The sequence below is a fragment of the Anthonomus grandis genome, chromosome 12 (genome assembly GCF_022605725.1).
Source record: "Anthonomus grandis grandis chromosome 12, icAntGran1.3, whole genome shotgun sequence".
Classification (NCBI taxonomy): Eukaryota; Metazoa; Arthropoda; class Insecta; order Coleoptera; family Curculionidae; genus Anthonomus; species Anthonomus grandis.
The window spans coordinates 16,475,972-16,548,060 of NC_065557.1; the positions used below are offsets into that span (position 1 = coordinate 16,475,972).

The 72,089-nt window shown below is 31.7% G+C and overlaps 2 protein-coding genes across 2 annotated transcripts; one reads left to right on the forward strand and one right to left on the reverse strand.

Moving 5' to 3' along the window:
- Positions 1-1,030: 1,030 nt before the first annotated feature.
- On the reverse strand, positions 1,031-19,655 carry LOC126743226 (FAST kinase domain-containing protein 4). The gene is made up of 8 exons (XM_050450220.1): positions 19,264-19,655; positions 14,845-15,084; positions 12,262-12,532; positions 10,681-10,811; positions 10,287-10,431; positions 9,939-10,181; positions 5,200-5,272; positions 1,031-1,334 (listed from the first exon to the last, which is right to left on the reverse strand). Exons 1-8 carry the CDS (start codon positions 19,597-19,599, stop codon positions 1,130-1,132), a joined length of 1,644 nt encoding a protein of 547 aa, XP_050306177.1. The 5' UTR covers positions 19,600-19,655; the 3' UTR covers positions 1,031-1,129.
- Positions 19,656-24,944: 5,289 nt separating this feature from the next.
- On the forward strand, positions 24,945-31,526 carry LOC126743147 (membrane-associated protein Hem). The gene is made up of 3 exons (XM_050450120.1): positions 24,945-26,082; positions 27,220-27,471; positions 28,473-31,526. The coding sequence occupies exons 1-3, from the start codon at positions 25,146-25,148 to the stop codon at positions 30,659-30,661; spliced, it is 3,378 nt and encodes a 1,125-aa protein (XP_050306077.1). The 5' UTR covers positions 24,945-25,145; the 3' UTR covers positions 30,662-31,526.
- The last annotated feature ends 40,563 nt before the right edge of the window (positions 31,527-72,089 follow it).

Sequence of the window (72,089 nt, forward strand, 5' to 3'; positions counted from 1 at the left end):
GATCAAGTACGTTTCTAACATCTATTCCAAAATGTGCGGATTCCCCATATCGTATTGAAAGTACCTACATCACTCTCACGTTCAGAAGAAGTTTATATTGAGGGGAAACATGTGATCAATGAAACTATTATTTATAAGGCCGCACATAACATTCACTGAAAATTTAAGTTGAGAACTGGCCAAACATACTGGAGAGATTTTCATTAGCTCATGCAAGAGTGTTTTTATAATTAGAAACTCTACCTTATGTAAATGAGGCTTCATTAGTAAATTGCGTTCTGAAAAATGTTCTTTCTTGATTTATTATCCACCTAGCAAATCCCAGACTAGGCAAATGCTCAAACATCAATATAGATTTTACTTAATATAAACTGTGTCACAATCTTTATTATGAGTACTAATAATATCGTATTAAATTTTTTCAGGATGTAATCATCTTAGATAAAAGATCACGTTAAATTTCAAACCTTAAGACATTTTTACAGGTTAAACTCGTGCTTTAATTTGCAAAATGTGTTATCAAATTTTAACATTCATAGTAAAACTCTAAATCGTGGATATTTTCAACTCCTGCCGCCATATAATTAAACTAGTACTTGCTAGTTTATTAATAGATGATATAGAAGTCACTTGTATTTAAATAAATAAATAAGGCTTTTTTAAATTTATTTTACATACATACATGTTTTTATAAGGAAGATAGTTACGTCGCGACTTCCACATGGCGTACTCTATACTCTATTCAACCCTAAAGTAAAAAACAGAAATAAAAGTGAAAAAAGTCCAAAATATCATCGTAAACAGTGTATAGCTCACTCAATACTATAAACTCTTACTATAGTAAGCCTCCAGTAAACGCAAGGTAAATGGTCGCAATTTTATATATTAAATATTTATTCACATAATTCACACTTTAAATCATAGAAAATAGTCTCTTTATTTTATATTCTGTGAAGAGTTCTGTCTTTATGAGTAACATTTACGTAAATAAAACAAAAGCTTAATAAAATAATAATTAAACCAAATGAGGTAAATAAGAAAAACTGATATTTTATTATTTACAAAAAAAAACAATATTATATAAATTAGTAACACTTTATATTAATGTTTAAAAGTATTTAAAAAAAAACTATTCCTTTATAGCTTGTTTAAGCTTATTTTCTAAATACTGCACTCTGTTCACTATCTTGTCTGTTACAATGAATTCGTTAAACGGAATGGTGACTATCCGATAACCCAAAGCGGAAAGTAACTTCTGTATTAAAACGTTGATACCTGTCGGCCCGAATCTTCCTTTACACATGTCATGATAATCGTAGGCCAAAATAGCAATCCTGAAATAAAACATTTATTATGGTAGAAAATGATCCTTCGAAAATGACAAAATTGTATATTCATAAATATATCGCACTAGATTGTATACCGGGTGATGTATCGCCAAGCTAGAAATCCCATATAAATTATGATACTTCAAAAATTGGCTTCCCTGTATATTTTACAGAAAAACTGTATTAGACTTTTTTAAAGGTGCGAGTAAGATAAGCCTTCATAACTCAAAAATTAAATAAACCAATTCCATTACTTTTTGCTATAAGATTTTATAAATAAATGCAACTACTTACAAAAGAACAAGCAAAGAAAAAAGAAAACAAAGCAAAAAAAAAGAAGTAAAAATAAATCCAAAATAATTTCTCAAATTAATACATTAGTTTTTCTTAATCAAATGTTTAAACAATCGTTCATTTACCGCCAAGCAATATCCTAAGCAATTTTAATGTGACCCCACTGGAAAAAGTCATTTGGTGAAAGAACCAAAGACCTGGCTCGCCAATTAATAGGGTAATTTAGCCCAATTACGCGTCCATTAAATACGCTTCGAAGTTATTCCCTCGCTTGCTTTAAATTGTGTGGAGGATGGTCATCCATTTGAAACCACATCTTATTTTCAGGTGCAACTTCTTCCACTGTTGGTCCAGTTTGATTTTGTAAGTAAAGTTCAAAAAAGGCATTTCCTAAAGGCAAATATTTTTTCAAAAGATAATTATTTAATTAAAAAAGGCCAATAATTTAATGACCAAAAATATGCGCCTAAACATTTACCTTTTGAGGTTACTGGGTGCTTGTAAGAACATATCTGTGTCGTTTTCTTTACTCCTGTTTGTTTCAGAAAATTTAAAAAAAAAAAAGAGCCAAATAAATATTTGGCTCATTATGTAAGGTAAAGGTGCATTCGTCCGTAAAACAAACAGTTCGGAAAAAGTCCGTATGGTTATTTGCCCTTTCCATAACTTCAAAACAAAAATCTGGTCTTCGGATTTCATCGATTTCTTGATTTCCTTTTTTTGATATTAAAAGGAATTGTAGGTATATGTATATTTCCAGTGTTCGCAATACTGTATCTTTTCCTATAACTTCTCCAAGAGTTCTGCTGCTAATACCTTTATTTTCTTCAAAATTTCAAAATTTGAATTATTTTCTCCAGCTCTGCCATCATTATTATTTTGCTCTGAGCATTTGCATTTACTAATTACTGTACCCTTAGTCTCAAAGTTATTAACAATATTCGGCATGGACATTTCGGAGACTTTTCCAAAACTATTCCCCATGTAGTGCTACTTAATCATAGATAGTTATTTTCTCTTGATAAGTGTAATATTCATTCATACTGACCACTAAATAAATAGATGACAACACTTTGACATAACATTTATTATAATTTGGGTAGTGGTTTCATATTTTAGTTCTTTTTTAAATAAATTCTAAATCGCTTTAGAAAGTAATGATATTTGGTAGGGTGGCTTATCTTCCTCGCACCTTTAAAAAAGTCTAATACAGTATTTCTGTAAAATATACAGGGAAGCCAATATTTGAAAGTATCATAATTTATATGGGATTTCCTATGGCGAGCTTGGCCATGCGCCACCCGGCATAACAATTTGACAACTTAAGCGTAAATCTACATCGCTAGTTCCTGTTTACTGTTCAACGGTAAAACACAATTAAAATGTAGTTCATGTAATTTATTTCCTTTTTTTGTAGTTTATTTTGCTTACTTTTTATTAAAATTGAGAGTAAGCACTCACTTTTAATTATAACTTAGTACTCTTTTTCATTACGCATATGATCTTGATTATGTAAATATTAGTATGTGTGAATAAAATTTTAATGCCTTATCTTGCTGCTTTTAGAGGTTATTTTATATATTTTTGTACACGAATGAACAAAGAGGCAAACGCTCTTTGATTTAAGATTTCAATATGTACTAAATTTCTTTCCTAGTCCTACGTAAACTATCAAAATGTCAAGAGGGTAAGCTGATGGTTTAACAACATTTACTAATTTAAACTCAAAGAGTACCAAGATCTAAAATCCAAATGTAAAAACATTTTACATCTAATTAGTATTTTTAAGTCAAAGTACTCCATTCTTCTATATTCCAAATTTAATCTAATATTCTAACATTTGGACCTATTATCAAAATTTATTACAAAATAGAAAGATTTTACAAATGCTTTGTCCAGATTTAAAAATACCACCATGCACCTTTCATTATTGTTAAAACATGTACCGCCCTGGTTTGTTATGCAATTTACAGCATCTTCAACTTTACATTTGCCTTTAAACTGAAATTTATCAAAATAATACATCACATGCCTTTTTTATATAAATAAGTCTCCAAGTAATTTGGCTCCACTTAGTATAAGCTAATTAACTAAAGGTTTACTTTTTTGCTACAAAGAATATGGAAACCTATATGTTACTTATATTTGGGGTCTATTCGAAGCAAAATCTATTAGTGCCCAATATGATAACGTATTTTAAAATAGTGCACAAGATAGTGCTCCTAGTTGAATTAAGATTTATTAACGAAATTACCTTAGAACATCGAAAGGCTAAAATTAGCATTGCAGTGGAACTATGGGCAGTTTGTTTGCTAGCAACATCTCTGATACAATGATGCCAAATGCTTATGTGGAAATGGCAAAAAACACGTTATAGTACCATAAAATTTGTCACTTATTTTGACAAGCACAAAATAATACTATTGTTCCTCTTTAATAAAATATGGAGCAATTTTTTAATAAAATACGATAAGATACTCTATAAAGCAGTCAATATTCAAAGTTGAATACGGAATAAAATGAATCCAGATAACGTACATTAGAGAAAAAGGCAACAACATAGCAACGCCGGTCTATCGCGTTGTTAATTCCACCGACATAAGGAATCTTGACCAGTGACGGCGTCAAAAATATCTACATGATAAATATTTATTAATAATAGATTATGCTTTAAATTACAAACAATATTATCGTGTATGAGCTTTTTAACATAGTTGATTAGAGTGAAGGTACCTATCTAATAATTTTTTTTTTTTATTGAAATGAAATATTGTATAATTATTATACATTTCTGAATAAGTTTTTATTTAGGTTTATCTATGATCCCTATTCTACGTTTATGATGACGGTTCTCCATTAATATGATGTTATGACAGTATCGGTATTTACGTGTGAAAGGTCGGCTTAAATCGCCTTTTTTCCATGGTGTGGCACAAACGGCACAGGTTTTTACCATCGTAACAGTTCACAAAAACACTCAAATTAGATTCTTTCCTTTTTCAACCAAAAACTAAAGAAAAAAAACAGAACTTCACAAATGCCGAAGGTAAACACAAAGCCATTTTACAAGACATTTCGCACGATGACATCAGTTTTTGCTTGCGGTGTTGCCATTCCAAATTTTTTAGAAGCGGTTTTAGGAATAAGGTCGTTAGTATTTTTTTTGCGAAGATGTTATTTTTGTCTAAGTGTAAAAATATATAGATAATAAGATATATCTATTTCTACTTTTTATTTTTAATCCAAAATCTAATACCATGAAGTTAAATTAATATTATTATATGTGTTAATTAATATATAGCTGAAAATGTCCTCTTTTGAAAATGTGTGTAAACTTAACAACAGAGAATTGGCGAATATGTTTGTAAACAAAACACCCCCTTGTCCCTGAGCACATGTTCAACTCAAACAAAACAAAGTTGTTCACTAATTCTAGTCTTTCAATGTCCTAAGAAAATTACAAACAATTCACAAGCATATAATATTTCCTTTACGTTTTTATTTACATATTTTGAATATTGAGCACAAGTCAATACAAATAAATGGTTTAGTTTAATGAAGGGCTCAAAATACTTACTTTATTTGATTGCTATCCGGTGTGCTCTTAATAGGTAACGGGTTGCACGTCTTATCTACTGCACATTCTGCGTCTGCAATAAAAGTTTTTTTAAAATTTAACTGATAATATACAACTTTATTCAAAACTTAAGCAATTATTGTTGGAAAATGTGTTCCTGGTTTGTATGCTTTCAACTACGTATGAGCTGCAGTTTTTACAACTTCCCTTTTTAAAAAGTTTTAATGGGGAGTTCAAGTCTGCGGAGAACCTTTGGATAATTAAGAATCGCGCTCAATTAATTAAAAAAGTCGCAAACTCCTGGAAATCAATCGGCTATGATTTCCAGTTTCATTGAGCCGATGCCATATGGGTTTCAAAAAATTATTCAGAACCAAGGGTACTGACAAGTAATGAGTTTAATTGCATGCATATAGGATATAAAAATTTTACTTTTGTATATCCTATATGCATGCAAGCCTTTCTAATTTTTCATATTTTTTTATTATCTTTTCTAATAAATCTTGGGAAAGTAATTCCAGTTTATTTTAATGGAATTTCAAACTACATAATGTCATAAAAATTGAGTTCAATGATAGAAGTGCGATACATCCTTGTGTTGTATAAAAATCATAATTAGTCAAGTCTCTCTAAATTTGTCTAATACTGTATCCTTTAAAAAAAGCAGTAATTTTCTTACAATACAATTTTAACATGTCACGAGAATGGGGTCCTTATTATTTGAGTGCCGATAATGCAGGATGAAACCTTGGGTGATTTTAAGAAGAAAAAATTATATCAACGTATGTCCTAAACCTCTTAATTTTTAAAGTATAAGGTGTTTAAGGTTAAAAAAAATTGTTTTATCATAATTTTGTTACCACTGTGAGATATTTTTATAAAATTTTGTACACATCTTTTAATAATTTTTTTTTATTTACCATATCACTACTACATGGGTATTACAAGTAAATTACTTAATCCTATTTATAAAGAAAAAAAATTAAAAATATGACAAATACCCCTTTTTAAAAAGTCGGCGTTAAAAAAAAATGTGCGCCAAGTATGATATAAAGTAACTGATAGATATGAACATAAAATATTCACAATAATTACTAACTAGAAATCTACACAAGGTCTAAAATCTAAAAATTAAATATGATAAAATAATAAAAAAGTAAAATATAAAAGACAGACTCACTATTTCCTGCTTAAAAAATTTTCTCAAGAACATTTTATTGACCCAATTTAAATTATCAGTTTCTGATGTTAGGTGGAAGATTGTGCTAAAGTTCAATAAGCCCCTATGAAGAATCGAATTGAGCAATTGGGATGTATTAGACTTATTGGTTAAGATGAAATCATCGTGATTTCTAGGGCTATACCTACGTATATACATTTCCAAAAACCCTCAGGTTATTAGAAATGCAACCAGGCAACATTTGATGTTTTAATTTAAAAATACGCAAATAGACAATGAACATAACATTTTGACAGACATAAAACATAACTAGAACACCATTACAATTTAAGAATAAGTCTTACTACTTTATTTTGCACTCGCTCTACTACAGCGGTTCTCAAAGCACCATGTCGCGACACCTTGGTGTGTCGCATATTTTTCGAGCGTATTATTGGCGTCAAAATAAGACTTTTTTCCTATAAACATCTCAGAGCTCCAGCTTGCGCAAATTGATTGATGAAAATCGATTATTTGGAACCGTGACTACAGCTATGCGTCAAACCTCCTGAAATTTAACTCTCTGAAGTCCATCTAAGTCCCTGTTTTTTGGGTGCTCTTTTAATTTTCCATCGCAAAAATGTTGTAAAGCCAATTGTACGTGGAAGATTCGGAGGGGTTTAGCCTTCTGATGGCTCCTATCTTATGTTTCCGATAAGAAAATTAAAAATATAAAACATCATCTAGTTTGAAATTTTGGTTTCTTGAATTTTTACACTTCGATACAATTAACGGTTGTTGAGAAAATCGCTAGTAAACGAAAGGGGAGCATTATTAAACCCGATTAAACTATAAAACTAGAAAAAAACGAAGTGCATGACGGCTTTAACGTTTGTTAAATGAAATTCATTGTATAGAAAAAATAAAGCAAGAAATGATAATTTTAGATTCTTTCATTGCTAACTAGACGGTGTTCTGGATTTTTAAAATCTTATCGCACACCTAAGATATATGCCATCATAGGGGTAAGCCCCCCGAATCTGGATTTATACTATTTTTGAGACTGAAAATGTCAAAAGCACTGAAGAAAGCCAAAAAAAACGACTTGCAAATTTTACATATAACTTTAGTCAGTGTTCCAAATTTAGATCTGAGGAGCAGCATTTTAGGATACATGTTTATAGGGAAAAAAAGTCCTATTTTGAATCTCTCTTAAAATATTTGCACCGCACACCCTATATAAGCTAGTTTGTAAAGCATCATTGGACTCCCTCCCATCGTTTTCCTCCATGCCTCTCTATCCTGCCAATTTTTCTCTTCTAATCCTCACTTTTTTTGCTTGTTTTAACTACTCTTCTAGTGGTCTTCCGCACTGTCGCCTGAACTGTGATTGCCCTCCTAATATATTTTTATGCCATCAATCATCTTTCATGTGTTTTACCTGCGCACACCATTTAAGTCGTCGTCTCTCCATTTCCTCCATCATAGGTGGAAAGTTTCTACGGCCATTCCTCTGCCTTATTTCATTGTTTTTGACTCTTTGCAATTTTACAACTACCCTCACTACAAAGCTGTACGGACAGCTAATAAAGAACGACTAAATGGGGTAGAAATAGGCGAAGAACAAAGCGGATTTACGGCTGGACGATTATGTGTCGACAACATACAGTATTGTGCATAAATATAGCAACAACTAATGTTTTCAATAAAATATTTTCTCTATGAAAGATTTAATATATAATATTTTCTTAGAGTTCTGTTTGTGCATCTTTCGCATTTACAAATAGACTAAGATATGACGCAAATGCCTTAAAAGAATGAGAAATTTCGAGCTTCTTGAATTAAACATTGTGCAAAAATATAACAACAATTACTATTCAATAATTTCTTGTGAAGTAAGAAAAATAATTGTAAATATTTATGAACGTAGAACTAAACAGAGTAATATTGCGAGAAACTTAGAGTTTGTAAGCAATTTCGACTTACTGGCAAATTTTATTCCGCGAAGGCCAAAAAAGTCGTCATTGTGAATGGACAGTCAGCTGCTATGACTTTTCCAAAGAAAATCCATTTCTATCATCATCCCACATTCTCGCAAAATTACATGAAGGGGGTGGGGTTAAAATAGTTCTAGTACAGTAAGAAGAAGACTAATTAATGCCAATCTACACGCCCAGCGCCCCGCTAATAAACCTCTACTGTCAAAGAAGAATGTTAAGGCCCAACCTTCATATTCACTGGACACTAGATAATTGAAGAAAAGTTTTATTTAATGATGAATCGAAGTATAACATGTTTAGAAGTGTTGTACAAAGTCAACAAAGATTTAAAAAAAAATTTGCCTGACAGTTAAACATGGAGGGGGAAATATTCTTGTATGGGTATGTTTCTGGGCTTATGGTATGGGTCCAATAGTGTGAATTATAGGGAAAATGGATGGTTTTACGTACAAAGATATTTTGCAAGCTAATTTAGTGCCGTAACTGGATAAAACAATGCCATTAAGAGCTATTTTTCAACATGATAATGATCCGAAGCATGATTCTCAGTACGTTAAAAGTTCGTTATCTAATGAAAAATCAATGTAATCTCTTGGCCATCACAGTCTCCAGATTTAAATCCAATAGAGAACTTGTGGCATTACATAGAAACCAAAATTAGATATCAAACGTATTCTAATACTGATGCATGATTGATAAAGTAAGGGACTCTTGGAAAGAAGTAAATAATCAGTGTATCATGAAGTTAATTGAATCCATGCCAAATCAATGTGCAGATGTTATTAAGGAAAAGGACTACTGTAGTAAATATTATATATTTTCTTATTTTAATCCACTTTTATATTAGAAAATCTAGTAAACATAAATTGTTGCTATATTTTTGCATAATAAACTTATGTAAAATAATTTTGTAGTTTATTTACTGGGTCCAAAAAAATTAATACTAAACGATTACAGTTGAACATAAAATATTGTTTAAAATCACGTACAAATTTTAATGATAAATCAAATGGTGGTTATTAAACAGAAAATTATGATGTTGCTATCTTTTTGCACAATACACTATTTACCAATAAAAAATTAATTCTTGTCATGGTGGATGTCTACCAAAAATATCGGAAGAATTCAATGAAATGACGAAACATAATGTTTTTTTTTTAAGTGAAAACAAATGTTGTATGCGTGAAATATGCTACAAAAAAAGTGAGCATTATATAAAAAAATTTGATTGTTAGAAAGATTGGTAGCGTAGCTTTTTTTTCTTAAAAAATATTGAATTCAAACTCCTTATGGATGACACGGATTTTTTTGTAATATTTTACGTCAAAAAACGCTTCTTAATGATTAAAAAACATGTACAAAATTCAATAAAAATATTTAAAGGTGATAAGAAAAAGACAAAAAAGGTTAACTTGTAACACTCAGAAATAGACTAATATTTTATTCTCAAGATAACGAAAAGGATTTACATCCTGTATTAGCAGCATTTAATTAATAAACACCCTATATATGTATGAACATGCTGATGACACAATTAAGACATGTTGAATTTTATGTCATCAAAAAAATGACTTACTTACCGATATAAAACCCTAATCCTGTATTTACCCTCGTTCGGAAATAGTTATCTGGAATAAGGTTCTTTAAAGTATCAATTACACAGTTTACAACTTGTTCTTTCTCCTTCGTCATTAAAAATGATGTGTTCCTTATCTCGTGATTTTGGGGAATTTGGGGACCTTTGTAATTTTTTATTAAATAATGGGCAGCACCATCTATGTTCAGCAGTTTTAATATGGCTGATGTTGTCAGGGACCTTCTGTCTACAAAATAAAATAAAAAACTGTTAAAAGTATTAAAAAATAGTAAAACATTTTCTCTGTAATTGTAAAATAAAGGAGAAAATACGTTAATTAAATCCCATTTACCTTTCAGTTTATTAATAAATTCTTCGCTTAACACTGATTTTAAGTGGTCTGCATTTGCTTGATTTAGCAGAACTAAGGACCATACTATTTCCAACCAGGCACCTGGTTTACCCGCTTCTTCTTCGGTCAATTGCGGAACTAAAACCTTAAGTTAGTTTTAGTAAATAGAAGGTAAAATCTATAAGAGTTAAAAAATAAATGATCTTTGAAAGGTATATGATCTTTGAAACCATTCTTAAAGTTTGTTTTATATCTTTATATTAAATTTAGAGGAATTACTTTCAAGTTTTAAATAGCTTTGGCAGAAAAATACGAAAAAGATATTTTTAGACAACTAGTACTGGTTTACGAAATATTGTCAACGGTGTTGTTTCATAAAAAAATATTCAAGTACCTTAAAAAGATGATCCGCATTTGAAGGGATATAATTTAAAACGGCCAACGTCATAAATAAACTAAAAATATCTTGTGGCCTGCTAGTGGTATTATTTTTGACAATCCATTCACTAATTGCATCGAGGAGAGCTAAAAACAAAAATTGATATAAAATTTAAAAGTTAACTCAAGGAAATGGATTTAAGCGTGTGTACCAGATACAATGCGCTAAAGAATATTTTTAGAAGAAAATTTTTGGAATTAAAGTAAACTGAAAAATTAAGAAGTTTGGACCTGGGCGGAGTTCGAAACGGCGACTTCCAGAAATTCTTTTCTAATTAAAGGAAACGTCATATATTAATATGCAATAACATAATTATGATGTAAGACAATTTTTTTTTGATAGCGCTGCTATTTTTATTACTAATCGAGGCTAAATTTTTAAGGACTGACTGTTATAAAAAAGAATAACTAACCATCATAAATCTACAATAAGCGAGAAATACTTTTTTGTACAACGTCGTTTTATAGAATTAAATTTTAATGAAAAGTTAGCGATTATTGTAAAATATTGTAGTTTGAACCATATTATGAATAAACGTAAAGCTGGAGAGTTAAAGCTAGTAGTGCATAACGTATTGCTAAAGCTATTTTAAAGCAACCAAAACTACCTTTCTTAAGTCTCTTATTTGTTCCCTCAGAAACCACATTTTGCAACAGAATTGAATCCTAAATTTAGCTTTCCGTTAATTACCGTAGTCAAGCGAAGTATACGGCAGTGAATGCTTAAGAGTTGTCGACCAAATTATGTACGTGCATTTAGCTAATTCGAAATCTGGCCATGTGTTTCCCACTGCACAATTGGAACTGTCTAATTTCCGTACTTTCACACTTGATGACTGTCTGTCTCTTTAATTGTGTGTCCTCATCAAATATATTATAATATATATATTTTACAGAATTGAAAATCCTGGCCTTGCACTGCATGGATGGATTTTCAAGTTCTATGTTTCTATATATTACATTAATTTTATTTTGACATATGTAGTACTATGTAATTTTTTGCAACAATAAATAAATAAATAAATAAAATATGTGGGTTCAATAAGATAATAACTTTTTACGTTACCACCAAATCTTTAACTATTATGGTACAGCAAATTCCAGAATAGTTAACATTAAACTAAGCGACTTTCTTACATGTGGATATTGGACCACATACCTTGCGATAAAAAAGTAATATATAAAACTAATTATATAAATTATATAAAACTTCTTTATATTTCATGGACTACTTCTTCTTTATGTTTGTTTCCTTCTTCATTATTTTCCTCTTTTTATGTAAAAAAAGAGCTGTAATTTTTTTATCAAGTAAATTTTTTAGCTAAAATCCAGCTTCACATATGCTTCACAGTAGGAGTTATTTGCTTTGTGTCTTTTATATTTAAAATCCTTCATCTATATCAAATTTTCTGATAAACACAAATGAATAGAAGATTAAAATTAAAACTATTTCACAAAATATAAATTGCAAGCAAATTTTAAGCTAAATTATACTTTTTATAAAGCCATACTTTTAAAACTTAATTAACAAAATTACCTGGATTCTTATACCTTAATAGACCGACACTTGTGAGTATAGAACCAATTACAGCGCTTCTCTTTATGACTTCCTTTTCAAGAACAGTTATAATATTATTTGCAGCTTTTTCGAACAAATTTTCGTCGTAATAATTTAAAGAAGCAATACTGTAGAATAGGTCTGCGCACTGTTTTATATTGAGTTGCTCTGGACTGGCGGCGATATTGTACGCCAACGCCCTCAATAAAAATGTGGAACGTCTTCTTTTCACCGATAAAGTGACCAAAACCTAGAATACAATATCGGTATATTTATATAATATTTTCAACTTTGGAATAAATAAGTTTTTTTTAACTTTGGAAATTTAGATTTTTGATCCTTAGAATTTAATAATATGATATAATTACTTGAATTACTACGCCTTTATAATATACAAATTAATTTAAATTATTGGGTTGTCTTTTATTGTTAATGAAAATGGATTGTGTGCCCTGCAAATACTGAAACTTAAAAAGAAAAAGGAGTTATTAAAATGTGGCCCCTGAAGTGTACATAGAACAAATGGGCTACAGACCAACGGCGTCGTACAAACCTATTAGTTCAACAATCGGTGATATATACGGATATATACGTGATATATATATATGATATATACGGGACAAAAACCTAACACAATACCCACTTAGTAAGCGTCAATAGCCGGGAATGTCTGCAGAAATGGCCCTGTTGGCCTAAATAAGTTCCTATCAAAGTCACTTGAGGAAAAAGAAGCGTCGCACCTATGTCACACCTCAATGCACTTTTGCCAAGCAGAATTCCATTCACTCTCTGCAACTAGATTGAGGCTGGCCTAAGACAAAAGACACTCAGTTTAACTTTGAGGAAAGACACCTTAAGGGTCCTTAAAGGCATTTTATCGCCATTATACTAACCACTTCTCGTAAAAGATCTACTAAGAAGATATGAAAAGCATGGTCTTAGCTCACAACGATTTGATTATAGTGATCAATAACATGAACTATGTTTTACAAAGAACACAAGACTCACTGGACATAATTGACAAGTGGTGTAAGGATGAAGCCTTTTCGGTAAACCCGCTAACGATCACAAGAATTCTTTTAACAAAGAAAAGGCACTGGAAAGTCTAAAAGAACTGCAACTGAAACACAAATGTTGTTGTCAAAAAAAGTTAAATATCTCAGAATCATTTTTCATCAAATAATGACCTGGAGGTATAATCCTTAAGGCAATAACTGCACTAAGAAGATACAGGATACTGTCTGGCAGAAATTGCGGCTTGAGCCCACAAATTAACTTGGGGTTGTATGAAATAGTAATACCTATATTGTTATGTGGTTAAATCGCACGAAGAAGGAAGGTTACACAAACTACAGTAATCAGGCAACTGCAGAGGATCCCAGCTAGTATACTTGCATACTTTTTGCAACATTGCAACTCCTACATAGGCGGTAAAGGTGCCACTGGATCTGACCAGGCACATCTTCATAGAAGCAAAAATAAGGGTGGTCCAATACACGCTCAAACAACGACAAAGCTTCATAGAAGGACAAATAAAGGCTGTGATTTGTAAAATCAAGGAAGATCAAGAGCTCACATGATGTGCCATAAGACAAGAGTCTGGCGTACAGTGGCTGTACTCACAAGCCAGGGACAAATATTATTACCATGAGTTTGGGGATATAAAAATATAATTTATAGTTGACATCCAAGAGGCCATAAAGGCAATCAGCTCCCAGAAGGTAAATCCAAACTAGAATAAGACTGTTTGAGTACCCTAGAAAGTATAGTCATACCGAATAAACTAAATCTAGCAGGGCCCTGAAATTTCCCAGGATTGTAAAAAACCGGACAAGCAAGCCAAGAGAGCCTCGAGTTACAAATTAATAGTTTCCGAACTATTTTGAGGCATTGCAGGACTCTTTAAGGCAAAGGCTAAAAGCTGGGTCATGAGAAAATCGTACAGTGAAAGGCTGTGGACAAAGACAAGCTTCATAAAGATGTACCACAGACATTTTGAACCATAATTGGAAGGTAGTAAGGACAATATTCCGCCAGTAGCTGGTGAGAGCAACAAACCACAACCATATATTATTTACAGCCTTCGGAGTCTAATAAAAAAGACAGGCCCAGATAAAGAGGTCTAATACAGCTTGGAGGCACTATTATAAATTTCTACAGATTGTGGTAGTATAGAATTTTTGATTATAACGCCCAAATCACCCTAATGTAATGAAAATGAATTATTAAATATTGTTATTATAAACCATTTTAATCTAAACCATCAGGCTTAAATTAATAATTGTTACACAAAATTTCTTCAAATGTAGATATTAATATTAATTGGCTATTATCAATCAAGTAACAGGTTATTAAATTGAACTTAAAAGTAAAAGTTAATCAAAAGAAAGATTAGAGGCTTTTGAATTTCTTTAAAACTATTGAGAGGAAACCAAAAACCTTGTCTGATAATTTTTTAATTCATTCTGGAGATAAAAACATAAAATTACAAATTTAACTTGGTCTTCATAGAATATCTGGTTAAACTATAATCATAAGATCATGAATCACCCTGTATACTACCTTAATCATTTGTGGAAGTGTTAAGCTTCCAACCAATTTTGCTGCCTCTTCATCGGCAGTCACATTTAAAACTGTAGATAAATCTTCACTTTTGTTCACTTCTGAAAGGCTTTTTCCATTTTTTCCATTAGGACCTGTTCTAGTTAGGATTTTACATAATTTGATGAATCTAGGATCTCTTTCAAAATCACTAAGCTTTATTTTTTCTGTAGATGTCCAATTTGATAAAACTGATACTACCTGCAAATAAATATGATCTCAAAGATTATTTTAAACAATAAAAACATAATATCATATGTAATAAAAATGGTTGACTTAAGTTATATTTTTCATATTTGGTGCCATTAGGTTTTTGCTAATGTTTAAATCGTACTTTAGATATTATGCTTCAAAAAGTGATAAGCTGCTGACTGATTTTCAGAAGAGTAAATAAAATAGCCTATTTATACTGTAAATGACATAACTAAGCTTATAGGGTCAATAAATTTTAATGAAGGTCTAAGAGTAAAAAATATAACAAATTTATATTTGATACTCAGGTTGGTATCAATTTACTTTTTCCAGTGTTTCAAATAGTTTTTTTTAGTTTCAGTAAGAGGTATAGTGTCATTATTTTGTTGGCTCTTTAAGCTATAAGTAAAATCACCTTGGATACATTTTTGGTTGTATTGAGGCATCAAATCAAAATATGCGTTATTGCATGAAAATAAAATATTCCATGGACTAAGCTTAATTTTTACAAATCTACCAAACTACCTATAAATTGTCAAATATGGATAAAATGAAGGTGATAAAAAAAATTGTATATGACATAATATTGGACAAATAAAAACACAACAAATTTTCTGGCATAAACATACAAAGTAATAGCAATTAAAAACATATAGAATAAATATATAAACAAATTAAAATCATATCACGGAGAGAAAGAGTCCACCTCACAGAGCATCATTAAGGAATTCCGCAACATCATAATAAGCTTCCCCCAAAAACAATTCTTTTACTTCCCTTCTAAACCCCGTGTACGTATTCGATGACCTAATACCCAAAGGAAGATGATTAAAGGCTTTCTTGGCAAAGTAAACAAAAGACTTCTTTACCAAAGTGCTCCTCGGAATTATTAATAGAATATTATTCACTTGCCTTGTAACATATGGTTGAGTGGGGACAAGTGAATTAGAATACTTCTTATAGACTAGGCAAATAGATCAATCAAATACAAGCAAGGAAGAGTTAAGATATTTTGGGGGATAAAAATTGGTTTATAAGACTGTTTGAAAAGACATTTTAAACATGAACCTTGGTGCTCGTTTCTGTAAGATAAATATTGATGAAAAACTGGTTGTACTACAATAACCTCAGAATGCTATTCCATAAGCAATGTGAGATTCAACTAAGGAGAAGTAAACAGATCTCAGTACAAGTGGGTCTAAAAGATCGGAAAGGACTCTCAAGGCATAACTTAAAGACAGCTTTACCAAAAAAACCCTGATGTGTTCCTCAAATTTTAAATTATCATCAATTGTGACACCCAGGAATTTAGCACTTACAGTGGGAAGTATTATGAGGATTATGATTTAAAGAGATGTTAGAAAGGGAACATTTTCAAGTTAATTAAGGATAATTTATTACTATTACACCAATTTCATATTGAAAGTAAGTACTAATTATTTGTTTAAGTACCTCAACACTACCTCAATACCAAACAATCAAAGTATCAGTAAAAAGCCCAATACGTCCTCCAATCTGAATAGAAGCAAGATTGTTAATATAGATCAACAACCGGAGGGGGTCAAGGACGGAGCCCTGAGGTACTCCACAACTATTCTGCAATGACACAGAAATTTTTCCTCCATAGGATACATACTGATGGTCAGATAAGTAGGAATTGAACCAATTCAAAGCAACACATCTAAACCCATAAACCTCAAACTTTCACAAAAAAAGTCCCCTAGAATAAATATCCTCTAGAAGAGAGAAAATAGCATCAGATGTTGCTTTTTCACTTTGAAAGCAGAACTGGAAGGGATTTAATTTGCAGTGATAAATGTTAGAACTCTCTTCCTAATAATCATTCTATTAGCTTACTTAGGGAAGAAAGAAATTGGATCAAAGTTTGCTGCAGTATCAGAGTCACCCCCTTTATAAAGAGACACAACTAAAGAATGTTTAATAATAATGCTAGGAAATTCACCCCTCTCAAAGGAGATTTATGGAGCACATACCCTCTTACCTATCAGATAATTGAGGGGATTTGGTCCAGGATTGAGCTGAGAACACAGTACTTCACCAAAAGAGCAATAACACTCATTTAAAATACTCAGAGACAACTTAGATGCAGAAACTTGTAGCCAGTGACTCTTTTTTTCTCTGATCTCATTGATAAGGTACCATGATTTTTTTTGGATTAGAATTAGCAATTTTATTATTACAGTAAATCTTCTGGGCATTTTTTAATGGCTTTTTTATAAATATTTCGATATCATGTCAAAAGTGCTAGAAAGAAAGTATTTCCACCAAAATATTTTTTTAGATAATGTAGGCATCTCATGTTCCTAGCGGAAGTTCGGATCCTCCTAGCTAACCAGCTGTTCTTGTGTTTTTTTGATGTTTATAATTATTAGTAAGGCAATAAACCATTAGAACCTTTAATTGTTGAATAAGATCTAACCAGAATTAATCCTGAAAAATTGAAAAGATAAAATTAAGATTCTACTCACTGATATAATTACTTATGAGTTGTTGAACAAGACACCTACACATTTTAAATATAAAGATATTCAGGTTCAAAAATAGAGTTGATAAATGTTATTGCTCTCCTAAGACATAAAATTGATTGATCTTAAGAAAGAGCAAATCTAAAGTAGAGAATAAAAAAGAATAGGTATTGAAATTTATAATTGCAATTGGCTTACATTATGAAGAGTGCATTAAATTTAATCAAATGTCCTTAAACATCTTTTTAAAATTATGGGCTTGACAAGGATGACACGAGCTCCTTTAAGTCAATTTATTTTTAAATTTTATTTTGACTGTACTTAGTGTACTATATATATTAATTTATTGATTTAATAATGATGATTTTGTTTTATTTTATTCATACATTTCATTCTAAATGTTGCTGTTACTGAGTTGTAAATGTGTAAATACTTTTGTATCTTAGTATGAATCAACCAATTGAAATTGGAGAAATTTGATAAAAACTTTACCATTTTCACTTTTGTGATAATCAAATGAAAAACATGGTAGCACTTATAAAACAGCAACAGACTGTATTAATTTAATATAATTTTTTTTTTATATTTCAAAATTGAATGTCTGTAGTTATTAGATATTAACTAATAATTACTGCCATAAATCTTATTCTCATAGGAAAAAATTAACTACAACAGTAAGAGTAAATGTCCTCCGAAGTACATTTATGCTATAAGTTCCCAAATACCAAAATATGGGAAAATTTTTAATTGCTTAACATAAGTATAAATATTATAAAACTAAATCATATTATTATGTTTGCCGTTTATGAATATATTGATGAAAAATTCATTTATCTCCTTTTTTACTACACTAATAGAATAAACACATGTAAATAAAACAGAGAAATGGCAATTGATATAAAAGGAGGAAAATCAATTATTATTTATGTGTTTAAAAGAAACTACAAAAATATAGAATTCCTACCAATATTATTTAAAATTTTATCACAAAAATATACAAAATGACTTTAAATTTTTAGAATTTTTACTTTTATTTAACATTCTTATGGGTTTCCTAACACATAGTATCTGTATCTTCAGACAAAGATACTAACTAAAATAGAAAATTCCTTAAAAAAAAAAAGAAAGGAGAAAGGAATAATATACTTATAACATTTAAGATTCTTCTTTACCTTCCACACACAAATTTAATTTGGTCAGGTACATTAACAATAAAAGTTATTTCCTAAACTAACATTGTGTGTCAAACTTAGAAGCAGAATATAAATAGTCTGAGATTTTCATACTCAGTTTTACACATAGATTCTAACAATGTTTTTAAATATTAATAATTTCAAACAGTAATTGACATTTTATAAACAGACAAGATTAATGCTTGTAGAAGTAAAACAGATGAAATGGGCTTCCAAGTTCTAACAAGATAGTGGTAAACTGTATGGTGCAATTTACAAATAAATCATGGCTTTAGATAAAACTTTATTTTTATAAATTTTAATATTATTGGATTAATGGAGAAAACTAGATGCATTCTTTAATAGTCAATTTATTGGTTATTAGTCTTTAATTTGTTTCTTGTGATTTACTTGAGATAAACGGCTATAGCAGAAGTGTCCACCAAGATAATAAACGATTAGCTGACAACGTTCTTATATTTACATTATATAATTGCTGTTTAATACAAGTGAACATGTTATATACTTACTTTTAATGCATGTTTTCGTGAGATCCCAGTTCCTTCAGATATGGACAAAAGTTCATCAACAGAACTGGCGTTAAATATTTTGGTATCGGTAAAAGGAGTTTTTATATGGTCAGCACTAACATCCAAATTTATTGAGGCAAATACGGTTTTTACCATTTTGTTTTCCTTAACACTATTGGTGGGTCCAACTTTTTCACTTTCAGAATTATTCTCTGCGTTGATATTTTTCGTTTCGGCAATTGTGGCCGTGGCAAATCCATTGTGCCGATTTAGGTGGGCTGTCCTATTAATTCCTTTGAACTGCTGTAATATAATTTTTTGGTAAAATTTGAACATTTTAAGTCCAGGCAACTATTAGATAACCTAAAAAGAAAGATATGACTTAAAAAATCATAATAGAGATGGCGTCAAGGCGTATCGATATCGATAGATAATAACTTGACAGGCGCCTATAAGCGTCTTCTTCAGAGATCCCATTCGAGCGATCAAGTCATAACGTCACCGTATAAGGTAGTGGTTATACTGCAAGCGAATGCGCGCGAGCGCTTGTTCTCGCGAAAACGCGCGAGTTCGCGCGCAGAGTAGGTGGTTTCTAGCTTTCGAGTGTTCGCGCGTTCTGTTATTCCAAAATATCTAGAGTTCGGTCAAGATGGACGCGGAAGAAGAATTTTATTTTGCAGAAAATTCAATATTACCGTTACTGTTTAACTATTTTATTAACGATATTGGTGATAAATTAGATTGCGATTTTTTACTTTATGCACACGATATCAAGTTATATAATAAAATAAGAAATCTCGCAGATTGTCATAGATTGCAGTATAATCTTGACTTGGTAAATGCTTGGTGTGTAGAAAATGGTCTAAAGTTGAATGTTTCTAAATGTAATGTTATGACATATACCAACAAATTAAAACCGTTATTATTTAACTACGCTTTAAATACGACTACATTAATACGCACAAATTCATTTAAAGACTTGGTAGTGTACTTTGATACCAAACTGTCTTTCTCATACCATATTGACACAGTAGTCTCAGAAGCGTCAAAATCATATGGATTTATTTATAGAAGCACTAAGGATTTCAGAAATCCAGATGCCATAAAAACATTATATTTTGCATATGTACGATCGCGATTGAAATATGCTTCGGTGATATGGTCGCCGGCTTATAATGTACACATTAACAATCTAGAGCAAGTGCAAAGGCACTTTTTAAAATACTTATGTTTTAAGTGTGATAATGTATACCCACCTCAGGGTTTTCCACATGATGATCTGCTTCAACGTTTTAATATTTGTTCCCTAGAAACTCGACAAACCTATTCTGCTCTTATGACATTGCATAAATTACTTAATTATCTAATCGATAGTCCGCCATTAGTGTCAAAATTATATTTTTTTGTGCCTCGTCTCAATAATAGACATCATACCACGTTTCATCTCCCTACTCCTAGAACAAATCTACTTAAATTTTCATCAATTTATACCATGTGTAGTATTTACAATAATGATGCTCATTTTGACATTTTCAATATTACAAAGGAAGCCTTATGTCGCTCAGTTGAACACTAAGCCACAAGTAACCTGAGTTTGTATTAAGCTATTTTTTGTAAATAATATAGCCATTTCCGTCAATAAAAATTGAGGTTTATAGTCAGCACATTAGGTTTTGATCGTTTTTGTTACTTATTTTCTATGCCTCTTATTACTTTTTATACAATTTTTTAGTTAGTTTTAGTTAGCTTAGAAGATTTTTGTAACAAGTTATATATACATTTTTCTCAGTTAGCATAAGTTATATTTAAGTATTTGAAGGTCTTTCCTGCCTTGTAGATGGGTATTTATTTACCTGTAAGGCTTGTATTGTAAAATAAATAAATAAATAAATAAATAAATATTGAAACTAACTTTTCTTAAAAAAAGAAAGAGGCAGTTTTGGAGATATGACAATCACCATCGAAGTGAATGTATTTTACTTTTTGAAGAACTGAAAATGCAACCTATAAAATTTTTTGAGTATTATCGAATGAACTACGACACATATTCTTATACTTTTAGTGCAATACAGGAAGACATAACGAAACAATGCAACTTCAGAGAATGTATTCATCCAAGTGAAAAGCTAACAATAACATTGCGGTAAGTAAATAGTCAATTCTAGTTTATATCTGAAAATTGGTAACATATGTAGCAACATCGTGAGGTATTTTGTCCGGTTGTGTATATAAAATTTGGACTGTGTTGTAGTCGTCTGCTGTAGTAGAAGGCGGAGAGAAAGCTGAAGGTGAAGAAAATCCATACGAAGTGGATTGTGATGAAGCGGGAGAGGGCGACGATGATGGAATATAGGAATTTAAAGTTGATACATAAAAAACGGGCTGTGGTGGATCTCTTGAATGAGACATAATCTCCTTAACAAGCACCTGTTGTAACTGAGTTTGTACTATGAGTTTTCTTTCAGGTTTAACATTTCTAAAATGAGGGAGTAATCCCATCAAAAAGTGATAGTCGTAATCCCTGTCTTTCTCGCTATCAACTTTACTTAAAAAATTTTTGTTTTTCTTCCTCCAGTTCTAACATCCGCCCTTGAATATCATTAAACTTTTTGGAAGAACGCGATGGGAGATTCTTATGTGCTTCTTGGCGCTTTATTTCTGATGCACTCTCTGCTTGTATTACTTGATCAGAACGATTGGTAGTGCTTGTAGATGGTTGAACACAATAATGTCATCTTGAAAATCTGCGGACGGAATATGTGTTTGCGAGTCATCTTGTTCATTGTGAGATTCCGTTTCTTGAGATTGCGTGTTCTCTAAATTATAACTAGGGCCGAGTGGAATATTTCCGGACGATTCCCTGGGAGTCATTTGGTCTGCCAAGAAATATAGGCTCTCAAAGAAGGGCCAAGATGACTTTTTTTTACTACCCCTGCTGCACCAGATTTTGTATGTTTCAGAAATTTTTGATATTCTTTACGGAACGTATCTCTTAATCCTTTCCATTTTGCTTTGGTTGCTTTACCTAAAAAAATACAAAAAATGTAGCATTTTTCTCGTGTACCTACCAGGTTAATTCATGTAACTTTAGGCTAAAAATATGGGTCACTCTGTATATTTGGATACAGAGTGTTAAAATAATAATACGATTTCGTTGTAGTTGTAAAGACAGAGGAAGAGTTGTTAACATTTATTTGCTTATTTTTTTTATTAAAAACCTAACGTTCCAATAATCACGAGATATTTTTTCATTATTTCCAGATTTCTCTCAACGGGACTTGGATTTCGTTCGCTAGCTTGTTGTTTTAGAATGTCACATAGCACAATCCTAAAAGTCATATACGAAACGATTACAGCTCTATGGAACAAATTGCAGCCACAGCATTTGCCGCAACCTACAAAGGAAACAATAGCAAATGGTTCTGCGGCATTTTATGAAAAGAGGAATTTTCCAAATTGCGTCGGTTGCATTGACGGGAAACATATACGTATTAAATGTCCGAAAAAATCTGGCACTATGTTTTTTAATTATAAACAGTACTTTTCGCTTGTCCTTCAGGCGGTAGCCGATGCAAATTATAAATTCATATGCATTGATGTGGGCGGCTATGGAAAACAAAGCGATGGTGGAACCTTTACATGTTCAACCTTGTATTAGCAACTGGAAAATGGATCTCTTTTACCGGAAAAGAAGAAACTTCCTAAATCTAATGTAGTGGTTCCACACGTTTTAATAGTCGATGATGCCTACCCTTTAAATTCATATTTATTGAAACCATACTCCAAACGAAACCTGTCAAGAGAGAAGGAAATATTTAACTACAGGCTATCACGATGTTGTAGAGTAGTAGAATGTTCATTTGGGATTATGTCAGCAAAGTGGAGAGAAAAGATAAGCAAACAATAGTAAACAATAAAGGGATGTCAAATTGTAATTCTTTTTTTGAGTTGAAAATCATTAAATTTTTTTGTATTGGTTTATTTAGTTTCTCTGTGTTATAAAGTTTATTTGCGTTGAGAAGCTTATTGAGAATGAAAAATTTGGAATAATTATTAATTACTGCAATTATTGTTTTTCCTTTAGTAAAAGTAGTACTAAAAGTTAATTAATTAAAGAAAGTAGGTAAATGATATATTTTGTGCAATTTCGGTTTAAAAATCAATGACTAGTTTTTCTATGTATTTATTGCAATTGTTTATGCATTTTGAAAAATAGTCGGAATGAGGCAAACTAATTTGGATCCCGTTAGGATCTAGATCCCACCTTAAAAAAATTATGGATATATTTATAGATATGAGGTTGGACTTAGACTCAAAAGGTTTTAAAAACTGGGACAAATGAGTGTTTTCATGGCTTAATACCGTTTTAAAACAAATTCAATACCGACGAAAACGTAGCAACTGTTTTGAAAAAATATTATGACGTAAGACATCCTAAGACAACCGAGTAAGGCCCTTACTAAAATATGGCTTTTATAAATTGTTTGTTTCTTGAAAATGATCCGAAACCTTAAGCCGAGTCTAGACTCTGTAACAAAATATGTTATATTACAAAGTTATTCAACGAATTTGTTAAACAACTTTGTTTATGAGTTATAAAATGGCAGAGGCATCTAGATTATGTAACAAATCTAATCTAAACAAAACAGGGGCGGATCCTCGGGGGAGGAACTTGGAGAGAATTCCTCTCCCCAAAAGTTCTTGCAATATGTGCAAAAAATTGTTGAGAGCTGAAATTTTTTCATACCTATATTATTTTCCCATGGCAGTACTACTTCAAGTAATAGTTGCGCTTCGTTATATTTTGAATAATTGTTGTAAAATCCACATTTATTTTAAAAAACTTTTAAAAAATGCTCCCAAAACCTTTTTAAAATATTCGCCATCAGGCAGCCAAATTCTACAAGTCGCAACTCATCGCCACCGCTCTCTAGAAAGCCGCTAGGCTGAGATTTTTGTAGAATCGTCTCGCGTCGGTATGAATAACGATAATATTTATCACATACACGATCAGCCGCATCCCCATATAGGCAGAGATCTAGTCCCGTCACATGCAGAGGCTCCAAGCAGTGAAAAACAGGGGTTTTCGGATTATGTCAGGCTCACCATGGTACGTTCGCAACAATATCATTTTGAGAGATCTCCGAGCTTAACCCTAGGCAGATTACCTGACGAAGTTGGAAGATAAGTACCTCACCGCAACCCCCTCATTCCACTCAAGCCCCTTCATCCCCAAACCGAACGCTTTCCCTGACGATACACTAAAACAGGAATAATCCCTGCTCCGACAAACCCTCCACCTCCACTCAGGTCAGCAAACCTCCTTCCCCAACGGTTTATTAGCCTAGACCCACCAAGATAGGCAGTCACAGTGCTAGTATCTGTGTATTTTTGTACAAATTTATTTAGTATTAGTTCAAGCTTTTAAGACTTATGTTAGTATAGAATTATATATAATTAGTTAAATAGATATAAAAATGTATATGTTAATCTAGTAAATATCAGTTTCAAAGTAAGCGATCAGCCGCCACCAGGATTGTGATCGCGGCCGCGTCAGTTTGTGCGTTGCTTAACAGCACTCACATCGTTGCGCATTCAGACCGTGCTAAACGGCCTTAAAAGTTGTCACCGATAGAAAATGCCTGTCAAAACCTAAATTGTCATTCTTGACAGATGTGTCACCATATTTGTCAATTTTTTTTGGATTCCGCCCTGTTATTTATTTATTTACTAGATAATACTCAAAAAAAAAGAAATTTAAATCGTAAATTAAAGAATTAGTCTAATGATGAATAAAGTATTACCGCGTGTTTTCTTTAATTAGAAGTGATCATTACAAATTTCTATCTATTGGTCGCTCACAGGCTGCAAAAAACTCGATAATGGCTCGGCAAATGAGTCAAACAGAGCGAAAACTCGCTGAGAAATTAATAATTCTAAATGATAGGGGCACAGGGATGCTGACTAGGATATATAACATCAAAAAGGCTTGTGGAGATGCAAAATCAAAGCCTGGATTCCTGTCAGATAAAAACTTGGAATCTTCCATCAAGAGTATTGTGAGAAGATTTCCAAATCTAGATTCCAAAAGTTTAACCCCTATACAAGGACTTCGAAATGAAATTATCAAATCCTTGTCTCTTTATTACTATACCTTTGTAGATTTACTTGATTTTAAAGACCATGTATGTGAGCTTTTGACAACTATGGATGCTTACCAGGTAGAATTGGATATATCAGTGAATTTTGAGCTTACAAAAAGTTATTTAGACCTAGTAACAACTTATGTGTCCCTCATGGTTTTACTGTCTAGAGTAGAAGATAGAAAAGCTGTGTTGGGATTATTTAATGCTGCTTATGAAATTGTTCATGGTTCTGCAGATACCAGCTTTCCTCGTCTTGGCTCCATGATAATTGATTATGATGTACCACTGAAAAAACTATCTGAAGAATTCGTCCCTCACTCAAGATTATTAAGTCAAGCTTTATACTCATTACTTCCAGTATATGTACCAAGAAATGTCTCAGCTGATCAGTGGAGATCTGAGCAAAAATTAAGCTTAGTTGGTAATCCCTCAGTGTTTTTGAAGCCAGTATTTACAGAAAGAATAAGTTGTGAATTTTTATCTATGGACACAATGGAGCGATGGATAGTATTTGGGATCATGTTAATACATCAATCACTATTGGATTCAAGGCAAGACCATTTTCATAAGCTTTTGATAAATGCATTAGAAAGCTTTTGGGTGCTTCCTTTGTTTAGAGATGAAGTGCTACATATTCATCAATATATATGGTCATTTTTGGATACTTTAAAGGGTAAGTGAATTTATATACAGTTAAGAAAGTTTGAATTGTTGCTTCCATCTAACAATACTAATTGCTAATAATACTCACAAGCAATAACAAGTCATTTTGTAAATTTGTGATCTTAATATTAAACTTGAAATTTGTGGTTTAGGACTGAGTTTTGGATCATTTACTTTGTTGTTTCTCTATTATTTAAATCACTCTTTTCAATGTAAGCATTAGGCTTCCAGGACTGGTTTATTGTATTATTTCTGTAGGTACATAACCATCACTGAGATATCTGTCTTTCAAATATAAACTCAAGGTGCATAAAAAAAACATTAATAAACTAATAAAATGGTAACACATGAATGAAACTTAACTTACTAATGCCTCTTTAGTATACAAAGTAAATTCTTTACACATAAATATGAACAATCTTATTATTGAAACATACAAAATCCAAAGACAAAGTATAAAATTCAGTATTTTTTTTAATTATATAAATATTTTAACCCCTTGTAGTTTTTACAGCTCTTTTTTAGTTTTGATTTTCTGTTAATTAAGTATAATTTTGCTATTACTTCCCTTGGCACCTCTTTTTTAACACCACATTATACTACTTAGATTTCTTCATTTATTGATTGATAATTAGACCACATTAGAACAAATTCTTACCATAAAAAAAAAAGAAAACAGATAATTTATGTATTCATTAATGTTAAAAAATAAACAATTCAATCAATTCTCTCTATTATAGAGCTGTAAGATAAATACAATTTAAAACATTGTCAAGAAACAAATAATTTGGTTAGTCATTTGACTGATCAATCCACCAACACCAATTCTTCTAATTTGTTAGAAGGCCTTTTTATATAGTTTTTTTAACCATTGCTTAAATATTTAGTTGGTAAATGCCATTGTTTTGTTACAAAACATGTACATTAAAAGAAAATAAATTTATTTAATAGCTCTATCAAATCTACCATAGTTTAAACATTTTCACTGTGAATTTGTTTTTTTTTGTACATGAATTACTATTTTAATGAATAAAGCACTTAGATTAGCTCTTATTTAATCACACTATTAATTTTTGATTACAATTAGATATTTTTGGTTTCTTAGTGTGGTTATTTGTTCTTTAAACATTATTTTTCTTTGTTTTAGGATATGGGAAAAGAATTTCTGATATAAAAGACGCCTTTCAACAAGCCATTCAAAAAGCAGGTTACAATCATAGAGAAAGAAGAAAATTTCTCAGAACAGCATTAAAAGAATTAGGATTGATATTTACAGACCAGCCAGGATTGCTTGGACCTAAAGCCCTGATGATCTTTATGGGACTATGCTATGCAAGGGATGAAGTACTCTGGTTACTCAGACATAATGATAATCCACCACAAACAAATAAAAGCAAAGGTATTTTATTGTTTAGTATATGAGATAGTGTTGGTATATTGTTTAGTTTACATTAGCAAATAAGGTTACTACTTTGAACCTACTTACCATTGAAATATTTGATCATATTCTTTATACTGAAAACTGCCGACATCTTTTGTTCATTTTCTAGAAATTTGTATCAAATTTACCACATTTACATTAATAATCAGCAGTTTGTTATTAAAATTATTAAACTAAATTATGAAGTAAAACCAGATACTTAGATATCTTCCACAATTTAAAATACTATGTCATGGAATGAAGATGAAATGTATAATTTCTAGAAAATTATTGTTTTTTATGTAATTATTAAGTTTTGCAAACCATTTCATTTTTTGTAAATAAAACCATAATACATTTTTATATGTGAATTCACCTTAAGGTATTTTAAAATATACAGGGGATAAGCTTTAAGAATGAGGTTCTTAATCTTGTCCTTAGTATGATGGAATAGCCTTTGATGAAAATAAAATAAAATATTTTTTTAAATTATAACTAATCAACTCTGGCTTTTTCATCAGTTTAATGTGCACTATACTAGATAACTTAAAAAGGATGATTTTGAGATATTGCATTTATTTCAGTTTTTATATGCACATTTCATATTGTCTGTATGATACAGTCCATTTTCTCATAATCTCTTATTTAAAATTATACATGTTCATATAGCATGTAATCACCTGCACATTTTAAAATTTAAGTTAAACCGGAATCCTGCTAAGCATTTCATTGTTCTATGTACATCATTCATTTGTTTTAGATTTAATGTTTTCTAATTCTTCTTCTATTTCACTATAGTCCAAAAATATATCAAGATCTTTCTAATTTTAGGCAAAATAAAAATTCATTGATTTACTTGGGCTTATCAAAGCTTTTATTATGAGTAATAGAATTTCTAAAAATTATTTTATAATATAATATTCTTACTATTTTTTTATGTTTGTGTACATAAAAACCCAAGATTACAATTTTTTTTACAGGAAAATCAACTGAAGACCTAGTTGATCGTCACCTGCCAGAACTTCTCTTTCACATGGAGGATCTTCGAGTACTTGTAAGAAAATATAGTCAAGTAATGCAAAGGTATTATGTTCAATACCTATCACATTGGGACGCTATAGCCCTTAAAGAGCAAATGCAAAAACTGCCAAGTTGTCCTGATGATGAAGCAATCATTTTATCCTCTTTTTGTAATGCTATTTCAGGTCTTTCTGTTAAACAAGTAGAAGAAAATGAAACGTTTAACTTTTTTGCGTTTAGACTTGATTGGTTTAGGTTACAAGCTTATACTTCTACACAGCAGTCAAAACTTCGACTAATGGAGAACAAATTATTGGGTCAGTTAATGGATATGACCCAATTCCATACAAAGATGGTCGACAACTTGGACGAAATGCTACGAGAAACATCTGATTTATCAATCTTCTGTTTCTATAGTCGTATATTTGAGAACCAGTTTCATATGTGCTTAGAATTTCCTGCTCAGAATCGGTATATTGTGGCATTCCCATCCATATGCAGTCATTTTCAGCACTGCACTCATGAACTTTGTCCTGAAGAACGACACCATATTAGAGAACGCAGTTTATCAGTGGTTAACATGTTCTTAGATGAAATGGCTAAAGAAGCGAAAAACATTATTACTGCTATATGTGATGCACAGTGTAAGATGAGTGACAAACTATTGCCAAAGAATTGCGGACATTTGATCTCGCATCAAATGAACAGGAAGAAAAAGGAAAAAAACAAAAAGAATACTATAGAATTTGAAAAACCGGGCAAAGAAAGCTATAGGAAAACCCGTGAGAATCTAACCACAATGGATAAACTACATATGGCTCTAACTGAGCTTTGTTTCGCGATTAACTATTTTTCCAATATAAATGTTTGGGAATACACGTTTGCGCCACGAGAATATCTTCACCAGCATTTAGAAAACCGGTTTGCGAAAGCGTTAGTAGGTATGGTGATGTATAATCCAGACACACACGAAATTGCCAAACCTTCAGAGCTTTTAGTATGTGTAAGATCTTACATGAATGTTTTGCAAACTGTAGAAAACTACGTGCACATTGATATAACCAGAGTATTTAATAACTGTCTACTTCAGCAAACCCAAGCTGTGGATAGTCACGGGGAGAAGACAATTGCTTCACTATACACTCAATGGTATTCGGAAGTTTTATTGAGAAGAGTAAGCGCAGGCAAGATAATTTTTTCAATGAATCAACGCTCGTTTGTTAGTTTGACGATTGAGGGAACGGTCCCTTTTAATCCTGAAGAATATTCTGATGTTAATGAGTTAAAAGCTTTAGCCGAACTTATCGGACCATACGGTATGAAACAATTAAGCGAAACTCTAATGTGGCATATTGCTAGTCAGGTTGTAGAGCTGAAAAAATTAGCAGAAGCTAATAAAGATGTTTTGCTACTGTTACGAACCAACTTTGATAAACCTGACGTGATGAAGGAGCAATTTAAAAGACTGACAAACGTAGAAAATGTTCTTCAACGGATGACTATAGTCGGAGTGATTTTGAGCTTTAGACATTTAGCACAGTCCTGTTTGACAGATGTTTTGGAGCAACGCGTTCCGTTTTTGCTTAGCTCCATTTTAGATTTCAGACATCATTTACCAAGTGGAGATCCGATGAAAATTGTCAGTGAAATGACGTCTGCTGCCGGTTTAAGTTGCAAAGTTGACCCCACATTAATTTCAGCTCTAAAAATTCAAAAAGCCGAGAACGAAGGAGAAAATGAGCATCTATTAGTATGCCTTCTTATGGTTTTCGTAGCTGTTTCTATACCAAAACTTGCTAGAGCCGAAGATTCATTCTATAGAGCGTCATTAGAAGGACATACAAATAATATTCATTGTATGGCGCTGGCAGTTAATCATATTTTTGGCGCTTTGTTTACTATTTGTGGTCGAGAAGATATTGAGGATAGAATGAAAGAATTTTTAGCCCTTGCTTCATCTAGTTTATTGCGGCTAGGGCAGGAGGCGGATAAGGAAGCGGTTAAAAACAGAGAATCAGTTTATTTGCTCTTAGATCAAATCGTACAAGAATCCCCTTTCTTGACGATGGACCTATTAGAGTCTTGTTTTCCCTATGCACTAATCCGAAATGCTTATCATGATGTTTATAAACAGGAACAAAATATGTAAGTTTTAAATATATAAGATAATACTGTATGTGAAATAATGCCTAATTGCAGCCCATGTAAACATGTTTACAGCCAGCCATAAGTCTTGTCATTGGAAGGTTATTTTTATATAATTGACTTGCTCTTTTGAATGAAAATATACATTTAAATACAGGGTTTAGCCTGTATTTTCAAGCAGGTTCCAGTAAAGGTTTAATTAAATATTTATATTTGGTCTAAACTTATTACATTCCGCGATGCAACCCTTAATACCATACCATATTTACAATGGCTACTATATTTAATAATGAAAAATAAACTTTCCGTAAAGAAAATAGGTAATAGTAGTAATAAGAAATAATTTCAATATGGGCTCAAGACTGGTCAGAAAATACAAATAATGTTAAAATAATTAAAATAACGATACCTTTATATACCCCGCAACCCACCACGAATAAAAAAAATAATGTAGGAAAATGTAAGAAAGGATCTTAATTTTGAATTGTTTTTCATAACAATAAAGTATTATTTTTGAATCGCCAAAAATCAACGTAATTAGCTACTGTTTCGCTTTATAATTGTATTTATTGTATATTTAGTGTTTGACTACATACAAATTAATAGATTGCTATTACTTATGTAAAGAAGAAATACTTAGTTAAGAGTAGAATATCTTTTTATAGAAATTTATCTATTTATATCTTAGTAGTTACTAAAGTAAAGCAAGCGTAAAATTTAATATTTCTTTTGACTTTATATTGCAGAATATTTTAATTTTTGTCACAATATTATTATTAATTACCAAATTTTTCTGCAAAAAATTATTGAAAATAAATGGAATTATACATATATTTTATTTTAAAATAATGTATCTTCAATCGGCAGCCAATTGGATTGGATCCTGATTTTTTTATTAATTGTGCATTTTTAGTTACTGTATATGTATGTTTAACTTGAATATAATTTTTTTTTAAATTACTTTATTGGCGTCTCATTTACTAGTTGTAAAAACTACGATTTGGGCTATAAAAGAAGAATTTAGGGCGTGGAGTTGTTAAATGTTAATGTTAAATAATTCAGTTAAACAAAAACTTTCTTCGAGGTTGCTATGCACTCTGATGTGTCTGGTCAGACTTACCTTTCCTCAAGGTACAGTATACTATTGTCCAGGTTACTTGTTCCACTCGGTGTTTATATGGCAGAACAGAGCTATGTATAAACGTACTATACATTGCGTTAAATTATGAAAGTCTTTTCGACCTTTGGTTATTCTAACATGTTTGCAAAAAAATTAAGGAAAAAGTATATTTCTCACAGACATACAACTCAAACAAAGCATTTTTTATGTTGCACTTGTTCATTCGAAATACTGATAAATACAAATAAGTCGTAATTTATAATGTGAACAAAATATTTAATCAATTTCCTTTATCGTTAAGAAGGACAAATAAATTTCGTAAAAGAGTAAACAAACTATTAACAAAACCTTAAGATTTCTTGGAGAAATGCTTTAATAAAATTACCTACTTAATTTTTTTTACTGACTAGATATTTTTACTCTTTCTATTCCTTTCTTTTGTATTGATTGTGGCCTAGTAAGCTGTGCAGTCCACACAAATTGATCTATGGAAAAATTTAAAAACTAAAATATTTTTTTTTATAATTAGACGACATCACGCACATGCATACGTTAAAATCTATGGTAGATATTTCAAATTTATACCATTTAAAAAATGTTTTTCGTTTTTAAATTGAAGGATTTTCGAGGCCTCTGGCTACAAGTGCAAATTTTTAAATAGTGCAATATTCAATTTTTAATATTTGTCAAAAAATTTAGTAGTAGGGAGTAGGTCTTTCAAAACATAAGTCTTTGGTGGTAAATGTTAATTCAAATTTTATAAAGGCTATTTTTCACGAACTGTACACTGATCTTTTGGATGTTAACCGGATCAATAAGAATTTTAAGATACGTTGTATAGCATAATTAATAGAAATGAGCCTATAAAAAAACTAGAAATATTAACCATTTTAATAGGTTAAAGCAAGTAAGAAAAAATATTATCATATAATCTTGGATATTAAGGAGATTCATCGCGGATATACTCGTAAAATAGAGCCAGGTATTCAAAATAAGTGAACATCTTTTTGAAGGTATATCATCCAAAAAAGGAATACTTGTGCGCCATACCAGGTTAAATAAATTGGGAAGAAGACACAATGATCGTCAGAGTGTTGTGGTGGTCTTCTTTAATTTTTTTTTAAATGTTTATAATGAAAAAGGCGATCATAATCATGATGCTTTTTGTGGCTTTGATGAAGCAGTGGGGTTTGTATGAGGTCCCAAATTTTTCAGAGGCTGACGTCCTGAATATCATTCAAAAATTTAAACGCAAAATGTCATCTGAGTAACTTTAACTGCTATAGTAAGTGATGTAAAAGATACATTTTATGTACTGGTAAGTCCTCTTGCTAAATCTTTAATTTATCACCTAAAATCTAGAGCTGACCAATTAAAAAAACTATTGCTAATTATAGACCACTTACGTTAATGTTTTTTAATTAATTGTTTTGTTTAATTTTTTAAATGGTAATATATGAACACTTGTTTCGTAAAAAAGAATCAAAATTGTCAGCTTATCCGTATCGCTTTTTGAGAAGTCGGTCGATTACCAGCGACACGGCATATTTTATGAAATGTTTGGCTAAAGCTTTGGATGCCAGCAGCTTGATGTAATATTTACTGACTTCTCAAAGGCATTTGATAAAATGGGTAAAGGTCCAAAAAGCCAAAGGTACTCACGATGCTATATTTAGGTTCTTGCATGGTGTTTATGCATTACTAAATGCTGGAATGTCGACGGCTTCAGTGTTCTGTGATCTGTCAAAAGCGTTTGATTGTGTGGATCATGGCATATTGTTTTCTATGCTTGATAGATACGGATTTAGAGGTGTTGCTTTGCAGTGTTTCAGGTTTTATTTAATTCGCACTCAGAGACTTGCAGTTGGTGGATCTCTGTCTCCATGGAGAACACTTATTAAATCTAGTGTCCCACAAGGATTATTGTTGGGGCTTTTGTTCCTACTTTACATCAATGAGTTAAACTTTGCGGCCATTTGGTTTTATTTGCAGATGATACCACAATTTCTTGGCATCGTAGGGATCCTGCACAGATTAGAAATCTGATCGTTAAGGATCTTGAAATGATTAGAGGATGTTGTTTGGTTCAGACTTACGTTTAATGCCAAAAAATCTTTCATTTTGGGTTTCAAGTGTTTGGTTATTACCAATAATGGTCAATTGAATAAATTTAAGGATCATATTCTGAATCTAGCATCCAAGTTGTCTTCCGGCTGCTTTGCTCTCACGGTTGTGAAACATAAGCTTGGGAAGGATGTTGCCCGTTCGGTGTTCTTTGCTTGGAGAATCAGATATCAGAAATAGTTTGCCATTCTAGGGTTTGGCTAGCAAGGATCTATTGACTATAATATTTTTATTACAAATGAAGGAAGTAAGGTATCTCTATTCCTTTGACTTAAGAGCTTCATGTTTATTTTGGAAAGAATCCTGATACTCTATTCAATATTTATCTCGGAAATATCGGCGCTGATTTACAACTGTGTTAGGTCTCCTAGAAAAATTCCACATGTTATCCGTCAGTTGAATGATATACTCACCCACTACTTCTCTTACCAGCCATTCTTTAATTTATCTGTGCCGAAAAATCTATAAGAATGTTCCTCTCTCTATAAGAAGTATTTTTGACCTGAAATCATTTAAAAGAAAACTTTAAAAAATATTGCTGCCTAAGGCTTATTACGGTATTGAGGAGTATCTGAATGACAACATTGGCCTTGTCCATTGCTGCATAGATTAATTATTAGTTATGTTACTTATATGCGCTGTGTTCCAGGATACTGTTCTGCTTGATGTTTAGTTTCATAAATCTTTTTGTGGACTTTTTGTGTTGCAATTGTATGGTCATTTTGATTTTTGTTTACTGTTTTGATGCCTCATCTTATTAATCATATTACCCACATTGTAAACAGTTGCCTGGAAATTGGTTATTTTCCTAGACCATGACGCGAATCTATAGTACGCCCAGTTTCCAAAATTCCTAATCCCAAAAATGTTCAAGACCTACGGCCTATAGGTCTCTTGCCTCTTGTCTCTAAAATCTTGGAAAGAATAGTACATGGTTAACTAATGGATCACCTTTGGGAGACTAATATTCTGCGAGTTCGACAATCCGGATTTAGAAAGGGTCATAACACTACTAGTGCTTTTCTAAATATTACAGATGAGATCTGGATTAGTGATGCCAGGAGTCCGGATTAATCGTCCGTTCAATCCGAATATCAAATTATTCCGAATCAATCCGGATATCTAAATCGTCCGGATACACGCCGCGTGTCGTCCGTTCGACCGGCAATGATAATTAGCTATTTTAGTTTTAACATCATGTAGAAATCCCTTAAAATGAAATGTCTAATGGGTTGCATAATGCAAACCTTAAATTCGAAAAACAGCTATAAAAAACGTTTATCGTACGGTCGGTCGAGCATCAAGCCCGAATGCCGAAACATGGCATAATTTGCCGAACGGGCGAGACACCGAGCGGATGAATTAATCCGGATGAAAAAACCGAATTTTCAATTCATCCGAATGAATACTGTCCGGATATTGAATTAATCCGGATTTTTACAACACTAATCTGGATTATTCTAAGGCATATATCATGATTGATCACGATTTGCTCGTTGCCAAGTTGTCTTATTTTGGTTGTGATGACTCTGTCTTATCTTTTTTTAAATCATATTTATAGAGACGTTCGCACCGAGTACGAGTGCAAAATGAATAATCTGAATCAAAAATAATAGTTTCCGAGGTGTCACAGGGATCTAGGTATATTGGGGCCACTTTTGTTCCTAATGTATACCTCCGATCTACCTAACGTAGCTTTAAACTCGGACGTCTATCTGTATGCGGAAGATACTCAGGTTCTCCACCTAGTTAATCCACATAATATTCAGCTTGCATTAGACTCCATCAATTTCGATTTAGAGCAGATAATGAATTTCTCCAGTGAACATAATTTGCAAATAAACCCTATTAAAACTAAAGTTCTATTACTTGTGGGTCGCAATCAACGGCATAACATAGAAAATACACTTAATATTACGCTTAACAATACTACTCACTTTTTCAAATCATGTAAAAATGTTGGGTCACATTATTGTTGACACATCTCGCAATAAACGCAAAATCGCTTGCAGCGTATCCAAAACACATGTTGTCGTTTTATTAATATTATTAAGAAATACGACTATGTATCTCAAGCCATACTTCCACTTAAATGGCTTAAAATTGTGGATATATTTAAGTTGTATTTATTAGTATTTTTATATCGCCTATTTAAAACATTCATACCTGTGTTGTTGCGTGAAAAGATGATTTACAGAACTAAGGTTCATTGTCGTAATGTAAGGTGTAATATACTTTCAATGCCACGTCACACTACATTAATGTTTGAACGTTCTTTCACCTATTAAGCTATGGTTCTGTTTAATCGTTTTAGGTCTAATTTTCATGTTACCATTTATTGTTATCGAAGATTCTATAAAGATCTATTTATGGCACAGCAATGATAAGTTGTTCTCGGTTAATTTATTTAATCGTTACTTAACTATACATATGTTTTACTTTGTAGTCATTTTAATTTTAGTTTTTTTAAACTGGATAGGTTAAGAGATAATAAATTGTATGTATGTATTTTGATTAATTTTTAAGAGTAATTTGTAAGTTTTCTGTCATTGTAATATTGCTTTTACACGAGACTTATAGATATCTTCCGTAATATAGCCGCACCATATAATTAGAAATAAACCATGCTAAAATATTACATAACTAACTTGACTAACTAGATGGTGTTGCTAGATTTTTAAATATCTTATAAGAAACATAAGATACGGGGCCATCAGAAGGGTAAGCTCCCTTGATCCTCTCCTAAAATTAGATTTACCATTTTTGGAACGGAAAACAAAAAACATACCAAAAAAACGGGGACATGCAAATTTTTAGAAGAATTGATGCATAATTGTAGTTACTGTTCCAAATAATTGATTTTCTTCAAGCAATTTGCAAGGGCTGTCAGAGCTACAGCCCTTGCAAATTGCTGGAGGTGCATTTTAGGACACATGTTTATAGAGAAAACAGTCTTATTTTAACTTCAATAATACGCTCAAAATATTTGCACTGAATTTTGTAACACCCTGTATATAATACCAAATAATATTGATACAGTATTAAGGCGATGCAATTTAAACAAATTGGTATTAAATGTTAGTGAGTACTTTATTATGTCCATCACAAGAAAGAAAGCACTTGTATATTTTTAATATAAAATAAATATTGTCGACTAAAATGGGTTTATTTATTAGTTTTATTATCTATTGTCTGAGATTTTTTATAGTGTCGATAAGTCTATTAGAGAGTAGTAATCATTTTTATTCACGCCCCTCTAACACCATTGTTAGTTATGTTTCACCCTACGTTAGATATGTACAACGTTTAATAAAATATCAATTTCTGTTAATTTATATGACTCATATGGAAAGTTGATTTGAATGACTTATTAAACATACTTAAACTACTCCAGATTATACTAATTATATTTGGTTATCATATTAGGGTAGTTAAATAAATCATAAACAAATTTACTTAATATTGTGTTATTAATATGTTCTGTTAATGTGCTTATTACTATTTTTATTAATTTTCCTATATGAATGTGATTTTTTACCCCCAACTTTTTATATTGTGATACATAATTAATAACTTTATTGGTTTTTATAATTATGTTTATGAATGAATAAATGTTATATTAAAATTAATTATCAGTTAATGATAATCAGATAATTATCAGGCTTTTTGACAGCACTACCCAAACATTTCAATATTTTTAAAATTCTGAAAGTTTGAACACTTACATATGGTATTTCCAATAAAGTAATAATGTCATAAATGACGTATTTCTGTTCGACCACAAACGAAACTTTCCATTGCCACTCTGTATCTCAGAAACGATAGGTCGTGCAGTTTTGTTTGTGGCATGACAAGTTTAAACTTTTGGGGAGTTATTATGGATTTAAGAGTTTTTGTTATTAAGTATCCTATTACCCCACTTTAAAATTACCTTTTTTAAATTATAATCCGGATAACTTTAATTAATTTATTCCAAACATTTGCATAGATATTTTCCTGCATGAAAGGCAAACAAGCAAAATGTATCTTTTAAGCCGTGCCTGTAAGCGGTGTTATTCATTGGGCAAATACGAAATCGGCGCATACATGCAACAAAAGCAAAAACTGACGATAAATTGCTCGGAAAATCTGAGAGGAAGAAAATTCATTTAAAAACGAATGTTTTCTTTTTAGAACAAAACCGGCAAATCCTTCTATATATATCTACGATATCTGAAAAAGCGTCGGCAGCGGCCACATGGCTGAATTCAATCCAGCGGTCATCCATAATCAGGGCATTAAAAGCAGACAGGATGAGCTGGATTGTGGGAAAATACCGGCTGTGGCCGTTTGGAATTCGAATTGTAGTCGTCGCAACATTAGACATTGCTGTTTAAATCGCATCATTAACGAATAGTATAATCAAGCAATGGATGCGGTTCGTCGAGTGTTCCCCTTTTAATAGACATCACAGGCGGAGAAAATGGTCCGCCTTGGGTCAACATAATTTCCCTTCAAGGCGATATCTCTCGGATGGTCTTTGTCTTGTTTGCCAAACAACAGGAAAACGTACTTATGTAAATTCGGGCAGATAGAATCTAATTTCTAGGAAATAGTTGACAGAGATGTTGCCATCAGAATGCCTTAGGGTGTAAGGTATTTCCGTAATTCATGGGTTTTTTATAATAACCTTTTACAGGGTGACGCATATTAAGTATTATGGTTTACATGCTATATAGCTTATTTAAAATTGGGTTTTTATTTTTGTTTTAGAATTGTGTAAAGAAGGTTTGGGGATTTGAAAATGGAACCGTCTACAATAGAAGAACGAACAAAAATCATTACATTTTAATTTTTTAAACAGAAACTCAGGTATTTTAATACACCGTGCATATCGGCGATATTTTTATGTACGGACTGTTCTCAGTGCAAACAATAAATCGCCTGGTCGCAAATTTTCGGAAACAAGGTTCACTTACGAACCAACCTGCAATCGTTAAGGCATAAGTCGTGCTTATGCCTTAGCTAGTGCATAACGCAGAAAATATTAAACGCGTAAGGAAAAGTGTGGAAGAAAGTCCAGAAACATCATTCAGGTAAAGTTCTGTACAACTTGGGCGATCACCAACGCCTAATCAAAGAATTTTGAACACATTGCAAATGTTTTCCTACAAATTCCAGTTAGTGCATCAAATAAAGCCGGCAGACTACCAGCAACGGCTTGGTTATAATATTGCGTTGCAGCAAAATACAGGAGAAAATCCCGATATAATTATAAATTTGGTAATGTGTGATGACGCCCATTTTCATTTGTAAGCAAATGAAAATGAGCTTTAAAAAAATAGCAGGATATGGGCAACAGAGAAATCAAAAGCACTTTATAATCGAGAGCTGCACCTACTCACATGCATTTTTTTGAGGTGGTGTATTATGGTTTTGTTACGGGAGATCTTCAGCAAACATGAATTGGAAAGAACACAACTTTGTGAAGCAGAAAATCGGACACCTGCCAGACGTAATTTTTTACGCTTTTAACAATATTCTTCAAGTCTATGTTCTATTTTAACAAAACGATTTTAAAATTGTATTCAACAATAAAAGAGTTTTAGAGCATTTCAGCCATAACCCCTAATATGCGCCACCCGGTATTTGGTAAAAATAATAAATATAGCAAGGAATCGCTGTAATGTTAACTGAATTAAGGTTAAATTAAATTAAGCTAGTAGCGTAACGAAGTGATACAGGGCCAGTATGTAAAAATTTTGACTTACGTACACCTGTTAGAGGCAATTTTGATTTTGAGACACTCGATAATGATGTAAAAAGTCTCCTATTTAAATTGAATTCTGGTTTGTTACATGGAACACCAAGGGACGCATTTCTTTTTCTTATTATTAACATTTGGTCGAAAAATTAATATACATACATATTAATATGATAAAAAGTATACAGGGTGTTTCAGAACTATAGGATCAAACTTCTGGGGGTTGTTCAGTGCAACAAAAGAATTCATTTGAGTATAGGAACCCATGTCCGGAAATGCGTCATTACGCCACTACGGCCCTAAGACGCGTTAAAATTTATAAAAAACATTAATTACCTAAATAGGATCTGCTGCATTTATTTTTACCTTTTGTACATGATACCATAACAACAATTGTTTAAAATCAACGCTTATCAATGTCAATTCTCAACGTCATGTTAAAAAATTTTATAGCTTACAATTTTTAATTTTTTAAACATTTATTGCTAATGGAAAACTTTACCAATCAAGAATTGGCGGATATGCATTTGGCATACGGAGCAACAAACTGCAACGCACGAGCAGCATCGCGGTTCTATCATGAACGTTATCCCGAACGACAGCATCCTGGATACAAAAAGTTTTTTGCGGTTCATCGGCGGCTCGCTGAGACAGGCATGTTTAAGACCAAGATGTATGATACTGGTGTTGCTCGAGAGGTAAGAACGGTCGAATTTGAAGAAGAGGTGCTTCAGCGAGTTGCCGATGAACCATCAAATAGCACACGTGACGTCGCTAAGAATATGAATACGAGTAACACTTCTGTCTGGCGGGTACTACACGAGCAACAACTCCATCCTTACCACTTCCAGAAAGTTCAAGGTATGACTGCAGCCGGTTATTATCCTAGAGTTCAATTTTGTCGATGGCTTCTGGATCACATCATTGCACAACCAAATTTTTTACGATATGTTTTGTGGACCGATGAAGCCTCTTTCACAAGAGATCGTATTTTTAATAGTAGGAATGGCCATGTTTGGGACGAAGAAAATCCTTATGCAATTTTTCCAAGAAAACATCGAAGAAAGAATCGTTGGTCTGTCAACGTATGGGCAGGCATTGTTGATGATTATTTAATTGGGCCATACCTTCTACCGGAACAGTTAACAGGACCTATTTATCTGCGTTTCTTGGAGGAAGTTTTCCCAGAACTCCTTGAAAATGTTCCACTAAACGTTAGACAGCAAATGTGGTTTTAGCATTATGGAGCGCCGGCTCACTTCATGTACAAGTACGCGAGTATTTGGCTCAGCGGTTTGGGCACCGTTGGATTGCCAGAGGTGGAGCAGTTTCTTGGCCTCCTAGGTCACCCGATTTAACGTCGCTTGATTTTTTCTTGTGGGGACATGTAAGGTCTTTATTCTACGAAACTCCAGTAGAATCAGATCTAGACTTAATTGGATGAATAACAGCAGCATTTGAAATCATTCAAAACGAGGATCAAATTTTTAGTGTAGTCCGCCGAAATCATGTGCGGCGTTTAAATCGGTGTATTGAGGTTGTAGGAAGACATTTTGAACAATTGTTGTGATGGTATCATATACAAAAGGTAAAAATAAATGCATCAGATCCTATTTAGGTAATTAATATTTTTTCTAAATTTAAACGCGTCTTAAGGCCGTAGTGACGTAGTGACACATTTCCGGACATGGGTTCCTATACTTAAATGGATTGTACTGTTGCACTGAACAACCCCTAGAAGTTTGATCCCATAGTTCTGAAACACCCTGTACAAGCATAACAAAACAAGCATATATGTAATGGCTTCTAAGGCTCAGGATGCAGTACAAACAAGCCATGAACAAAAGTGGACAACCAATGCAAACAGCTCTAGGTTGTGGTCTGCTTCAAGTTTGGGAGGAAAAAGTGCTGTCTTTAAGTATTCCGTTCTTATTTCAACATTCAACATTTTTTTCAAAGCATGGTAATATGAATATAGAAATTCATATGTACATATTTCAAAGTAAATAAAAATTAAATCCTTACATAAAAATTTCCAACAAGTTGTAAAATACTGGAGCAGTCGATAAAATCACTAGTTTTTTGAAAATAATAATTATTTTCGACCTTACAGCTTGATTTCAGAAAGGACAAACCCCAGTACTTTGCAATTTTCAGCTATTATCCGTTTATAAGATGTTAATTGGTACCAGTGGCGAAGCGTGAACTTTTTTTTCGGGTAGACAAACAATAAAAATCGTTAATTAGAAAAAAATGTGTATTCAATATTATTCACTTTAATGAAATAGAGAATGAAAGCGCATGAAATATTAACTCAAAGAAAAAAATTATGTAGTGATATAAAAAAGAAAAAAATAATTACTACTAGCATAAAAAGATAGATAAATAAAAATAAATACTACTTACAAAAAAAACATAACATAGGTATAACCATAACTTATAAATCCATAATATCCATTATTTTAAAATTAATTAAAGACAAACAAAAACACAACTAAAATACAATTGCCAATATCGAACAGTCGTTCATAAATAACCACTAAAATATCCACTAAAAAAACCTTTTCTATACACCCAAAAATAAGAATACTTATTATTAAATTACTATCTGATCAAAAAACAAAACTGAAGATGTATTGTGGCCGACCAGATCAAGCGTGTCCATAAGCAATAACCCTCAACAGCATAATAAAATAGCTGGTCGACTTCGATAGACAAAAACTCGAATGTCTTTCCCGCGAGTAAATTTTGCATACGTAATAGGCTGAATACTGATACGGCCGGACCTCTGTCACCTGCTTGATGCGTATATGGTTCGATTAGATGCTCCAAATTTCGGAAGACAAATATCAACGTGTCTTCCTGGGGCTCGTATACATTAATTGGGTGTCAGCCCTGCATTTTTATTTTAATTGGTGCGTCAGGCGGGACGCGCCTTAAATATTATAGATAGATAGATATTATAGCCGTTTAGATACTATATAATAATAGTAAGGAGAGCGACTACGTACTGTGTTAATTTTTTTTACATTTTAATTCAACAATTACATGAAATAATTACGTAATAAATTAATGACAAATAACTGGATAATTTTGGGTAGACAGTGTCTACCTTGTCTACTCGTACGCTTCGCCACTGATTGGTACTCTTGATTTTGTGAATTAAGTACTAGACTGTATGGATCATGGAATACTTTTTAAATAACTATAATCCTAATATAGATTAGCTTAATCCAATCATATATCAAAAACAAGACACAGTTTGTGTGGGTTTCTGAGGTATTATCGGACGAGAACATTGTTGATATTCCGGTTTCTTGGGTGTGTCTTTGTGAGAATTACGAGTATCTTAAAAATTGAATTAAATATCAAAGACACAATCTTAAACAACTGCTTAATGAAGCAAAAACACACACAATTGTATTTTTTCTCAGGGACACTTAAGGCAGCAGGTTTTTTTGTAGGATAATTGTTGTAAGATTTCTTAGAAAAAACATACTTATTTGTCCTTAGGAATCTATACCAAGGCGTCATGGGAAATATTCGATGAGGTCTTGCGAGTGGCGACTATGCGATTTTTTATTCACACTTAGGCGATTTTGATCTTAAGACACTCAGCAGAAATACTAAGAGTTGGTTTGCAATGCAAGGTAATTGCAGATAGATATATAAGCCTTTTTAAGAATACTTACTGTATCTTAATTGCACATTTTTTTAAATTGAATCTTCATGAAGCGTTCGGGATTTCTTTAAGATCAACAAAGATTCATCGTTTTGATATCAGGCAAGTGTGATATTGTTTCAGCTTACTGGAGACCGAAGAGGTGTCAAAAAGGTTTAGGATATCGAGAAATTAAATAGCAAATGCATTGTTTACGTGTGATGTTATCAGTATAACAGCCGAAACGCGTCGAGCAAACTAAAGTTTTTAGTAAACAGTGGAGATTTAGATTTTTTATTTTCTTATCCTTAATAATATGACACTCCACCCTGAAGAATACCTCAACTATCTATGTCGTTATGACAAAACAAATGAGAATGAGATAAAGAGCATGGTAACATTACAACTATCTATACATATTACATTACTACTACAGAGAATATATTATTTTGGAAACATCTACATCTATTTTTTATGCTAATTACATAGTTTTGGTTTGTCATAAAATAATGGCTAACGTTTAGCTTTAGAGATATAAGATATTGAAATGAAAAAATGAACAATTTGTTTTTAAAAAAACTTATTATCTGTAGGACTTACGAAGATTTCTGTCACCCGTTCCCTTCCGGCACCAAGTATTGACAATTGTGACTTGTAAAATGTCACAAATCAGAACAGAAAGAGAAAGAGGTAGCAGTTTTTTTTAATTATGGTGATTTATAGACTTAGACCTTCACATTAACTCCATGAAATCTAACAGAAAAAATCGCAGATGTGCTCAAGACATTTAGTCAGTGTCTCTAGTAAGTTATAAAAGTTTTTTGTTGACCAAGTCTTAATATCAGAAGAGGATGACGCAACATTAATTTAGCAGTAGCCATTGAAGTAGTAGCTATAGTTATAATTGAAATAAATAATGTTGACCTGTTATTGGTGCAAGCATCAACAGGTAACATATAAAAAGAGAAAATTTCTTTATGTAGGAGTTAAATACCTACCAGTAAAAATGAAAACTATTTGATTATAACAAGAAAATGTTAGAAATATTCGTATTAATGTTGAGGTTTTGCATAAAAATTTGTAAGGTTGTAACGTTTTTAGATCACTTAGTGCAGAAGTTTTGAATTCATATAGATGGTGAGATAAATTTTGCTCTATATTTAAATAAAAATTTAAATAAGCCCGAGAATTCTAGCAAGTGTTCAAGCAACACTTGACCAAGTGTTCGCAATAAGGGGTGGAAACCAATTCATACATTCTAAGTCTGATAATAGCCTAAAATAGCAAGCTTTATATTTAAAATATGTTTCCAAAATTTACTTAATATTTAACGATAGTTGTTAAAAAAATTGAGCAAGATGAGAAACTATTTAAGTTACTGGTAAAAATAGTGCAATAAGTGTAGATGAAAGTAACTAAAAATATTAATAAGAATAATTAATAATAATTCATATACGAACAATCATGCTTTTGATTGCTCGTAATCAGCCAAATTAAGTGTTTAGTCCGATGATGATGAGATATCTCATCTAAGAAAATAGTTTCTTTTATCTTTTTATGATGCTTTTATGTACTGAGTCCATTAAGAGTCAAACAAGCCTATATAATATATAAAGAACTATGTTTATAATAAAATGTTAAACATTTGACAGTGTATTAATATCAAAAGAAGTACCTCTGCCAAAATATCTCCAAGATATCACTTCTAGTTACGCACAAAGCTTTTTTCGATTATAACTTATATTTAGGTATAGGACACTATAGACAAAGTTAAGAAAGAATAGAGTATAGTCTACAAAAATAAAATATACAGGATTATTCACTTCAAATAAGGAAGTTGATGTCTTGTCATCTACCTGATACGATTGGAGTTACCTATCATTTTTTTTATACACAAGTTCATATAACATTAGAAAACGGTCAAATTTTCCTGATTTAGATACATATCCGAGTTTGCATAGAACAAAAATACATACACGTACCAAAACAAATATGAAACCATTATATTCTATAAACAAGTAAAACGTACTAATTTCTATAACAGTTTCATATATAAAATGTTCCCTATCTATTGTAGATCTGTTCTATATATAAAATAAAAGAATTTTAACATACTGATAAAACATATAGCTTATGTAATACTGCTCTTTAATAAGGAACACTGTGCTCTCTATAGGTAGGACATTTTGGAGTCTATACAACATTGCAGATCTGCGTTGGTGCTCGCCGTGAAACATACATATAATGTTTAACAGATTATGGGTCATATATTTGTGATTCCTAGTTAGAAAATTTGGTCACCTGGGTATGATATGGTTAATATGTGTTTTTATCCTAATACAAATACCGTCTGTAGACAAATTAACCAATACTATGAATTAATTCATAATCAATCAATAATTTCGGGGTTAAGTACAAACCGAAATAAGTTATTTAACTGACATCAGTTAATGCGAAGGAAACATTTCGATCGATAGCTAAAGAAGAGTATATACAAGATTGATAATGTCATTTATAGAGGCAGCAATGTTGGAAAACTAGGTCATTAAATTATGTTGGACTTTATAAAATGGCATTGTAAGTCCGATCGGTATTGTCAATTAAAATACAATATTTGTTATATGAATCATTTTATATAATTATAGTGTATGTATGTTTTACCAGTAGAGATGAAAGGTGTTCGAAATATTGTGGCAAACATTTTTAAAATGACAAAATATAAGCTCATTCAAATTTTGTAATTAGTGTTGCCTAACAATTTATTATGGCACAATACACGCCTAAACATTTCGTACACCACAATCAATCTAAAAAAAAAAAAAATAAATAAAATATTAAATAAAAAAAATGCTCTAAGGCAAATTCAACCCAATTAAATAACTACAAAGTAACAAAAAAAAACTAAAAAACAAGTTATTTTAGTGTTTTTGAAGACTGCTAACTATGTCCTTATTGGTTGTACAGGTTTACTCCTGTCATAGTTTTAGAGAATCTAACATTAGTTTCATTAACTCTTTAGTTTTTGTTTTATGAATCTGTATAACTCAGGATTTGGTCAGAAAATAAAATTTGCAGTTTCCCAAAAAACTTCATGCGGGAAAATTACACATTTTTGCTTTTAAATTTTCTTTATACACCAATAACGACTAATAAGAAATATGGGTTGAACGGATAATTTAAACTTACAGATTCTGTTGGAAGACTATAGATTGACTGTACTATTATTATTTAAAAGGTATGGAAAAATGATCCTAACCAGCAAAATTAAAACTCTGCCTGCTATTCGTCGAATTATGAATAGAGTAGAAGCTGAATCTACTCTACAGATAAGAAACAGCGACAACGGTAAGAAGATTAAAGAAATTCAGACAATCTGATATCCGGGAAATGATTTCTGTCTATTCTCTTACAAGATTATACTAAATTAAGAAAAGAAGCCACTTGACAGGAATAGGCATTCAGCAAATGTGCTCAAAAATTGGTTTTGATAGAAAATATTATTCTGTATTACGTTATTACTTATAGTCGTAGTTTTTAGCTTTTACCCAAGTTCTCCTAAAGAGACTTAAAAAAATTTTAATCATGCTCTTTTGACCGAAAATATAAAAAATATCATCAGCAAATAAATGGATAGATCATACCCAATGTTAAAATTATAAGACAGTTTTACCATTAACCAAAACTCTTAATATTTAATCTCGATACGTGTTTCGCTAACGATGTTAGCATCTTCGGGAGATGACTAGAACTATTTTAATCCAAAAACCAGTCTTAAAATCAGTTTTAATCTTCTCTCGAAGATGCTAACATTGTTAGCGAAACACGTGTCGAGATTAAAAATGAAGAGTTTTGGTTAGTGGTAAAACTGTCTCGTAATTTGAGCATCACACCAAAGGTTCCAACCATAGGACTACCTAATGTTATGTTAATAATGTATGATCATGTAGTACTATTCTGAGGTACATCAATATCATTCACAATTTCAGATGAAAATTTTTCTAAGAACAAGGTAGTGAGCAAAAAAGACCAGACGTCCTTTACAATATTGTTTCAATTTTAAAATCTCAAAGATTCTCTGTTTTGTTTGGGTATTATACAGGGTGTCTCTAAAAGTCTGTACAAAATCCTAGAACATACTCCTGAGGTCAGAATAAGCCGATTTAAAGCAATTTACCTTTGTTCAATGTTGGTTCGTTTTTCAATTATAGGGTGTTAACTTTAAGAAGTAAAAATCGATTTTATTTAATATTTTTTACATTTTGCGACATAGCAGTTTAGAAATTAGTACCTAGTGGTTTTTTGTACCTAGGCGTATGAGAAATTCGAAAATTGACTGTTGATGGCGTAAAATAGCCACAACTTCTTTGCAAGAGTGGCTTTTATTTCTTTTTGTAAAGGAAAGAATTTAGTTAACGCTTTTGAGTAAAAAAGGTACTCTAGTTAGAACCCGTTAAAATTAACCATTACCATGATATTTCGTGTTTTAGTTTTTGATGCCGCACCGGAATAATAAAAACTTAAATGACATTTTTTGTGTTGTTAATCTTAACGTAGTTTGCAGAAAGATTTTTCAAATTTAGTGATAAATAAATAATTTATTTGAAGTAATTCTAATTATTATAAACTTTTAAAAATTTTTCCTCATCGTTCTTCAGTATGTTGGATGCATTTTCAATCCTTGCCCATAACTTTTTAGTCAAGTCCAGTGATCGTAGTGGCTAGTTTACACGAGCGTCATTTCCTCTTCCAATCCATCTATTTGGATATTATTGATGCAAATAATCTCGAACATTTAAAGTGAAATGCGGTGGAGCACCTAGATGCATGAACCACATATCTTGCCGAAGTTGTAATGGCAATTCTTCTAATAAATCTGGCAGCGTATTTTGTAAATATTCTAAATAATTCACACTAGTTAACTTTGGCGATAAAATTACGGAACCGATTATAAAATTGCCAATGATTCCCGCCCACACAATGATCCTAAACTCATGTTGAAAATGAGTTACTTTAGTGGCATTGGGATTCTTATCAGCGTAAACATGTTCATTATGAAAATTGATTACATCACTTTTTGTAAAGCATGCTCCATCTGTAAACAAAATTGGCTTAGCAAAATATAAATTTTATTGTCTGTTTTTATTGACAAATTGGCAGAATCCCAAACGCTGTTCAAAATCTATAGGTAAAAGGTCTTGTACCTTTTGGATGTACGAGATTATGGATAAAGCTGCTGTTCTTTCAATGTTTTTTGAACCACATCCTTAGGTGCTTCTACTTCTAAACCTAAGCGTCTGGTGCTTAATGTAGGTCTTCATTGATTCTTTCCAAAATGTGTTCCTCTATTTGAGGAGTCCTTATCATACAGTGCCGCCCATATTTGACAGTACACCGGTTTCGCGAAGGCGCCTCTCAATGGCATCAAATTTGATGATTAGGTATACGCCGATTTGGAAATATTTGCCCATATACCCTAACACTTTCCCGGCCATTTCCTTCACAATACCCAAAAACTAATAATATATCCGTAATTTCTACAAAACTGTATCCTTCAGCTTTTTGAACAAATTAGAAATTTAATTTAATTAATTTAATTTTTGTCATATGTAACTACTCTATATGGTCCAGTAGTTTTTCTTGGCGATAGCAATATTGACCACAATGTAACAAATATTTTTTATGACTGTTTTATCTCTTACGATTAGACAAACTATCGACAAACCCACAAGAATCACTGCTAACACAGAAAAAATTATATACGCGATCTTCACAAATAACTTTGATTATGTAACTTCTTCTAGAATACTTTTAGCTGACCTAATATCGGATCATATGGCTATCTACACCACGTTTGTCTACGGGCTGCAAAAGCATCCCCCCAATGTGGTAACTTATCGCGATTTTGGGAAGTTTAATGGTGATCTTTTTTCTGAGGATCTGGGAAGAGTGTGTTGGGATCGGATATTCTATATGCCTGATATCGAACAAAAAATAATTTATTTAAACTATCAAATATTGAAACTATTTGATCGGCACGCTCCCCTTAGGACCTCAAGATTTACAAAAAAGAGTTGTCCTTGGTTAACGGATACAATAAAGGCAGTTATGAAAGATAGAAATAAATACAAACAACTGTGTAATGTAATTGTATCACTATTAAGAAAAAAAAAATGCATTTTTGGAATATTGTGAGACTAACAAAGATATAAAACAGTTTTGGAAAACTCTTAAAAGTATGGATATTCAAATTAAAAATAAAAATTAAGTTTCTATCAATTTAAAAAAACCTAATGATATAAATCAATATTTCTCCTCAGTGTTTAGTATCTCTAAAAGAAGAGCATGCCTCATTTTTTGGAACTAATAAATTAAATAAAAAATTTACTTTTTACTTGCAACTTACGTTGTTTGACGAAATTGTTACAATAGTCAGCAATCTTAAAAGTAACGCTGTTGGTCGTGATAACATAAATGCAAAAATGCCTAAATACTGTCTTCCTGCTATATATAAGCATATACGAGGGTGGTCTCAGAAGTACCCGGCCTGACCTAGAGATGTGGGTAGTAGTTGGAAAAATATCAGTGTATTAAAAGGATACAATCTATAAAGCATATGTTTCAAGTTTGAAGACGCCACGTTGTTTAGTATTTGTTTGGCAGCTATCAATAGTGAACGTTTTCAGTGAATTTGTGAAAATCGAGAAAATTGGTCATCGTTATGTGATACAATACTTTTATTTGAAAGGCCTCAGCCAAACCAATATAAAAGCTGAACTGGATTCTACTCTGGGTGAGTCTGCTCCTTCGTTAACAACAGTAAAATATTGGGTAGCAGAGTTTAAACGAGGCCGTACGAGCTGCCAAGACGAGCATCGCAGTGGTCGACCAAATGAGCTGACAACTCCAGAAATTTAAAAAAAAAATTCACAAAGTGGTACTGGATGATCGTTGACTGAAAGTACGCGAGCTAGCGGACATAGTAGGCATTTCAAAAAGTGCGGTACATCGCATATTAACTGAAAATTTTGGCATGAGAAAGATGTGTGCAAGATGGGTGCCGCGTTTGCTCACACTCGAGCAAAAACAGTGTCGTGAAGATGTTTCAATTGCGTGTTTAGCAAAATTGAATAGCAACAAACTAGAGTTTTTGCGTCATTTCATAACCATGGATGAAACATGGGTCCATCACTTCACACCTAAGACAAAAGAACAATCTGCAGGCAAGGTCATGGCGTCGGTTTTTTGGGATGCGCGAGGGATAATTTTCATTGAATTTCTTGAAAAAGGTAAAACTATCAACGGCGAGTATTATGCGAACTTATTGCAATGTTTGAGTGAAGAAATCAAGCAAAAACGGCCGCATTTGGTTAAGAGGAAAGTGTTGTTTCATCAAGACAATGCACCAGCTCACAAATCCGTTATTGCAATAGCCAAAATTAACGAATTAAAGTTTGAATTGCTACCTCATGCACCCTATTAGCCAGATTTAGCTCCTTCAGATTATTTTCTGTTTCCAAACTTAAAAAACTGGCTCAGTGGTCAAAGATTTTCCAACCATGAAGAAGTGATGTTTGCAGTTAATGGCTATTTCGAGGCGCAAGACAGTTCTTATTATAAAAAGGGTATCGAACTTATAAATCATCGCTGGGAAAAGCGTATAGTATACCTCCTACAATTTCCAAAATACTAGAAAGAGTAGTATACATTCAGCTTTATGAATATGCCTCCAAAAATATTCTGTTCTCTGCAGTCTGTCTTTCGAAAAGGACATAGTACAAGGTCTATTTATAGGTCTCGTGATGCAAACAAAGCTACAGTCTTAATTCTTTTGAATTTTTCGAAGGCTTTCGGCACTCTGGATCATGATTGGCATTGTGCCAAGCTCGAATGATATGGCCTTGATCCGACTTAAATTAAGTTTTTATTTGAGTGACCGGTATCAGAGAGTCGTGACTGAGGATATGGTGTCGGATTTGGTGTGCATCACTTCTGGAGTGCCACAAGGATCCATACTTGGACCGCTATTATTTTTGGTATACACTTCAGACATTTTTGGTTGGATTATACATTGCAGTATGTATTGTTTTGCTGATGATACCCAAATGCGATATTCATTCGACATTTTATCCATTGTCGAGGCTTTTTATAGAATAAATAAAGATCTTGAACAAATATATCAATAATCAAAGAGAAATAACCTTGTGCTTAATGCAAAAAAATGCTAAGCTTTAACTTTTTGTCATCCAAGCACCGAAAAATGATAGAAAGCATTACTAATCTAAACATAAATTCTAAAAAGCTGTGTAAGCTTTTTAGAGTATATATGTAAGCAGTGCTAGAAATCTTGGGCTTATGGTTGATAATAACCAAAACTTTCACGAACATGTCTTTTTTGTTACTAAAATAAATAAATAAATTGCATATATATGCCTATTAAATTTTTATATACCGACTAATTCTTTCCACATCACCTCAATATCTCTGTGATAAACTTGAATATCGCTATAATGCCCACAACGTTACCTTAAGATACAGTCATAGATTTAGTATCCCTCATTTTCTTCACGCATTTTTTAAGAATAGTTTCTCATACATCGCTCCGTCTATCTATAGCTCGCTAAACGATAACTTTAAAAATATGAGCCTATTGAAGTTCAAGAAATTGACTAAATCCTGTCTTCTATCTAGTGAATAGTTACTATGTTAAGGTTACTACCTGCTATGTGTGTTGTATTTCTTTTAATTCGTTGTTTTAGATATGTAACTCACGAATATCGGTGATATTTAGCTAAAAATATTATTTACCTGCTTAATAATATTTTATTTTATAAGTGTTGTTGCATGTTAGATTTAATTTAATTTTAATCTTTCGGTTTTTTTATCATGTTTCTCTATGTTAGACTTAGTTAATGGTTAAGTAGAGTAGCTATGTAAAGCTAAACTTCGCCTTTTTTTTGTCAAACATATATGTTTACAAGAATAAAGACATTCATTATTATTATTATTTATTATTAATTTTTACTAACAAGCTTAAAAGTACCTTATTTATTTTCGCACTAGCAAATTCTCACTAAAACACTTATCGTACCAAATCAAACAAAGCTTTTTTCTTCCGAACATATGGATGATAACGAAAATTCTTTACAATAAAAATATTTGTTTATTATTACTTTTCCACATATACATAAAAGACTTAAAAAAATCATTTGGCACTAATTACTGACTGAATTTCATAACTAAAGCTAATAATTTCGATGCAGCATTAATTAGGTACCAATTTTCAAAGTAGTATGTCACAAAAAAATTAAATAAAATCGTAAAAAAAAAGTTAGTAGTTAAAAAAAATATAATAATTTTTTATTTTTTTAATTTAACACCCTGTAACCAAGAAACGAAGCAACTTTGGACTAAGATAATTTGCTTTAAATCGGCTTATTTTGACCTCAGAAACATGTGCTAGGGTTTTGTACAGACCTTTTAGAGATATACGTTGTATATTATACGGCACTAAAATGATGCAGCACTAAATGATAAACACCTTGTTCATTATAGTAATGTCCAAGAGTCCAGTCAAAGAACACTTTTAAATAGCAAATGATTTATTTCTCTCTAGTTATATACGGGTCATTGTAATCTTGTCACACAACTTGTCATTGAGGAAGTTAGAGGTAAATGGACCAACATTCCTTATTACTAAAAAGGTCCAAGAAAACCACAATACCAACTTCACGCTTTTGGAAAGGGTCCAATCTAATATAATTTTAATCGTTTTGAATTCCCTAAGACACTTTTATTATTGTTCTTTTTGTCATAAGACTTTACATTACATTACATTTTTCATAAATTACAATTTGTGAAAATCTGAAATTTTGCTAGCATCTCAATACGCTTGACATTATTTCCTTTAACAAAGCATGTAAAAGCGTAATGGCGACAATCAAAAACAAGATATAGTTTCGCAAAAGACGTTACTTATATCTACGATTTTGCCGAGCACAGTTTCTAAAATACGTCACTGGGCCAAATGGCATTATTTCCGATGACAGCTAGTCTACTAAAAGTTCCGGTTATGCACTCTACTTCCGCAACTGTATAAAGACAGAGTAAATCGATGTTGCCAGATATAATGCTGCATTTTCCATATAGGATTTTATTGTGGAGTGACTTTGTACCTATATATTGTAGATTATCTAAGGATTTGAGATGATGCGTTTTCATAAATACTATAGTGAAAAATAATTACATATGAAATGCCGAAAATAAATGTAATATTTACCTTTTATAAGTTTCGCAAGTATATTTCTTGCAAATATCAAATTCCAAAAAAAAAGTTTTTTGTAGGCAACGCTTTAAAATTAAATATATGAATCAATGCTGTACACTTAACTTCTTAAAAAGTTAAGTAAAGTTAAAACAATATAAAAAACGTATTAAGTAAAAATTAAATACTATTTAAATGTGTAAAAGCATAAAAAGGCAACTTAAAATACGTTGACATCCCAAAACATAAATTAGCCCAAATTATATTTTTTAAAGAAATTCAAAAACGTACTTCTCTATACTTAGATGAATACAAATTACTTAGAATGTTTTTATAAGCATTTTTTTTACTTGTCTTTTGAATAGTAGAAAGGTTTACGTTTTTTGGAATTGATAGAGAGTGAGAGAGATGTTAAACATCTTTTAACTCTTTTAAAAAAAATGAATTTTGTGCACAGCAGAAGATGGGATAGGCAATTCAAGTAATTTTATAAGAGGAACGTGTGTGTTGATGTTGATTGAATGAATTGAAAAGAAATCCTTTTTATACATTTAACATACTATTGTAAAATTTGGACTTTTTCCACAATAAAATGATTCTTGTATGAATCTCTATTACAAAGACCAAAAAGAATTTTGACAGCACGCTTTTGCTAGAGAATGTTAGAGTTAAGCAAATAATGTATACAATACACTTTTAATATTTCTTAACGCAAAATCGCCAAATTGCTTAACGTTTATCAAATTTTAACTTATCATCTAGATATAGACCTAAAAATTTATTAACATCAATAGACGTAATAAGGTCAGTATCAGGACACATTACTTATATTATATTTAAAATTTAAAATATTCGTTTAAAAATATGAAATGACAAGCAATTACAGTCATATAATATTAGTAGATCTTAACTAATGACATCAATGAGAAAATGCGTGTCCGCATAGTAACAGAGAAGTGTAGTATTATCCGTAAAAAAGAAGCGTGTTAGAAACAGATCTTTGAGGCAGACCCAACAGACACATAGAACTTTTGAGGAAAGCTGTCATTAAACAGAACTGTGTGTTTTTGATTTAACCGATAAGACTTAAAATGTAAACATATAACCTCTAAAGCCATAAACTTTAACTTAAAGTCAAATCACAAAACACCACTGCAGCAACCTCACCATCATTAAGCCTCAAAAAAAGTTCCTTAGGCAGGAGAATTATTGCATCATTGGACCGGAAAATCAAAGAGGAAGCCATTAAGAATACCGTACAAAAAATTAAACTTTTTAGATTCAGTTCTTTTACAGTTTATTAAGGAATTGTATATTGATATTCCCATTTAGCCTTTCAGGTCTTGAGAAAATTTTAGTCATTCTTTTAGCGTCTTTATCCCTATATGTATTAATTCAAACAAAACTATATTTTTTGTCATTTAATTCTGATATTATTATTTATGAAAATCACTAAATATCAATATAAAGTCAAAGTTAAGTGTTTATTAAACGGCCAACTAGCGGTACAATTTGCACTTTAAACACAAGAGATGTAAAAGTAAAAACCTCTCATATTACAGTTAACAGACAATTTCATTGATAATGTCATATTTAACACATCTAGAATCAGTAAAATAGTTAATAATTTAAACCGTTTAATTTAATCTGATTGCAGTAGAGTATCCATAAAAAATACCGCCATAACTGAGGCGAGGATCTATTTTAGAGTTTTATCAATCATGAATTAGAGGAACCTATATTCAACTACTCATATAATCTGAACACCAAATATTTAGTTTTAGATAAATTCAAAGCTATGAGTTGTATGCAAAGTAAGTTGTCTCCTAAATCCAAATCCCTTACAAGAGGATATTGCGGCTATGGTGTGAGATATACATTTATAATCAGGTAATAACCTGTACCTACTAGATTAAGTAGTTATTATACGCTGTTGGAGCATCTTGTTTGCAAACCGAAATTCAGCACTTTTTTCTTTCAGTTTCAAATTATTTAAAAAATAAATAGCAGCAATTTGCGTGTGAAAGATGGCATTAACAATACAACTGATATTGCGCGCCAACGGTGTGAGGGCGCCCTATTAACGATGCTTTAGTAGCGTATAATGCATAAAGTAAAACCCAAAATAGCTAAAACTCTCTAACTCGCATACATTTCTCACTGATATAAAGCAAACCATCATAAAGTAGCAAACTTTTTGCAGACGAGTCCATCTAACATTCATACAAATAAAGTTTATCAAGAAGTATTTGATGATAAACATAATCAAATGCTTTGACGAGATCACAATATATTTCCAGTCAGTAACACTTTTGTACAAATATCTTCTATTAGAGATGCATCTTTGGTGCTGGTGGTATTTCGAAATCCAAAATTACTATTTAGGTAACAATATCATTAATAAAAATGTTGGCTCTATAAGGATGCATTGTCAAAAAATAATTTAATACTGGAGCCCAAATAATAAAAATATCCTATATTATATTATATTGAATATGGACTTAATGGTGAATCAAGGTGAAGAAACTCAATCGAGGTGATAGTTTATATTAGGATTCTTCACGGTTCTAATGTATCTATTTGCTAAGTAGAACATTGAGGCAATTGGGTTTCCAGTTGCAAGTTAAATGGATACGAATGCTAGGTTGCTTGAGATGGCTCATCGTTAAAAATTCTTATAAAGGAAGTTATCTTTAACTGGTTTCCCACCAGTCTGTTTGAACTACTTCTTGCAACAACTGTGGAGGATGCAACCTGGGGATACGCCGTGACAAGTATTTGATACAATTGGTTTTTGTTTAGATAGTGAAGATCTGTAAGCATGACACATCAAGCAATCTGTAAGTCTACATCAAGTTGTTCATTTTATTGAGAATAAATACTATGTGTTCCATTGAGTTGACCACCAATATTTTCTGAGTTAAAACATCCTGCTATAAAACGTTAATATGTTAAGGTATCTGTCGTTTGGTTTTGCCGAAACTGAGTGGCTAAAAGTTAAATTTATTTTTCTTTGAATAAAATATCTAATTATAGAAGAGTATTGTTTTAGTTCATTTAAGTTTTAAAATACATTTTGAACAAGCTGGAAGAAGAAAATCGGTAAAATATTATTATTCGCCTAGAAGTAATACAAGTAGAGCAACATAAGAGAAATTCGGCAGCTTCTCTCTTTCTGTCAAAACTTATCTGCTACCTAGTTATCCTTAGAACGATTTTATATGCACATAACTTTGCTATAAAGAATTAACTATTCTTTCATATAAATGTGTGGCTCGTGTCTGTATAAAGTGCCCCTTTACCTTTGGATATCTTAAAAACCTCATAAAGGCAACAAAAAGGGCTTACCTGAACTGATACAATCGACATTGTTGTAATAAAACAACTATGTAACAATGAAAGATTATTTGTATCGGCAGCACCGAATTGATCCAAGAAAATTAAACAAAGACAGGGCACAGCGGGAAATGTCGCCGTTATCCCATTGGGATATGGAGGCTATTTGTATTACTTAGTCGTAGCTATAATAATGTCACCGAGAAGGGATAGCTCTACAATTTTCGCAAGTATTAAATATGACTTGAGTCAGTGCTTTACATTTTCGTCGTTTGAATCTTAACTCTATTGGCTTTTTAAGCTAATAGGATTACGCCGTTAATATTGTGGAATTATAGCTAATAATAATTTATAATTTATAAACCGTTAACTGATACTTTTTAATCTGAATATAGAGTGGCACAATATTAGTTTTAGAAAACTATCAAAAGATTGGAATTTGTGCAAGAAGGGATATCTCCTAATAATTAAAATAATTCTAAATGAAAATTTCTATTTATTATCTTTAAAAGTCTCAAATAGGCATGATAAAAGTTTGAAATATAAATGATAAGAAAGAATCAAATATCTTTCACATACTATTTCGAGTACTGATATCTCGGTACGTTTATTATTTTTTTCAACGATTCAACGATTTTGAAATTCAGGTAAAGGCTCTGAAACTCTTAAATAGCTCTTTCCATTAGATTGACTGATAAGAACTTTATATTCCGAGTAGTGTATATCTCCCCCAATTTTCCCACTCAAATATACTCAAGTTTTTTTAAAGCGTTGGATTTTCTGGCCTTACAGATGCCTAAGTCTGCTCATCATTTTGTTGGCGATTTTAATTTGACTGCTAGTATTTGGCAGGTGGGTTCCATGTGCTTTTCAATATCACCCAGTATTGTGCGACCATTAGATGCAGCTTGTGCCCAAGTGATCTCCAATAGATATAGTTTTTGCTACTTATTTCAACTAGGCACTTGGCTAACATCACACAACAGCGTTTTGGAACTTGCTCGGACACAGGATTGTTCTACTGAAGTTAAGCCAGTAGACCAATCCAATTCCATTCTCTAACCAGCTATTTATATCAATTTGAATTCTGCGCCAGCTGATACCAACGAGCATCTTAAATATCATGTCCAAGCATTCTATAAGGATTTCAGACCAGCAGTTTATCGTGCAATAAGTCAGTTTATTTGGGGCTTATTACTATTAGATTTGTCTCTTAAAAATATGTTAAATATATTCTATGAAATTATCTTTGTGTCAATTACTATATTTATACGAGTTCTTCAGGTGAGGAATTCCCTAATATGTTTGATGATTACCTTTTAACTATGTATACACATACTGATTTTGGTATTTTTACTTTATGAAATATCTATTTCAAACAGGCCAACCATGTTGTGATTTCAGACATATTCAGTAAACTATCTTCGCTTAATACAACAAAAGCTCAGCACTAGATGACCGTTGCATCACATCTTTAATCTCTCTCTTCAAATAGAAGTGTTTCCAGATTTTTGGAAGGAAAGCTTTATTAAACCTATCTTTAAGTCGAATAATAGACTCTCTATTACTAATTATCGTCCCAGTGGCATACTCTGCACAATTCCCAAGGTTTTTGAATGATTTAGACCTTGTAGACTCACGAATCTCTAAGATCGTCGCACTGTATTTGTGGGACAACTTTCATATCCGCCATTTTGTTGTGGATATATGAAAGTTCTTTCAAAATGGGGGATGTTTTACTCATATGTCTCTTATAGCGCCGTCTGTTGCTTGCAAAAACACCACAGTGTGTCGTGTTTCACTTGTCACTGGTCTTGCTGGGGATACTGAAGGTGAGTATACACTTCAAGTTTAAGTTCCTGAAAGAATATTTTTAGTTCTTACAGGCACTTGACTAGAAAGAGAAAGAGATAGACAGGTAGTAGGGTGTAGTCGATCAGGTTCAGGCTCAACTTCCTGCAAAAATATTGGTATTTCTTACAGGCAGTTGTATTGGAAAAAGACAGGCAGTCGGTGTACTCCATCAGATGATTAGGTTCAAGCCTAGATTAGTTAAACCTCCTTACTCACACGGACTTTAGGTTTAATCCCTTGGAGAAGGGTTTTCAGGTGGATACAATACACCGACTTTTCAAAGGCATTTGATTCCCACATAACATGTTGCTTTATAAGCTTGAGCTGTTTGGGATCGATAGAACTTTCTTGTTTTGGTTTGGGTACTACTTGTCCAATAAAAGGTTTATTGTTTGAAGTGGCGGTTTTTTATTTGAGATAATTTAAGTCCAATTTGGTGTTCCGCACATGTGACCACTCGTTTTCAATGTCTTCATAAATGAAATAAATTAGTGTGTTGCCTGCTTATTATAGATGATCAAAAACTATGCTGTGTTTCTATTCAAATCATTTCAGGACCGTAAAAAATTGCAATATAATCTGGTTAACCTATTTTACTAGTTTACTGGTATGCAATGGTCTGTATGAATCCTTCGAAATGTAAAGCTATGAATGCTGTTGCTAGAGCCCTAAGTTCACAGGAATGGATGGATATAAAGTACTCGTCCGTTCTCGTAGGGATCTTGCATCTGGTCCCAATATTATGGAATTCATACTAGCAGCCTTAAATTGGTTGAGCACAACTTTTTAAAACTTGTAGCATATAAGCTCAATATTTTAGATAATTATGAAGATTCCCAAACACTTCTATTGTTAAATATGCCCCTATTTACGTCATCAAATAATAAATCTTTTAACTTTTTATAAAATTCTGCATAGTAAGTAACTACTTGAAAAAGTAATTTGCATGTTCCATCAAGACCTACAAGAGGCAATATTAGTGTTTACTGTTGAATTCACGGTACTTATTATGGCTTGAATAAAATCTCTAGAACCACTTTATCTTTGGATAATCAACATTCTGACATTGACTTCTTTGGTCCGTTACATACTTTCCTGAGTTAGGTACATAGCAGCTTCCTTTGACATTGTGATTCTTTTGTTTAGTTTATTTGGCAAATAATTTAACATTTAAATAATTATTATTGTACTGTTATGATATATTTAATTTGATAGAAGATTGTTAAATATATGTATTTTGTAATTGGTGCTGGTCGTTGATAAATAAAATACAATCAATGTCTAAGAAAATTTTGATTGTAGTTCTTTAACAGTCAACTATCAACAAATACTGAGTAGCCAAAGTTAGCTTTCTGCTAATTTTCGTGAAACAACCATTGCTGTCTGGTGTTTCTTACCGATAACTTTAAGGAGACTAGACTTAGTAATGTAACTCATACAATTCTTAAAAAATATATACATTTCTTAAAAAGAAACTCAATCACGGCATTATTGTTGTAGTTTTTAAAGCTTTTAATTCCCCATAAGTTCTATACTTAATTTTAGATTAAAGTAGAAGAAATAATGTTTGTAGCGTAGATAAATTAAGAGCTTTTATTAAGTTTCTTATTAAGTTTGTTCCTTGGATATCAATGACGAAATATCTCCATAAAACCGGGTACTAACTTCTAAAAAACTCACCAGTATTAGACTTGTGTAATGTAGAATTGTGAAATTAAGTTGTCTCGTACAAAGCTTATGTGTGATACTTAAGGAACACCGGATTGTTACCATTATTGCCCAATTAGTGTGCCACTTATTATACATTTTAACTTATTTCAGACGGTACTTCATATCCGATCATATCCATTCGAAATACGTTCCAGATATTCTCATGTTGGATAGCTTCTTAATTTTTATAAGGTGAAGAACATTATCGAAAGCTTTAGAAAAATTAGTATATATCGATATATCTCGGTGTGGCACATTAGAGTCTTTCTCTAAGTTGTTTACATATAAGCAGAAATTATTAATATAGTTAGGAATAACTAGGTTAGTTTATTGAATAGATAAACGCACTCAATTTTCACTCTCACTTCGCGCCAGACATTCGAGTCTACCACGTAATTCGACTAGACGAGTATATTGACATTTTCTATGTAATATGTGTATGGAAGCAATAGCTTTACCAAGATTGATATTGAGTTACTTTGCGTATTTATTCTGTACTATCGCTTAAAGCTTTGAAATACATTTGACTGGGTATCTTTAAGCCATTAGAAAAATTGTTCTAGAAGCTACGAGTTTTTTGGCGCTTAATAGTCCTAATATTTACTTTTAAGAGATATAAAACTTGCTAAAATCATAAGATACATTTTAAAAAGTTCCAAGCCAATTCAAACCCTATAATTATCTTCAGTTTGATCCTTCGAAACGTTAAAAGGTTTCTGGCGATTTTTTATGGAGAAGGTTATAAACACGTTGTTCCTGTTCAACTGTCATATTTCTCCTCAGTCCAGTAAATTTAATGTTGTCTTTTAACCTGGGTTCATATAATCTTACGTGTGGTATTCTTTAACACGTTCATTGCAGATCCTCTTCTGGCAAGTTTATCCGTTTTTTAAGTTCTGGTATAACGCTGTACCCCGGTACTCATGCAATTCTTACATTCTTATAATTTCCCAGCTTCTTTATTTCCTAAGTACTAGCAGTAGCTTAGTTAATACGTAGTTCCCTACCAGCTTCAAGGTAGCACTGACGTTAGCAAGTACTTTCATGTCCTGACTGTCAAATATTATTAGGATCTGCTTGTTTTTATAGACTTTCCTATTATTTTCTCTTGCACATTCCAGTACTCCCGATATTTTTGTTTGGAAGACCGATGCAGTTCCTTAAAGGATGGTATATGCTTAACATTCATTTTTCTCAAAAAATTTCAATCCTCACCCCTTTGTCTTGCAGGATTTTCGACCACCACATGAAAGCTCTCTACGTTGAACATACAACAGTTGGTAGTACTACTCTCCTATTTATCTATGCATTTCTCTGGGACTATTATAAGCTATTATATTTGAATGCCTAATTGTTGTATCAAAATGTTGATTCCAGCTTAACTTAGAGTCCAGAGTTACTTTCAAGTATTTAACTTCTCCCAAGAGAGAAATTTCTCTACCTTGTAATGCTAGAAGTCCTAAGCCCTCTAATTTCTGCTTATTGATAAACCGCACTATCGTGGATTGATGTTCAAGCTTGCATTCTTGCTTTATTTTCTTGCAACTTTTAAGGCCGATTGTAGAGTAGGTCTCTTATTACTGTTAAATATTAATAATGGCTGTTAAACGTGTTTAAAGTTAGGCTGTTAAATCGCTAAACTTTTAGAGAAAGTGTCCCTTTGAAAGGAGTTCAATATCCACATACATTTCAATCATCAAAACAAGCTAAATGTAATCTTACTATATATGAAGAGATTTTCAGCTTTTGAGGATATATTTAAAAGTGTAAAAAAAACTCTTAAGATAAGAATATTCGTTTTGCGAAAAGACACGTAAAAATATCGAGGTTAAATAGTAGTAAACATCATGGAAAAATTTAAAACCTTTTTTAAAATGTTAGATATTATTAAATTATTTTACAGTTTACAGAACTATCAAGCCATTGTGGTAATTCATATAATAAAATCTCTATTGAAACTATAAAAGATATAAAATTATGAGACTGTTACTTAGGGCTAAAAAAAATTAAATAAACGTCTTTTTTAATTTGATTATTCTCTGTATGTTAAGCAAGGTATTAGTAAAATCTATGGTTCTTTAATTATCGCCGTATATAGATGAAATGGGGCAATTTATTTGAAGAAAATTGAGTTTGTATGTAAAAATAATTTATTGTATCTCTCTAATAATTTCTCATATCAGATGGTATATTTAAACTATTCAAAACACATATATTTCAGTAGCTAGTAAATAAACGGGCATTCTGCAATACTGTCAGATGCAGAAACAATGTGTTGACACTATTCCCATATATTATGGATACTAATAAATATTCAGTAAGTAATTCGGGTTGCCAGCTGGACAGTTTCTGGAAAATAAATTGTTCGCTGTCGTATAAATATTCATTTGTATATTCAAATTTTCATTAGCAACATATTATTAGTGCACATTTGCCAAACAAACTAAGGATAGCAATAAAACAAAAATATATTAAATTTCTACCTGAACCACATTTATTCTTGCAATATAAAAATTATAATTTAAATAATAAATAGCATGTCAAAAAGCAATTTTTTAAAGTCAAATTATATTTAATTTATTTGTATTTAGTCTTGGATTGCATTGAGTCAGGATTAAAAAAAGATATTTATTTATGAATTTTTAATATTTTTTTTTATATTTAACTAAGGCAGTTTAAAAAATTATGTAATATAATTATAAAAAATAAATAATAAAGCTTTCTCCGTAATAAAATTATTTTTATTATATTTATTCTACGAAACTGAAGCAAGCTGGTGAAAACATTAAAAGGAATTACCGGAATTAGGAACCAAAATCTTTCTGTTTCCGGAATACAAATTATAAAGAAAATAAAAGACTACTAAATGCAAATTAAAAAAAAAACACTTTCTGGGACCAAGTCCAGGCTGCTATGTATTGAACGTTAAATTCCCATAAATTTAAATTTTCTTACCGTAAATACTAAGTTTGAGTAATTATAACTTGGTTAGGTTGCATTTCCTTTTATTCAGTTTTAAAAAATTTTTATGCTAAATTTTAAAGTTTAAGTGATGAATTACTAAATTTTTATAAAAATACTTTGTTTTGCTAGCCAAGCAAAAGAGTAATAAACTTTAAATAAAAATAGTTTCTAAGACTTAAACAGCAGATAGTTGCAATCTGTCAGAGATAATTTATCAGGAAATTTATCAGAGACATTAAATGTTAAATATGGAGATTTCAAAGGTTCTATTCTCAGTTTTACAATAGATTAAATTATTTTTCCCAACAATTTAGCAAACATGTACATAGCAATACAAAAAAATTAACATACCTAAGTAAAGTACCATCAGTATCAAAGCCATTATATTTTTAACGAAGATGTGCATATGAAACATTATAGAGTTAGTATAGACAAGTAAATGTTATGTGAATACAACATGCAAAAGTAAGTAAAAATTGTTCCTAATGAGAAATCTCTTAAAACAACCTGAATTTTTTTTTGTATTACTGGACCTAGATTAGGCATTTCATTATTTAGGAATACACAGAATGAATTTAAATATTGAGATTGATGGATCAATCCATCACTAACCGCTTTTTCAGCAATAAAAATATTTATATAATAGGTAGAAGTTTAAAGCATGTATACAGGGTGTCCCGTAAATAGTGGTCCAAATGAAAACTCCTAATAGATTGGACTATTTCCAATCAGAATAATCCAACATAGCTCTAAAGAAAGTGTTACGGTTTTCGAGATATTTTGATTTTTGTGAAATTTTAAGAAATACCTACCTGTAATCAGTTTTTTTTTAGGGTGTGTCACTAAATGAAAAAAATCACAATTTCTTCGGTTGGATATTATTTGCCGATAGATGCGCTTTATGATGCGTATTGAAATTTTTCAGTTATGCAAATATTTTTTACAGGAAAAATTTTTGAAATTGCAATATCGGATTTTTTTTCTTTTCAAAAAGTTTGAAGTCTTATGACGCAATAAAATAATAATAGAATCTTGGTGCCCATTAGCATAAAAACTTATTTATCCCATGCGGTATTAAAGACAAAAACTTTTTGAATTTTTCGTTAACCTCAAAAAAAAAATGGTTGTTTTAATGCCGAAAGAACTATTTTGTGAAAAAAAATCGTTTTTTTTTCGATGCAAATTAATTCGGTTTATTTGTGTTTTGCAATTTTACAAAAAGTGTTCAAAATGGCCACCACCTGCTGCTATACACGCCTTACACCTTTTTATAAAGGATCGCTTAATCCGTTGAGCGTGGCCAGCTCTATTTATCTCTTGAGCAGCAGTTTGGATGCGCTCGCGCAGATTTTCAATGTTTTGTATGGGTCTCCTGTATACAATTTCTTTGAGGCATCCCCAGTAAAAAAAATCAAGAGGATTTAGGTCAGGTGACCGTGGGGGCCACAGTATAGGTCCTAGACGTCCGATCCATCGGTTAGGGTAGCATTCATTTAAAAAATTTCTAACTTGCACACCGTAGTGCACAGGACATCCGTCGTGTTGCAGCCACATATTTCTGCGAATGTCTAAAGGAACATTTTCCAAGAGGATGGGGAGAATATTTTGCAAAAAATGGAGCTAATATTCAGCATTGAGATTTTGCGGCAACTCAAATGTTCCTATAATTTCACCATTAATAATCCCTGTCCACAAATTGATTTTAAATTGGTATTGCCATTTATCTTCTCTATTAATATGTGGATTTTCCAATTGCCAGCTATGTAAATTATGGAGATTCAAAAATCCATCTTTGCTGCAGGTTGATTCGTCGCCCCACAAGATATTTTTAAACCAAATTCCATCTCGCATCCTTTTCAACATCGTACGACAAAAATCTACTCTTGCTTCATAGTCTCTTGATTCGAGAGTCTGAACGCGCTGCACATAATACGGATGGAACCCATAAGTTCGTTTTAAAATTTTTTGAACTCTGCTTTTGGATATACAAAGCATTGAAAATCTGCGCGAGCGCATCCAAACTGCTGCTCAAGAGATAAATAGAGCTGGGCACGCTCAACGGATTAAGCGATCCTTTATAAAAAGGTGTAGGGCGTGTATAGCAGCAGGTGGTGGCCATTTTGAACACCTTTTGTAAAATTGCAAAACACAAATAAACCGAATTAATTTGCATCGAAAAAAAAAACGATTTTTTTTTTACAAAATAGTTCTTTCGGCATTAAAACAACCATTTTTTTTTTGAGGTTAACGAAAAATTCAAAAAGTTTTTGTCTTTAATACGGCATAGGATACGGCGAGAACATGAATGGCAATCTTGAAAAATACTTTTATTTTTCAAATGAAAATTAAAACGACTATTCCAAGTCTAGGACTCGAATCCAGTGCTACACAACTGCTAGACAGGTGTATAGAACTATCTATCCACCAGAGCAGACTTTTGTGTATATCAATTTGTTTTCAAAATATGATACATAAACATATTTAAAATCATATAATAAATTACTCACAAAAAGGCGTTTACTACAACAGTATCAAAATTGCACCATGTAATAACCAAAGCCTAAGCTTGATTGGTTAGAGGCTCTGCATATTCGTCTGCCTCTATAGTGTGTAAAATAGCCAAATTAAAAAGAAAACTTTCAATAACAACCAGAAGATATAAGAATAGAAACATATATGACATCACATTTAAAATTAATACTAAGATAAACACAACTTATGCGAACTAAATAAACGAATTATATATGAAATGCAACAATGTTATAGGTATAATTATAAAAGCCAAATACATAAAGGAGTGCTTAATCTTTTAGTAAATTCTAAGGTCATACCTAAATAAACAATACCTTAATATTCAGAACTAAATATTGGTAGTACTTTGATGGTATGGGGAATATATCTCTGCTAAGTATCGCGACGTTGCAGCTACTAGTTAACATTATGTTGACAAACTTGAGTTAAGTACAATGTTATGCTAACGTTTTATTTTGCAAAAGAAATATGTAGCAGTAAAACATAGAAGTCTGAAACAGGTTAAACTAGCTAATATAATCAGTATATTCAAAGATGTTTCCACCAAGTCAACAGAAATAACTACCAAAAATAAACTGATCGAAAAATGTTAACTATGTAATGTTTTCAATATAAAGAAATTTTGTGTATTTTAATAGCAGCTGTTCAGAAAAGTTGAACTGTATAATGTTTATTTCCTAACTATTTTTATATATTTCTTGAACTATTGCTTCAAATTCTTTAACCATGATGTTCCCCTTCGGCCTGGACTACGCTTGACAAGGATTTTTCCCTCTATGATATGAAATGCAAGATCTTATATTTCTCCGGGTGTCTTATGATATGCCCAAAATATTCTACTTTGCATCGTTTGATAATTTTAACTACTTCTAAATTATTGCCGCAAATGTCAAATTAAAAACCTAACTGATTTTTAGTTATCGGTACATCTACATCTCGAATGATTCTAGATGTTTAAGCATTATCTCGACAAGTATCCAAGTTTCTATGCTTTATATGAAAACGCAAAAGACATAGACATATACCATGTTTATTCGCAACTTTAGTCGTGACTATTAAGCATTTTTTTATGATCACAAAGACAGCTCGAAAATTACTCTGTTCTCGTTTTGATCTCAACAGTTGGGTCCCATTAATTATTGATGTTGCTACCGAGATACCTATGAACACTCTTCAGCTTTCTGTTATTGATCGTGATACCATCATCCCCAATACTAGGTTCTTTGCCAATGATCGTATACTTTGTTTAAATGGTTGTAAGTCTTAAAACAAACTGTGTACAAGTGTCGGTTATCTTATTCATTAGATTGTGTAGATCTTCTTCGTTTTCAGTGACAATAATCATCGGCGTATCTGATATTATTACGCTGATCAGCATATTATACATATTTAAATTTTTAAATGAATGTATGTAACCATATTTAAGAACAAGTGACTAACGTTTTATACATATCAAAAAGCGCTGTCCAACATCTTCTTACACATAAATGAGAAACCCTCCGTACAATCTATTGCAGTCACGATCGCCTGTAGCACAAAACATTTTTACGACAGCGCCAGCGGGCAATGTTAAAAGTTTAGTCGGCGGGTTTAATGTGACAATCATGACTGCAGCACCCGAATACTAATTGCAACCAAGATAACAGATCAAGAGGTATTAAAATTTCGGTTACACTTTCGGCAATAAAAGTTTGCAAAGAGCAATGAATTACCTTAATTTTACAGCCTTACTACAATATTAAAATTCATAAGGTTGAAAGCTAAACTTAAATTTAATGTACGCAGTTTTAACAGTACTCGTATTGATTGAATAATAGTCTATTGCAAAAATATTTAATATAAATTATTTGTTAATTTTAATATTTTTATACAGGGATACAAACCTTAGAAGTATAGAAGTATACCTATGTTTAAATTAAATAATTAAAAATGTACAATTAATATGGGCGAAATGTTTCAAGAATTTCTGTCTCTTTAAAATCCATAGTAGTCAATTAATTATTTATTTACTTATACCTCTGGACGTCCAGATACTCCAATAATCTGTGTTATTAGAGCAGATTTTTTAGAACATCTTATCTACATATATAATCCCTTAGATTCTACGGGGTGACATTCTAAGACCTGACGTTCTAAAGCTTAGAATACTCTAGAGATACTAGATTTTAGTAAAAGCTACATACGTCTGCTAAAATATTTAAAAAATCATATATTCTGAAATAATTATTTTTAGACACGCGTATTATTACACTATTTACAAAAAAATTATAAAACCAATAAAAGTATCACTCAAATCAAAACGCAATAAACTTTAATCCAGAAGTTTTTTTTTGTGTTGGAACGCTTTGTCGTAGAAGTTTGCCATCTTTGTAGAGAAATAATATATCTTCTATTACTTTCGATGTTTTTTAATCTAATAAATTAAAAAAAAGTGGATAACGTTTTCTTCTTTTGTAATGAAAGTTTGTCTACTTCTGTCAAAATCACTAAAAACATAAAAACTAGTAAAATCAAAATTTATATTATTTTAAGTACTTTTTAAAATTCAATTAATTTTTTTTTATTTATAGTTACTATTATTATTTACAGATTACCTTTTTGATTGGCTGGCTTATGGTACAGCGTTGGTTCGTACAGTAAGTTATACATTATTTTGTAAAATTTAAGATTAATAGAAAAATTTAATAATTTTACGCCTTATATAGACTCTGTAAATCTTATTTTAATTATACAAAACTCAGTAATCAAAAAGGCTGTTGCAATAAGAGCTCAAGATTTGAATTTCGCGCCATGTTTGACAGCCATAAGATCATATGATTATGACGTGACAGAGCGAAAGTTGACACATGAGAGTTAGTAAACATGGGGCATTATACGGCAGAACAACGCATCCTGATTGTCAAAAATTATTATCAAAATGGTGAAATTTTAATTGCCTTTATTCGTAAAGGATCCAATGTTTGGTCGAAATAATGTTCCTAATTCATCTATTGTAAAAAGAATAATCAAAAAATTCGAAACTCCTGGTTCGGTTAGTGATGTGAAATATACGATACGAGCTCGTAGAGCAAAAAATCACGATAGTTCGCGATAAAGGCCTGAGACATCAATTCTTCATCGGGCACAAGAATTGGACATTTCAACAGGTCCTCTTCAGCGAATTTCGACTAAAGATTTACAGCTGCATGGCTACAAAATTCAACTGATTCAACAACTTCTGCCAGCAGACCATGGACATCAAAGAGAATTCACCAATCGGATCCTTAAGCAACGTGCTGATTTTGCAAACAAAATCATTTTGATTGGTGAAGCCCATTTGCACCTTAATGGATTCGTTAATAGATAAAACTATTGCATTTGGGGCTTAGGAAATTCACGAATGATTTATCAGAAAGCAATGGATCTCTTTGTACCTAATTTGGAAGCTATTGATCTTGACGACATGTGGTTTTGGTAGGACGGTGTCACATATTATACCGCCCATGAAATATTGACGATCTTGCATGAGTTTGCTCCTGGTCGTATCATTTTCCGATTTGGTGACCAGAATTGGCCTCCACGGTCTTGCGATTTACCGCCTTTAGACTTCTGGCTATGGGGCTATCTGAAGTCACAGGTTCATGCCAGTAAGCCTGCAACCATCGAAGCATTTTAAGTTAAAATTATACGAGACGTGAAAAAAGAGGGAAATACTTACAGCATAGTGTTAATTCAGATTATTATGTTTAATCAGTTAGCCATCAACGAATATGTTGACCATCTGTGTGGGCCATTAAATCTAACTGACTAAATCGGGCGAAACAGAGCTGCGATACCCAACTCTAGCTTGAGTCTCTTGAAGCCTGCGTCAAAATTGCTAACTGTCTACTTCGCATTTAATTTTCTTTGTTATTGTTGTAGCCAGCAGCAAACGTAAAGATAGCAAGTAAGAAGTAATGTAACTAAAAATGATATAAATTTAAGAAATATGCTCACACATGCTCAATGGGAGGTGAGGATGGAATTTCTATTAAAATTATTCTGAGTGTAACTATATTTTCCTAAGTCAGTTAAGCACCACTTCGATTCGCCTATTTCTATTAACAATTCAAGAGGCCCCTAAGACAAAACTAATAATGTTAAGATAATATTAGTACTTATATGTACCAATATTATGTTTTTATTTCTGGGACCTTAGAATTTAATTTTAAAAGTGGTGCTTGAGCTATATAAGACCTACGATACAAATTTAATTTGTCGCATTTTTTTGCGACTTTTCTAACATACAGCAAATGCCAGATGGTGACAGAAGTTACTATAAAGTTTTTGTGTAAAAAAAATTGGCAGCGAAATAAAATTTTAAACGAAATAAACCCCCCCACCTGCAACCTTTATTTACTAATATATGAATACTATTATTATATTATATATATATTTATTTACTAATATATGAATTACTAATATAGGAATGAAACCTAAGAAAATGACTTCACAATCCGGCAATGCTATAGTAACTAGTTTGATTCTCCTAAATAGGTTATGTCAATAATTTGACAGTTATTTATAAACGTCAACGTTCCTAAATTAAGCAATGCAATTTGTTGAACCACTTTGAAAAAGCGGTGTTTTTTTTCGTTATGTTTTATTTATTTAATGTAGGAATAAAATCAAATCATAAGACAATTTTACCGCTAACTAAAACTCTTTATTTTCTTCTTAACACGTGTTTTGCTAATGACGCCACGCTGGTAAAAGAAAAAGTTTTAAATTTCTTCCGAAGATGCTTTTTTCGAAGATGATTCTTATGTTTTCATATAATATATTACTTTTTAAAAGTTTTCTAAACATAAAGTTTCCAAAAAACATCTAAAAATCGTTGGCTCATAAATTACTTAATCGCCTTAAAATTTCAAGATTTTAGAGAGAAGATACTTGCTTTACGACTTCAGAACGATCTGACTCGCTGACCAACAACAAAGATGCTCTTGTGGCGCTTTGGGGGTACTGAAAAGTCCTTACTTTAATTAAGAGTGAACAAGTAGACAATTATTTTTATTGTCTTACGAAAAGTACTCTAAAATCGTATTTGAAATCAATTTTGCTAAAAAAAAAACTAGGTGTTACTAATATCCAGTATTATGTTACATATAAAGAGCTGTTTGCCTACTGCAACTTATGTAATAACAAGCCATGCAGAAAGAACACGAATGCCTTAAGAATTACAAGTTAAATATTACTGATGAAAAAGGATTGGTTTGGTGAGATGCTCCTTAAGTTCGAAAGCAGAAAAAAGGGATGGTACTTGCCGACACTTAATTCTACGTTTTGGCTTCTTTAAGATTAGGTACCTCGAAAACCAAAAGAACATATGAAAAATACATAAGGAACCACGAGCGGGAGCTGAACAACCAGTTTGTGTAATCAGCTCTAGTATCTCTAGCTTTGGAGGAAATAATACATTAAATTATACATTTACAGAAGTAATCATACAATTCTCTCTCTGTCATATAAATTTTAACAAATGGACCCTATGCTTGTCTCACGAGACAGTTACTATGCTTAAAGAGATGGGAAATCCGACTAGTGACAGGTCTTTTAACTGAACATTTCCACATCATAGGTATTACGGAATTAGCAATAAGACCAGTTTTAAGATTGAAAGTTTTAATGATGAGTATATGCTACTGACAGTTTTTATTGAACTGTAAAAGGCATTGAATTTTACTTGCGAAGATTCAAAATGTTGGTGTCAGAGGAACACTGCTCTATGCCTGTTATAGTCTTACTTCACCAACCGATTGCAAAGAAGTCAATATTGAAAGTACAAATAGTCAATTCCAAAGGGTGGAGATTTGTGTTTCACGGGATACATTACTAGGTTCGATGCTTTTTTTGTATATTTAAATGTCATAAGTATTGGCAAAATAGTATTGTAGTATTGTAGTATTGTAGTACAAAATAGTATAGTACTGCTTTGCAGATGATACTACCCTCATAATTCGTACAGACCTAAGTGGATAACTTTGATGTGTGAGAAGGCTAGTGAGAAGGTAAAGCATTAGCTCGAGTGGTAGGTAAGAAAACACCTATCATGTAGAGTGTGTCCCATTTTGGTTTTAATTGCAGGTATCTCAGTTGTTTTTAAAGA

What these genes read in the sequence shown, in the direction of transcription:
- LOC126743147 (XM_050450120.1), top strand. Translation starts at nt 25,146, where the DNA reads ATGGCTCGGCAAATGAGTCAAACAGAGCGAAAACTCGCTGAGAAATTA. An exon ending in ATTTTTGGATACTTTAAAGG is followed by an intron (nt 26,083 to 27,219) that starts GTAAGTGAATTT and finishes TCTTTGTTTTAG; the next exon opens with GATATGGGAAAAGAATTTCT. An exon ending in ACAAACAAATAAAAGCAAAG is followed by an intron (nt 27,472 to 28,472) that starts GTATTTTATTGT and finishes TTTTTTTTACAG; the next exon opens with GAAAATCAACTGAAGACCTA.
- LOC126743226 (XM_050450220.1), bottom strand. Translation starts at nt 19,599, where the DNA reads ATGTTCAAATTTTACCAAAAAATTATATTACAGCAGTTCAAAGGAATT. An exon ending in CACGAAAACATGCATTAAAA is followed by an intron (nt 15,085 to 19,263) that starts GTAAGTATATAA and finishes ATTTATTTGCAG; the next exon opens with GTAGTATCAGTTTTATCAAA. An exon ending in CCGGATAGCAATCAAATAAA is followed by an intron (nt 1,335 to 5,199) that starts GTAAGTATTTTG and finishes GTTTTATTTCAG; the next exon opens with GATTGCTATTTTGGCCTACG.